Source organism: Colobus angolensis, unplaced genomic scaffold, assembly GCF_000951035.1.
Source record: "Colobus angolensis palliatus isolate OR3802 unplaced genomic scaffold, Cang.pa_1.0 Scaffold232, whole genome shotgun sequence".
Taxonomy (NCBI): Eukaryota; Metazoa; Chordata; class Mammalia; order Primates; family Cercopithecidae; genus Colobus; species Colobus angolensis.
In genome coordinates, this window is record NW_012115511.1 from 1,828,153 (window position 1) to 1,896,615 (window position 68,463).

At 40.8% G+C, this 68,463-nt stretch overlaps 1 long non-coding RNA gene across 1 annotated transcript; it reads left to right on the forward strand.

Moving 5' to 3' along the window:
- Positions 1 to 31,176: 31,176 nt before the first annotated feature.
- On the forward strand, positions 31,177 to 46,164 carry LOC105513586. Its single transcript, XR_001002053.1, has 3 exons — positions 31,177 to 31,740; positions 42,889 to 42,958; positions 43,543 to 46,164. It is a non-coding gene; the product is annotated as an uncharacterized LOC105513586 (long non-coding RNA).
- Positions 46,165 to 68,463: the final 22,299 nt, after the last annotated feature.

Sequence of the window (68,463 nt, forward strand, 5' to 3'; positions counted from 1 at the left end):
TGAGCTAATCAAGCCTGGAGCCTCGTGAGGAGCATGAGCAAAGACACAGAGGGAGGGAGAGTTCACCGGAACTAATGAGGGAGGGTCCATAGGCCCTGGGAAAAGGCTGGTTCCGGGAAATTTCCACACTTGAGAAACTGGGGAATCATTATTTTTCCAGCTGAATGGCAAATGATTCCAGTTCAAACTGTCTCCATTTGGCTTCCCCAGTTATTGGTTTAGCTGGGGCTGCACTAGAGAAAGATGCAAGTATGGAATATGAAGTGAAACAGAGAAAGAACATAAAACACCACTGATGAAGGGAACTGGATGTGATTGAGAGAAAAGACGGTAGCTCCAAAGCCACAGGGTAAAGAAAAACACAAGCTGATTTGGGGTTGGAACAGCAGGAATTTTCCCACCAGTGCCTTCCCAGTGGCATCTATCTGTATACGAAAATGTACACCTGTGAATCAGGAGTTTCTATGGTTGAATATATGTGGGTAGGTCTGTAGTAATTTCTATAATCTATCCAGTTCCATTGGGAGGGAGGTGGGATGATTTACACTGTTTTCTGTCCTGTGGGATTATAATTCTCCAACTTTTTCTCACCTTGAGTTCTATTTTATGTAGTTTGCTCCAAACTCTAACACAGTGCTTCTCAAACTTTAGTCACTTATGAAACAGTTGGGAAATATTGTTAAATCAGAATCTTATTTAGTAAGTATGGGGTATGGTCTGAGTTTCTGCATTTCTAACAAGCTCCCCTAGAGGTTGGGGGATACCCCAGTTGGAGTACCACACTGAATAGTGGGGGCTCTAAGAAATAAATCATACTAGCAGAAGAGATGAAGATTATTACTTTCTCCCAATAAAGCAGCATCTGTGTCCATCCTCTCACTTCCCTTTTGTCTTCTACTATCTTTTCTGCATGTTTTAATTTGTGGCTAAGGCTAAGGAAAGGATGTACCGTGGGTACACACCAAACCCCAGGTTTGTAGAGCTCCCAGCGCCTGCTTGCTCTTCTATCTGCCTCCCTCTGCCTCATCCCATCTGGATGGCTGGACTTCCTTCCTCTCCAGAGGGAATTCCACTGAAACAGCTGCTTCCTCCTCATGCGTGTCAACCAGGGTTCTTATAGAACTGTCATAATCTAGAGCTTGGAATCAAGCATGAGGCTTCTGCCCTCAGTAAATGAATGTCCAAACCCTTCAAAGGGAAAGACATGCCTATTTTCCTCACCCAAACCACCATCACTTCTTTTTGTTTGTTTGTTTGTTTCTTAACCATTCATATTTTCAAACATCAGCTATGGGCCTGGCTCAGTTTGACACTCACTCATCAAGACCATATTTGGATTAATTTCATTCCAGGTCAAACATTCCAATTTAATACATTTATCCCATGATTTCCTAATGCTATCAAATGACACATCGTTTTATTTTTTTCTTTGTTTTTCTCTTTCAACTAATTTATTTAATGGGTCCAAAATGGGTGATTAGAGCACAAAAACATGTGGTATCCTAATTGGATTTTGAAAATGTGTAAACATGGCCCTCCGGTGGCTTGCTATTACCATCTGGACCAAATATAAACTTCTGACCATTTCCTTCAAACTCTCCTTCACCCAACACCACCCTATGGCCACTCTCATTTGTGACTTCTCCTCTCCAAGGTCCCTCTGCTCCAGCCAGACTGTGCTTCTTGTTTTTCAGAACCAGTTCCTCAATTTCCGCTTCAAGGCCTCTGCCTGAACTGGTCTACAGAGAAGGAACAAGTTCCTACCTATCATTCTCTATGCCTTTCAGAAGGCTTCTCAGATGTCACTCCTAGAAACGTTTCCCAAACTAATCCTATCCAATTTTTTACTCTATTATGATCTCTACTTCACCTCAATGTCTGTAATTATGTGGGCAAAGCTTGTGTTTTACTCATGTCTATCTACGTGGCTCATTGAGTCATTAACAGTAACAGTAGCAGTGGTTCCTACGTGTTGGTATCTAAGCCAGGTGCTGGGGCTCCACTGTGAACAAGCAATGAATGTACTTAATATCATAGTTTACATTCAGGTTTGGGAAGGTGGATAATGAGCAATAAATGAACAAACAAAAATTTCAGATGGTGAAAAAGTTCTGCTGGGTGGTGTGAGGTTAGAGGGCAGGGAGCAAGCTTCCTCTTTATTTGAACTCTCCATCTCTCTGAATTCATTTTACAAAATAGTCCACATCTGGCACAAACACATGTAGGCTAACTTGGTTGAGATGCGCACATCAAAGTTTGCATGTGAATACAGCACATATCTCAAGGGAAGGTTCTTTGTGAGGCCAGTCATGCCTGGGAAAATATCACTGAAGAGAACCAATCACTGATTTCATTGATGAGAAGGTACTTTTCTGCAGTCTTCAGTACAGCCCAGAGTTTCTCCAATTTAAATCAGACACATCTAGGGTACTTGTTAAAAGTCAAACCACATAATGAAAACATTGTATTATAGCTTTCAAGGGACAAGAATCAGGAAGCTGAGATGGATGAATGGGTGAGTGGATGGAAGGAAGGATGGATAGTGGATGGAAGGAAGGATGGATGGTGGATGGAAGGAAGGATGGATGGTGGATGGAAGGAAGGATGGATGGTGGATGGATATGTAGATGGACCCAGTGACCCAGTGCTCTAAGTTAGCAACCAAATTCACATGAAGATTCTAAGCAAGTGGGCAAATGATATGCTGTATATCTCCATGGCTTTACCTGTCCTGTGGCACTGGGCCTATGATTTGGGAATCTAAGCTCAGTTCAGTCTCCTTCCTCTAATTTTCATGAAGAAACATTTTATTTATTGAGCCCTAGGTATAAAAATTATTTTGAGAATTAACAATTAACATAGATTGGTAGACTGTGAAATTGAATCTTTCATTCCATTGCCCATCATTTAACATATAAGTTGCTTTATTTTTTTTTCTTTAGAGAGACATTGTCACCCAGGCTGGAGTGCTGTGGCACTGTCATAGCTCATTGTAACCTTGAACTTCTGGGCTGAAGCCATTCTCTCACCTCAGCTTTCCAACGCTCTGGGATTAAGGCATGATCCACCATAACCGGCTAAATTGCATTTTTTAGAACTATATTTTCCCCCCAAATAAGTCACTTTTAAGCCATGTTCCTTTTTTGCTCATACGACAGGACATTCAATACTACTGGAAACAGAGATACCGTCATATTCTCGCAAGACCCATCAAGAAGCCACCATGCATTGGGACCAGACACCATCCCTTCGGGTGACCACGAAGCAGCAGGAGGGTCCCACTGCCAACAAGCACCACTGTATCCTGCCAGGTCCTCCCCAGTCAAGAGACGACAGCAGGAGATGTGTGCATGAGACAGGCCCAGGGAAGGGCGCATTTGCCCTCCAGCAGCGTCATTCATAGTGACTGGGGGGACTTGCAATTCAGGGAAAATGGCATCTCATTCCCCAGTGGGAGGCCTCCCAAGCTTCCAGAGCTGGCAGACTCAAGATGTCTCCATGGGAGATGTGGAGCCTTGAGGCGCGATACAGGCAGAGAGGAACATGCAAGCTGTGGCCTGCTTTCAGTCTAGGAATTTCCCAAGACATGGGTGCCGACTTGGAGGGACTGTGGTAGCAATTCCTAGGGAAAGGGAGGGTGATCCCCAACCCACCTAGTTTTCTTCTGTGCTCAGAGGACATGAAATCAGACTGTGACCTTTCGTTTTCCCCACTAGAAGAAACCCGGATGTGAGAGGAGGTGCTGGCGTCAGGAGGTTCCTCCAGGGTCCACCGAATGGAGACCTGAGATGCCCTCCCAGGGCTGATGGCAGACAAGGCTGTGTTTGGGAGGGTGGGGTAGGGGAAAGCTTAAAAACACATACAGCACTTGCGTGGAAACTCCTAGAGGGAAATGGAACCAGGAAAAATCAGAACCGTGCCCAGGGGCGCCTCCCTCCCACAGGCAAGTGGCCATTTAAGAAAGGATTTCTGTGCATCCCCCAGCCCTCCTTCAGGCTCCCCAGAAAAGCTGGGTCTAGAGGAGGGGGAGGATAGCATTGCTCCACAGCCAGATTTTGCCCCCCACCCTCTTTCTAAGCAGCCAGAGTCACAGCTCTAGCTTTAAATTGGATATGCAATTAAGGGTTTAAATTAAGCCACACTAAGTTTTAATTACCAAATGTGACCAGGAAGTTATGGAATACACCCAAGATTTTGTTAAGGGAAGAGAAAACTGTGGATTCTACATAGCACAATTGAACACAACGATTTAAAAAAAATACATAAGACCATTTAATTTTTTTTTTTTTTTTTTGGATTTCAATTGTAATTCCTTCAAGATTCCATTGTCATAGAAGCTTTCACTTAAAGCAAATTCCATGCTCTCATGGTCAAATAATCCAAGAATGTTAATTTCCCCTTTCTTTTTCTTATTTTTTGCATATTTGTGGGATTGCATAATGTAGTTTCACTCACTGATTATCCCACATTAAATCTTTCACCAAAAGTTCAAAGCTAAGTATTTGATCACTTGCAAGGGAATCTATCTGGCATTGGTGACTGGGTCTCCAGAGCAGAGGAATTAAATGAAGTGCCAAAGCATTGCATCCGGTTCCCTGGGTGATGTTCTAAGGCGTGCACACAGCAGGAACAATACTCTTGGCCAGAATCAGAGAGGAAGTCATGAGCTCCCGTGCTGAGTGTATTCTTGGGTCTCCCCTTGTTTACATTTTGCCACTCTTGTATATCCCTAGCTTTACTCTGGATTAAGGAGGCCTCGACTTGTTGTAAAATGCTTTTGGAAAAGCCTGTTCAGTGAGGGCCATCTCACTTGATCAAACAGGATCATGCAGACCAACCAGTAGTGTAATATTAAGTAGGTCAGGGTGCCACTTGAGAAAGGAGACCCATCCTTTATTTTTGAATGATGACTCTTATACCACAATCTTTGTTTTATTATCATCAAAGTTAAAATGGAAATAAAATATATTTTAAAAATAAAATAGGATTTGTTTCCCACTCCTTAATTTAAACAAAAAAACTGAATCTCTAAGCTTAAGATTTTTCCATATTAATAAAATGAAAATTTTTTCCAGAAACCTGAGGCCCCTCTTCTTTAAATTTATGTCAGCTTCATAACCAACTAACAAAGATATATGTTGTAATAGAGCCCATCACTTCAGTGGATAATCATGGAACTTACTGAAATCATTTCACAATCTTCAAATAGTTATTCTTCAATCGGCCAAGGTATTCAGTCAATAAATGCCATTCTATGTAATCATTGCGATGACTGCCAAATTATGAATCTTAAAATGCGGAAGAAAAGAAGTCAAGAAGGAGAAGGGTGAATATCCAAGACAGAACCAAGTATTTTACAACAGGCCTTTCAGGTAGACTGGCTGGATTCCATATAAGCTCATTCATATCTGGAAGTCTTTATCGTTGTCTTAAGCCTGGAAATCAATGAACACCATCCCCTTGAGAGTCTGAAACCTGAAACAACCATATTTCTTTAAGCACCTTTGCAAAAGTGCTTAATTTTCCATGAGAACTTACTGTCTTGACCTGGCTCCTGGAATTCAAGGGAAGGGTGGAAAGTCAAGTCCAATAAATGAATAACTTTCAGGAACTTCAAACTTCATTATTTCTGATGGCAACCCAAAGCTTTTTCCATTATAAAACAAACAAAAAAAAAAGGGCAAAGTATTTTGCACTCAAGTAGCTCTTTCAAAGAGGAGAATGAGAGCATGCAGCCCTCTTTACCCTGGTGAGAGCCTCACATTCTATATCTTGTTGGCTCAGAGCGCCTTTGTTTGGAGTCCAGCCCCTGGTTGAGGGTCAGCTAATGAAAGAGGAAATGAGGTTCAAATTCTTTAATTAGTTTTGTCAGAGATTCTCTATGGCTGGCAATAAAAGAAATACTTTCTGGGAGATCAGGTTCTCGCGCTGAAACTTTGGATAGGATAAAGCGCTTGAAAGGCCAAGATCATTTTCAGCCCATTGTTCTAGCCTGTCTCTGAACTGGGCTTTTTACTGAAAAGTTTTGCAGCCAAAATTTTTATGTCATCTCCATAGTCATGTCTCACAGGCATCAATAAGTATGTCTCTTTCAGATATTTATTAATGCACAGAAACCTGCCATCTTAGAAGGGCTTCACAAAACAGTATATTCCTCAAGCCAACTGGGAGAAAAACAAGTTTTGTTTGGGAATGTTGTGAATGAACGTTGCAGTCTGGGATACACATTTCCTGGAATGCTCGGAGGTCAAGTTCCCCGAAGTGGGAGTACTTATGCAAGGTTGAGGGCCACTCACCAACGATGGGGAAACGGACTTAGATGTCAGTATTGGGGGTGAGGAAAATCAGCATAGAAGCATCTTTGGAATGACCATGCCCTTTCCTAATAGCAAGTTCTATGCCCTGATCTTCACGTAGGTCCTTATAAGGCTGACCACATAGCCTGATACAAAGGCAACAAACCTAAACATAGGTAACCTCATTGATAACAGTCATGTACCCAGACGGAAATTCTTCCCACATCACAGGGTAAAAAGAGGATTCCAATGCTACCTCAAAATGGGACATTACAAACTTGAACAAAACCCACAAAGGAGAAGTTGCCATGTCTTTCCAGCTTATGGAACAGCTGGAGCTTGTCTGAAAGAAACCACACCCTGGACCTCCTCAGTGAGTCATGGCCCTTCTCCTTCCTTGGGGAATACCCGCATTGCTTCCTGATGGAGAAGACTTTATATGGAGACACCTCTTTTCTCCCTCATGGGTGGGGGGATGGGGCAGGGAGAAAGTTTCCAATCTAATATTAACATTCAATTTCAGAAAAGTGTTTCTTGGGCAGCCTGACTTGCTTTGATAGGTCTACATCAAACACAGAGCATACCCTCATCTGAGGGGGAAACACTGGGTTTCTAAAGGGTACTAAATCTCCTCCCTCAAACTTCACTGTCTGGGAAAATTTAAAAGATAATTCCTTATGAAAATCACCTCTCTGATTCTAGGCACCAGATGACTTGAAAGTCATGCTAGACGTACATCACATGCACCCAGGAGAGAAACTCAAGCACCAAGACAGCAAACAATGGCAGAGACAGCATAGGAAGTATGCAGTTGTTTACCATTTTGGGGGCAAATGCTCATTAATGTTTACTTTTTCCATTGCAGATATGTATTTTGTGTGATTCTTCAGGGCCAAGTTCACCGATAAACATATTGTCACAATAAACATATTGTCTCTAAGTTCCATTAGCTTCCTGCCATATCTTGGGAGCTTTCTTCCCAGGGGAAGGGATCAGTTGCTTGTTTCAATGAGAAGAATATTGAGACGTCAGTTATTTTTTTTCCACAAAGGTAATGTATTATACCCATAATTTGTAGAATATTTGACGGTACAATAACTTTTCTATGTGATTATTTGACTCTTAATTCAAAACACTGGGTACATGTTTTCAAATGGCAGGGAGGACAGGAGTTGCAACTGACTGATGTCCCTGATAGCTATTCTCTTCCATAGCCCGCCCAGTGGGCATCTTGTTAGAGCCATAGCAGTTCCTCTCTGAACCTGTTGGTATTTGTGATTGTGCCCATGATGTCCCATTGCAGATGTCTGCACATGATGCTGGCCTCTTGGCTGCAACAGTGTGTCTCCCAAGTGCTCCAGTTCTGCAGCAGTGTTTGAAGTTTTTGTGCTGGGTCTTTTAAATTATTTCTTCTGCCCACCCTGCTTAGGATTGCTCAAAAAATAGCAAATAACAACAATACGCCTGCCTTCACTTTGCCAAAAGAAATTGCCTGGGACTGTTCAGAAGCCACATTCAATTTATGAATAAATGAAATGGATCTTCTCGACCGACCATGACAATAAGCACTGGCCTACATATTCAGGGCCTGAAAGAAGTTGAGGCAATGGGCCTAATGAGAAGCAGTCAGCGAATCTAATGAGAATCAGACAGAAGGCCTAATGAGACATTTAACATGCTCTGCCTCTCCCTCCTCTTTTGTTCAGTTTTCATGGGAATCTGTGTTTGGGGAGCTCAGTTGCACTGGCTACAAGCAGATACATATGTCCTTAGTGGGGCGATCCAGGAAGCAATAGATGCTCAGGGATGGGGAGGGTGGAAGTTGGAAAATGTACCCCAAGGCCATGATAATGTGGTGGGATGGATTTTTATTTTCATTGTATCTATACCTTTTCCAGAATACGGTAGAGCCATACAGCTATGGATGATGACACAATTAAACAGGCAAGAGATTTCAATCGCATTACATCACTGCTCCTAGGAAAAGACAGATAAGAAAAGCATGCCTGGGCTATTCTGTTTCTGACCGTTGTCATTCAGAGAGAAACTCCTGGAATGTAAGTGTTGCACAAAGAAGGATACCTGGGATTGTCTCCGTATGAGGCAGCATTGCTTGGAACACTAGGTGTTTTCATTTGTTGATCTTGGATGGGGTTGGCAGCTGGAGAGATAACTATCAAATTATAAGTTGGGCTGGGCTGAAGTCTCCATTACCTGTGCTGGAGGCAGGAAAAGGAAATAGAGAGACATCTGCCCATGCCACCGTTAGAAATTTTGTCTGATGCATGGATTTAACAGTTTGGGAGTATAGCTTGGTTTTGAGAAAGTAGGCAAGATTTCTGTTTTATTTAGCTTGCAAGCACAGGAAATTTGCATTGGCCCTTGTCGCCTGCCTATCTAATTAACAGAGTCTCTTTGGATATACATGCTCTTTGTTTTATTTGCTTACCCAAATATATGCTTTAAATGCAACCCTATCCCTCTCTCTATCCATCTGTTTATTTATTTATGACAATTCTTCTTTTGGTTGTCAAGGTCCAGCTTCTGCTCGCCCACCTGCATCTGAGTTAAATCTGAAGGTAAATGGAACAGGCTTGCTCTTTGGTGGCGCCACCTAGTGGTCTCCCATGGCAACACAGTTCTCAACAATCAAATGACTAAGGACTTAGATGTCCGAATATTATGTAGGTTGGTGGGGGAAGTACAGAAAAGAAACGCACCGACATTTATTAAGTTCCAGGTGCTAGGCTCAGAATTTCACACATTCCATCTTTCTTAAACTTTATAAAACTCTATGTGGTAGATAATATCATTTCGTAAAGATACTGCTATTCATAGCTAGCATTCATTGAATGCCTCCTATGGGCAGGGCACTGTGCTAGATGCTTTATATACCATTGGCTCATCTGTCCTAGTAACAGCCCATGAGGCGTGAATTATGTGGTCTTTTGAGTCTAATTGTCAGGATCTGTAACAGGCCCCAGCCCTTTCAAGCTATCCCTATTTCATTTGCCTCACCTATAATAGTAGCACATACATCATAAAGCAGTTGTAGGAAACAAATAAGACTTCTAAAGGGCCGGGCGCGGTGGCTCAAGCCTATAATCCCAGCACTTTGGGAGACCGAGACGGGCGGATCACGAGGTCAGGAGATCGAGACCATCCTGGCTAACACGGTGAAACCCCATCTCTACCAAAAAAAAAAAATACAAAAAACTGCCGGGTGAGGTGGCGGGCGCCTGTAGTCCCAGCTACTCGAGAGGCTGAGGCAGGAGAATGGCGTAAACCCGGGAGGCGGAGCTTGCAGTGAGCTGAGATCCGGCCACTGCACTCCAGCCTGGGCGACAGAGCAAGACTCCATCTCAAAAAAAAAAAAAGACCTCTAAAGTACTTCAGAAAGTGTCTGACACCTAATAAGCATTAAATATATGCCAGCTAGTATTATCATCCACAATAGCGGCCAAGACTTTTGCCCCAGTGCAGCTAAACATTGCTGGACAAAAACCTAACTATGCTGACTGGTTTTCTAAATTTCATATTGTTAAATCTAAAATAGACACTCAATCATGCCAGGCAGCCCTCCTTGGGTGTCCTTTCCATCGTCATGTTTAGGTTCTCCCAAACAACGATTTCTCACCCTTCTGTCCTATCTTATACATCCTTGCAACCCTCACCCTCAACTGATGGCCGTGCCTCATTGCTGAGAAACTAAGCAATCAGCTAGGAGCTTTTTCACCTCTTCTCCACCATATTTACTGACCTGCTTGTTCTCTGTCCTCTGTCTTTTGATAAGGGATAAAGTTCCCATTCTCCACAGGGCACAGTGTCTCATGCCTGTAATCCCAGCACTTTGGGAGGCCAAGGCAAGTGGATCACTTGAGGTTGGGAGTTTGAGACCAGCCTGAACAACATAGCGAAACCCCGTCTGTACTAATAATACAAAAATTAGCCAAGCATAATGGTGTGTGCCTGTAGTCCCAGCTACTCAGGAGGCTGACGCAGGAGAATCACTCGCACCCAAGAGGCAGAGGTTGTAGTGAGCTGAGATCATGCCACTGCACTCCAGCCTGGGCAACAGAGCAACACTCTCAAAATAAACAAACAAAAAAAATTCGCGGTTCTCATGAGAAGGTGACCGTTCCAATTTTGCACCCAGCTCTCACACAGTTTTGTCTTTTCAAAGACTTGGTTCCTGCCTTGGCTAAATCATCAAATTCTTTCTCTCTACTGTATTCCTGCTGTCAGCAGACAAACATGCAACTTTAAATGATTCTTGCCTGGAGGCTACATCCCTGTTGCGTCCTAAATATGTCCTCCCAAAATGTATACATTGAAAGCCTCACCACCAATGTGATGGTATTAGAAGATGGAGTTGTTAGGAAGTAATTGTCATGAGGGTGGAGCCCTTATGCATCGGATTAGTGTCCTTGTAAAAAAAGAAAAAAAAGAAACAAGACCCCAGAGTTCTCTCTCATCCTAGTAACAGCAGGTGAAGATACAAAAGAAGTCCACAGTCTGCAGGGCCCTCACCAGAACTGGACCATACCAGCACACTGACGTCGGACTTTCAGGCTCCAAAACTATAATAAATCAGTTTCTACTGTTTATAAGCCACCATCTATGGTACCTTATTCTAGCAGCCTGAATTCAGACATTCCCTCCAGTTAACATCCCACCTCAGAGCTTCAGCCAACCCTCTTCTCCTCTATCAGCATCTTTAACTGAGTAATGTTATCAGACTCATCATGTTAAATATCATTTTTATGTAAACATTGAAAGTAGATATCCCCAGCCCTGATCCGTCCCTGAAACTCCAAACTCAGAGACCACTCCTGACTTGTCTGTCATCTCCACATGGATATATAGCTGATACCTCAAACTGCCACAGCAAGAATTTTGATGCCACTCTTCAACATGTTTCTTTTCCAGCTTTTAAATTTTTTCTTAGTAACATCCCATTCTCAGTCCCCATTTTTCTTAGTAGACTATTTCTCATTCTTCCCACAACTCATTCTAGTAAGACTTCTATTCCCCCCATATCTCTAGTCATCAAGAACACTAATACCTAGTTGGTCAAATGCAAGGCCAAGGAGCCAAAAACCTAAGAGTTATCCCTTGGTGACTTCCTTAACCTTAACAATATGTTGTGCCTCTGTCTATTCCTCTCCATATGCACATTTTCCCACTAGCAGGGCCCCATCGTTTCTGCCGGGTCCATGAAATGTCTCCTCACTTATCATCCTGATTTCATCCCACACATCTACAAGCTATTCTCCATACAGCAGCTGGAAACATTATTTTCAAATATAAATCAGATCACACCACTACCCTCCTTTAAATCCATCCAATGGCTTCCTTTCACATTGTAATTAAATCCAAATTTCTCACTCTGGCTTACAAAACACAATATAGCATCTTTAAGAAAAATGATAATGATGCTTTTTCTTCATTTTGAGAGTTCTCTAGTATCTTTCCACCAAATTCCTTTTAAAAAAAAAACTAAGTTAGGCAGAGTCTAACTTAGTTGCTTACAATTGAAGAACTGTAATTACATAGCCTCAGACTAGAATTCATTTAATGTCTGGCTCTTTGTAGGAAAACATTTGGGATATGGATAAATTATGGACATATCAACCAGATTGCAAACTCCTACCATCCAAGACCAATTTAAGAGTGTGTGTGTGCGTGTGTGCATGTCCGTGCACGTGTGTGTGTGCGTGTGCATGCCTGTTTGCTCATGTGTTCATGCATGTGCATGTCCGTGCATGTGTGTGCATGTGTGTAAGTGTAACGAGTAATGCATGCACACACACAAACATAATGATGCTTAATAAGAACTTGTTGAGTGCTTTGAATTTTATTTACAATTGCTCATGAAATCTGCCTTCTCCCAAATCTCAAAAACAAAACAAAACAAAATAAAACACTGCCATCTTGTTCTGGAAAGGAAAAGAACTGGCAAAGTCAAGGCCTCTTCAATCAGACTGTTGGACAGGGTCAACTTACCCATGAAGAACTGTGCCTGGGGCCCACGGTTCTTTTAGGGACCGATGAAGATGTTTTAATTTAAGTTTCCTTTAAAATCGACAGAAAACAGTGATATAGTAACAAACATACAATGATAAATTCAGCTTGCATTTTTATTTATCTTTATGCCAAAGCAGTTGTCAAATGTAATTGTTAAATGTTTTAATGGAGGAAGGATGAAGGAAGCAGACGTTCTGGAAAGGTAGAAGTCCTACTGTGATCCTGCGACTGGAGGTCTTGCTCTCTGCAGGAAAGTCTGGGGTAGGGGACTTTAGAATGTCTAGCCCCACTGGAATCTCACTGATTGGGGAGTGAGCTGTTGTTACCCAGAAGAAATGATATAAGAAAGCAAAAGTAGCAGCATTCTACTACATTTATCCTGTTTTTGTTTAACACTTGTATAGTGTCAGAAGTGCATGCGAGGCACTATTCTAGTTGCTTTGCAAACACAAAGTCATATAATCTGCAGTCTCCTAATGAATAGGAAGTATGTCTCTAACACCCTGGCTCACTCTCTGTTGGCCTCTTTCTCAAGGTGGATGTTATTTTAGGATCAACAGAAATTCAAGCATAGAAATTGTGAATTTGTCCGTCGATGTAGCAGGCATGAAAGAATTGAAAGACTAATTTTTTTTTTTTAAGTTTTAGTCCCAAGGCTGATGTTTGTCAGGTGTTTTCATCTCCTCAGTGATGGTTGGTCTTGCTTCAGGGAGACAAGAAGAATACTTTAAAAAGAGAGAGAGAAAAAAAAAAGCTGTGCATAATGGAAGAGTCTGTCCTCCAGGCAGTGCCCTCAATCTACAGATGTCCTGTCACCTAAATTTATGAAGATCGATCTCCAGGCTTTCCCAAGTCAGAGATAAAGTTCAAAGTGTGTCCCTTCAGCTGCTCACAGCACAGCGGTCTCTGTTGTGCTGCGCTGCATTCCACAGAGGCAGGGGCATAACATGTTATATTTGCACTGGGTACATATTTACACGTGTATGTGTACCACTGCTTAAATTACCTGTTACAGAATCATAAATGTGATCCCTTTGCAGTGTTTTCTTTTTCTCTTTTCAACACATTTTCCTTATAGTGAAATCCCAAGTTAAAAATCACTGGAAGCTGTGCTCAAGAGAGATCACCCAAGCTTTTGTAAAGTCCACAGTCATTAGGGGCGCAGTGAAAAAGAACTTGTTTTGGCTGGGAAGACAGAGTCGGGGGTGTCACCACCAAGGAGGAGAAGCTCATTGTAGAGCAACCTGTCTTAATGCTGGATGTTCAAAATATCCCTGAGGGGCTTTCTAGAAGACACCAATACTCTAGGCTTTACCTAGGCTGATTGAATCAGAACCTTTGAGATTGTACCTGGGCATCAGCTTTTCTAAAAGTTCCCTAAGTGATGTAATAATAAGCCAGTACTCAGAAAACATACTAATTTAGTGACAGCTGGGCACAAGAGCTACTAAATTTTCCCAAATAAGACCAACCTTTGTACCTACAAAGTGCCATAGAACTGCAACATTTTTCATGTCACCCTTGTTCCTCTGGCTTTATTCTGGAGCAGTTTTTAATGTAGTAGTGATTACATAATCGGTTCAACACACCTAGTTCCTTTTTTTTTTTTTCTTCTTCAGAGTCTTACTCTGTCGCCCAAATGGGAGTGCAGTGGTGAAATCTTGGCTCACTGCAACCTCTACCTCCCAGGTTCAAGTGATCCTCCAACCTCAGCTTCCTGAGTAGCTGGGACCACAGGCATGTGCCACCATGCCAGGCTAATTTATTTTTGTATTTTTAGTACAAACGGGGGTTTCACCATGTTGACCTGGTTGGCCTCAACCTCCTGGCCTCAGGTGATCCACCCACCTCAGCCTCCCAAAGTGCTGGGATTACAGGTGTGAGCCACTGCCCACTTTCAAAATCATTCCGGAATTAAGTTCTCATTGAAAATTCTTCTTAAAACTACAGAGAGGCCACCGAGAGACCCCAGGGATGGACTCCAGGACTACTGAGAGATTTCCTAGGAGTCACTCGTGAGCACTAGACAGGTTGCTCACCAACACGCCAAGGCAAGCACCCTTAGAGGAAACAGTCTATACCATTGTCAAGACAGGAAATGAAGCAAGTCAAGAGATCAATACCAAGAAAATGGATTTTAGGGAAAAGTGAGGCTTATCACTTCCATTCAACACAGTGAATACTTATTGTGTTCCATGTAGGGGGTCAGGTAGGGGCAATCCCACTGTCTAGGATCTGACAGTTTAGGAAGATGTCATTGAATAATTTCAAAATTGCATGGGAAACTATGAGCAGAGTGAGAAGACATGTTTGAACCAGGGTGATGTGTTTGAGAAGGTTTCCAAGAGATGCAATCTTATCCACATCTTGAGAAGTGAATATTATCCAAGTGAAGCCTGGGAATGCCTGGGGAGTGGCCAAAGGAAGGGCAAAGTCATGATCCAGCAGGTGTGTGTGTGGAGGGTGGTGGTAGGTGGACCATGAGCTGTCTGGTGATCAAAGCTTAGAATGTTAGGCAGGAAAGAGCAAGGTCAGATTCTTATGGCTGACTTGTGGTGCTGGCTACGATGGGGAGAATGGAGTTAAGAGAGGGGCTGGCGTAGAGAACGTGTTGAGGGCGGGCAGATGGTCCCAGCAAGGTGAGGGATGGCAGGACCTGCACCAGTGCAGTGGCAGTGGGTGTGCATATGGATGGGACAGGAAGTAAAATTGGTGGGACTTTGTGGCTGATGGATATGTGGAATGAGGGAGACAGAGAGTAGATTCTGAATAAGAAACTATCAGACGCTCAGAGAATGTTTTCCTCGGGACATGGAGTTTGAAATGGGTGGAGCAGGCAGTTTAAAACAAAAGGTCACAAACCACATGAGGACTTGGGGTGCCAGGTTTTCATGGGGTGCCAGCTGTGTGGCTTGGGGTCGGCTCAGCCTCAGGTTATAGAGCTGCATCGGGCATCAGCAGAAAGTGAGCCAGAAAGATCGTGCCTGTCTCCTTCACTTCCATTTGGGGTTTGACTCATCGCATTGACAGTTGGGATTAGTACTTTCCTAATTCAATTGTTTTTGTAAATCCTCATTCATCTGATGATTGATTACAGGTGACTATAAATTGACAAATGACAGAGAATAGTTTGGCTTCTCCTTGCTTCTCCCCTCAGTAAACCAGAGGCCTGGAAAATCTTGGGGTTGCCTCAGGAAACATAATGCACTCTAAATTGGGAGCTGAAGGAAGGTGGAACATTTAAATTAACCTCCAGTGGAAACCTCAACCTGCTTGTTACGGTCATTCTTGGCATAAAAGGCATCTCATTTTGGCTAACATCCAGAAACACAAAAATGGTAAAATTGTAGGACAGAAAGTTGGCATGGACCGTGTGGCAATTTCCCTGGTCCCCACCAATTCCCCTGCTTTGGAATCCTGTCTAGACTTGGCTTCAAGGCACATTCCTTCAGCCTTCGGTAGGCAGAGGTGTCCAGCTCTTGCAGTGTGTACATGATTTAAAAAGAACTAAGAACAGGCTCTCAACAAACCACTGCTTTCTGAAGGTCAAATCTCACTGCTCCAACTGTGACCGGGAAATGAAAATAAATTCCAGATCGCTCAGCCCACAGGTGCAGAAGCTGAGGCTGCAAATTTCATGTGCAGACTGGCGGGGTCCCTTCTCTGAGCCTCCAGATGCACAGGGAATGTTTTATGTACAGGAAGGCAGAGGCTACACAGTGACAGCTGGGCTTCAGAGAAAAAAAGTATGGACATGTAGTTAACTCTACCACAAATCCCCAAAATTCAAGCCACCAACACAGGAGGGAGAAAGGGAGCAGCCAAGGAGATTTGGTCCATGCATTCATTCCAAAAATGTTGAGCACTGATTATATGTCAGATATTTTTTTCCAAAGATATTTCTCCATCTGTGACAGAATTGCTCACACTGGATAAACATGTTTCCTGCCAGTCAGACGTCACTTTGCAATTCAGGGGGCTAGAACACCAGCATGCCATTTGCCCCTGGTGTATGATATCACCAGAAAAGTGATTTTATGACTTTCCTTTTATCCAACTAACTTAGTCCCTTTCCATAAATGACCTGGAGAGAAATAGACCCTGAGAAATGAATTTCACAAATGAAGCAATCTGCCTGAAGGATGTTGGAGACTGTTCAGCTTGAGGTGCCACTGCCAGCCCTCTCTGTGCCTGTAGGTGGATTGCCAGGGAGCTATTGCCATGAAGGGCTGTTGGGTTTTAAATTCTCCACATACAGAAATGCTAGCCATTTTACATGATGATTATAGTGATGACGATGATGATAGGAAAATAGACTGAGAAAAAAATATTGAAGGAGTTAAGAAGAATGAGGAAAAAAAGCCGAAGAACCTAAAACTACTAAGTGAGGGAAATATTCAAGGACTAAATTGGACACAATCCAGGGCATTATTCGTTCTGAAGTATTTCTTGAGCACCTATCATTTTCGGGCCATGCTAAGTGCTGAGGATATAATAGTAAACAAAGCAATCAATGATCTCATGGAACTTTTGTTATGGTGATGAAAGAGAGTAAACTATAATAATAATAATAATACCAGCTATATAGGATACCAAGTGCTGAGAAGAGGAGGAGGTAATTGGGATAAAATGTGTGTATGTGTCTAGGGGGTGGGTACTAATTTGCTTAATGAGTGCCGGAGAAAGAGACACCAAGAAGATAACATTGAGACAGAATCCACTGGCTAAATGAAAGAGTCATTCTCTGGGCAAATGGTTGGCTCTTTGACTTCCCTGTCATCTCTATTCCCAGTCCCAGGGATTAACTGGTGTTCCCTTGCTTTTCAGCATCCTTCATTGCATTATCTGTCAGAATCGTACAGTATGTGAAGCTTAAGGGAACATGTGGTTTTTGGATTGCATGTTAGAACATTTGTGTCGCTATAAGGGAATGCCTAAGACTGGGTGATTTATAAAGACAAGAGGTTTAATTGGCCTGCAGTTCCGCAGGCTGAACAAAAAGCATGGTGCCAGCATCTGCTTCTGGTGAGGGCCTCAAGGAGTTTACTATCATGGTGGAAGAAACCTGTATATTACATGTGAGAGCAAGAGAAAAGGGAGAGGGCAGGAGTCGCATGCTCTTTTAAACAACCAGATCTGGCGTGAACTCAGAGGAAGAACTCACTCATCACCAAGGGGATGGTGGTAAGCCATTCATAAGAGATCACTCCCGTAATCCAGTCACCTCCCACCAGGCCCCACCTCCAACACTGGGAATCTCACTTCTCAACATGAGATTTGGAAGGGACAAATATCCAAACTCAAGCAGACAGCATGGACTAACTCACAAGGAGAATTTATCCTTCTGTACCTTCTCTGACCAGGCCCTGCATTTCCTGGTGTGGATGCCAGGTGGTTTCTGAGCTTTTCCTGTTTCTTTAAAATGTCAAGAAACCGATCCATAGCATGTGCCCCAATCTCTTTACACTTGGGGCATGGGACTTTTTTATTCAGGTCAAGAAGTTAGAAAAGAACAATATTAGGATGCTGACAGGCTTCCACATGGGGGGTATCTCTTTGAGAGAAGTGGGATGTAAATATCTTCTTTGTTCTTTTCCATCCATACATTAGATTTTGTGGGTATTCTCAATCTAGTTGTAACGATATGGAAGAAACTGAACTCCATCCTTTTGCTCAGATGTGCTTTATTAGATTAGGGAGATCTCTTTGCCTTCAAACTGAATGGCCACTGCACACCTGCAAGGGACCATGCGGTCTACCATTTGGGATCCTGCTCTGGCTGTCATGTCCTGATCTGCATTTCATCCTTGGGGACACAAGTGGCCACACCATGTGAGACATCATGAGGCACAGAGGGCATGAGAGATTTCCTGAGCAGTTGTCACCTTTCTCTCTGCATTGTCTCTTCCTCAGATATACTAAGGCCCACTTTTGGGGTTCTAATGTCTTAGATATAATTTCACAGTCAGGCAATTGGGTAATTAAGTTGCCCTAAAACTCTTGTTCCTACAATCCTTTACAGTTGAACAGTGTTTTATTTGCTTGTTTTTCAAAGTTCTTGCATACATTTTTTCACTTGTTCCTGACAATAGGGTTACTAGAAAACTTGTGCTATTTGATAATCACCATTTTGCAGGTTAAAGGGTTGAGTCTCAGGGAGGTTAGATAACTTGTGCAAGTAACTGAACAGATCATTTTCCAGCTCTGAGCAGCATCCAGTTCTTTTGACTTCAAATCTATTGCCCTTCAATTACATCTCAAAGACGCACAACCCTGTGATTGGATTCTGGCCATGTGTAAAATGCTTGCCAATGGGAAACAAGTCACCATCTTACCTACCTGCTATCAAGGAGTAATTTACTCTCCCAAGACTCATGAAGGAAACCGCAGATGAAGCTGCTTCCTGTGCTGTGAGATGTGAACACTCAACAATGAAGGGAACCAGTGACACAGACAGCCTTTCATTTTCCATCGTCCCTCTGACAAGCTCTCCACCCAGGCCTTGGCCAGGATTCTACCAATGCTTTCTGACTTTTGAGCTCAGCTCCATTTGTAAGCCTCTCCCATTCAGCTCTGCAGGATAAGCAGACGGCATCCGGGCATCTCCTTTACCTCCCATAATTGAGCTCTCTTCCTCCATAGAGAAGCAAACACAGTGCACAGAACACTAAACACATCTAGGATTGCCTTGGAAGAGCTCGCCATTTAGTGGGTAGTAGAAAGACTTCGCGGGAATAAAAATAAGGGTGATGAGGTCCGCCCTCATGTGTGATCTAGAACATTTTGACCCCAGTGGTCCACAAACCAGAAGATCCATATGACCAGGAGGCAGGGGCTAGTTAGAAACAGAAATTCAGGCCTCATGCAAGAACTCCTGAATCAGAATCTGCATTTTCGTAAGATCCCCAGGTGATTTATGCACATATCCAAGGTTGAGAAACCTATACCAGGGAACTGATTTCTCTAGAGCCTGCATATGAGGAGATCTGTGCCCTAATTCCTCCTTTATTCTCTTACCTATCCCCTCCCCCAATAACTGTGTCTGTGTCCACCTGCCTCTCTCACAATGCTCAAACCTCACAACACTCTTGCTCTTGAATATATGACTTAAATTCTCACAACAGCTCATAGATATGTTTTGTTGTCACCATGTTACAGGTACTGAAACTGAGGTACAAAGAGAGAATAACTCACCTAGGGTAGAATTACTGCTAGGTGTGGCTGTGCCTGGAATTTGAAGCTAGGCTTGGCTCACTGCAAAGCCAAATCTCTTCCTATTATAACCAGAACTACTCCATACCAAGCTCCTAAGGCCCATTTTTCCCAGAAAAATCCTCTGCAGAATATGGGGAAGCAGTTTTCACAGATCCTATAGACCCACAAGAGGGATACTTTTGTCAGAGGTGTTTGAACCACAGCAACTCCATCTTGAATAGGGACTGGGTAAATAAGGCCAAGACCTACACTGGGCTGTGTTTCCAAGAGGTTAAGGCATTCTTAGTCACAAAATGGGATAAGAGGTCAGCACAAAATACAGGTCATAAAGACCTTGCTGATAAAACAGGTTGTGGTAAAGAAGTCAAACCCACCAAAACCAAGATGGCCAGGAGAGTGACCTCTGGTTGTCCTGACTGCTCATTATATGCTAATTATAATGCATTAACTTGCTGAAAGACACTCCCGCCAGTGTCATGACAGTTTACAAATGCCATGGCAGTGTCTGGAAGTTACCCTCTATGGTCTAAAAAGCGGAGGAAGCCTCAGTTCTGGAAATTGCCCACCCTTTTTCCACAAAACTCATGAATAAGCCATCCCTTGTTTAGCATATAATCAAGAAACAACCATAGCATAGCCAACCAGTAGCCCTCGGGGCTGCTCTGCCTATGGAGTAGCCATTCTTTATTCCTTTACTTGCTTAATGAACTTGCTTTCACTTTACTCTGTGGACTGATCCTGAATTTTTTCTTGCACCAAGAAAATTCCCTCTCTTGGGGTCCAAATTGGGACCCCTTTCTGGAAATACATTCTCTGGCAGTTCAGATGTACCCCTCACCACTGTTCTTGCCACAAAATAGCTGAGAAAACTCAGCTTCCATCTTCAAACACCATGCAGAAGAGGGAAAGGCTCTTCTGATATGTGCTCGTCCTGGATGTATTATCATTTATTGGCCCAAATTGTTTCATGCCCACTCTTTCCCAATCACAGGGGCTGAAGGTGAAAACATTGAAACACTTAAACTAATTTGGGGGCATTCCTGGAGCGCAGGTGGGTCTTCTCACCAGTCACATGGCCAAACGGAAGGAAGTAAATTCCCTCCTGCCTGCTTCACCCTAAACAAATCAGAATACAATAGATGAAGTGAGAATGTAGAGGCATACTTCATTTTTGTCTGCTTCATTTTATTGCATTTCACAGATACTGCATTTTTTACAAATTGAAGACTTGTGGCAACTCTGTGTCCAACAAGTCTATCGGTGTCATTTTTCCAACAGTCTGCACTCACTTCATGTCTCTTTGTCACATTTTGGAAATTCTCTAAATATTTCCAATTTTCAAATTATTATTATATCTTTTATGGTGATCTGTGATCAGTGATCTTTGATGTTACTATTGTAATTGTTTTGAGGTGCGAGGAACAGTGAAGATGGCAAATCTAATTAATAAATATTGGAATTGCTCTGACTCCTCCACCAACCAGCATTCCCCATCTCTATCCATCTCCTCAGGCCTCCCTATTCCTTTGAGACACCACAATATTTAAATTAGGCTAATTAATACCCCTACAATGGCATCTAAGTGTTCAAGTGAAAGGAAGAGTTGCACATCTCTTTCTTTAAATCAAACACTGGAAATGATTAACCTTAGTGAGGAAGACATGTCAAAAGCTGAAACAGGCCAAAAGCTAGGCCTCTTGCACCAAGTATTTAGTCAAGTTGTGAATGCAAAAGTAAAGGAATGAGAAAGCAAAACAGCCTTATTGCTGATATGGAGAAAGTATGAGTGGCCTGGATAGAAGATCAAGTCAGCCACAACATTCCCTTAATTTAAGCCTAATCCAGAGCAAGGCCCTAACTCTCTTTACTTCTGTGAAAGCTGAGGGCTGTGGAAGCTGTAGAAGTAAAATCTGAAGCTAGCACAGGTTGGATAATGAAGTTTGAGAAAAGAAGTTCTCTCAACATAAAAGTGAAAGGCGAAGCAGCAAGAACTGATGGAGTAGCCACAACAAGTTATCTAGATCTAGCTAAGAAAATTGATGAAGGTAGCTACACTAAACAAATTTGCTATGTGGATTAAACATCCTTCTATTGGAAGAAGATGCCCTCTAGGACTTTTATAGCTAGAGAGAAGCTAATGCCTAGCTTTAAAGCTTCAAATGACAGGTTGACTCTCTTGTTACTAGCTAATGCAGCTGGTGACTTTAAGTTGAAGCCAATGCTCATTTACCATTCTAAAAATACTAGAGTCCTTAAAACCTATGCGAAAGATACTCTGCCTGTACTCTCAATGCAACAACAAAGCCTGGATGACAGCACATTCATTTACAGCATAGTTTATTGAATATTTTAAGACCACTGTTGAGATCGACTATTCAGGAAAAAAGAAAAAGATTCCTTTTATTAGTTTCCTGCAAAAGTATTTGCAGAACTGCAACTACTTTAACACCAAACTAAAAAATATTACTGCTCATAACAATGCACCTGCTCAACCAAGAGCTCTGATGGAGATGTGTGAGGAGATTAATGTTGTTTTTGTGCCTGCTAACACAATATGCATTCTACAGCTCATGGATCAAGAAGTCATTTCAACTTTAGAGTCTTATTATTTAAGAAGATGATTTTGTAAGACTGTAGCTGCTAAAGGGCTTGGTTCCACTGATGGATTTAGGCAAAGTACATTAAAAACCTTCTGGAAGGTAGTCACCATTCTTGATGTCATTAAGAACATTTGTTATTCATGGGATAAAGTCAAAATATCAACATTAAAAGGAGTTAGGAAGAAGTTGATTCCAACTTTCATGGATGACTTTGAGGGGTTCAAGACTTCAGCAGAGAAAGTAACCATGGAAGTAGTAGAAATAGCAAGATAACTAGAATTGGAAATATAGCCTGAGGAAGTGACTAAATTTCTGCAATCTCATAATAAAACTTAAACAAATGAGGAGTTGCTTCTTTGTTTTTTGTTCTGTTCCATTTTGTTTTGTTTTTGAGACAGAGTCTTACTCTGTCACCCAGGCTGGAGTGCAGTGGCGTAATCCTGGCTCACTGCAACCTCTGCCTCCAAGGTTCCAGTGATTCTCCTGCCTCGGCCTCCAAAGTAGCTGGGATTACAGGCCCATACGACCATGCCCAGCTAATTTTTGTTTTGTTTTGTTTTAGTAGAGGTGGGGTTTCACCATGTTGGCCAGGCTGGTCTCGAACTTCTGACCTCAGGTGATCAGCTCACTTTGGCCTCCCAAAGTTCTGGGATTACAGGTGTGATCACCACAAAACAAAAACTACAAAAATTAAGAATGTGCTAGAAATATATTTATTGGCAAAGTCATATATTAACTGGAAAAAATCTAGTCACAAAATAGGAATTTCAGCATTTTCTTATGTCTTTTTTCCCAAGAATCTGTCGATCTATAATATCGAGTATATAAGGGTGCTAAAATAATAAGTTTATGGGAGCTCTTTAGTTTATCCTTAATGCTTTTTCTCAATCTTTTGATTTTTTCTCTATAATAATCATAAATTACACGTAGAGCACATATTTAAAGCACTTTTTTTAAACACACACTTTTTTTCTATAGCAATATCAGTATCCACATTTTAGGACCTACAAAGCTGTATAGCACTCTGTAAAGTCAGTTTTTTGAACACCTCCTTGTAGCATGATCTCAGTAGTTTATGCCAATCTATAAAAGATTCCTTCAAGGAGAAGTACATGTACCTTAAAAAAAATGGACCCCAGAACCTGGTAGCATTAGAAGGAGAATCTGCTCCTGGAGAGGAGGGATAAGTCAAGGAGCCCAACTTCCTTTCCCTGGAGTTGCCTGTACCCTAAGGTCTTATCTCCACCCCCCAATTCCTGTGGGTCCTCTTGGCCTTTAACACTTCTAAACACATTTAAACTAAGCATCTTCATCTAGTTGCCTCTTTGCTTAGCTGAAAACATGTTGCAAAAATTTAATATTAAATTAAAATTAAAATTAAAGACTTTACCAATTACAGAAGAATTACAAAAGATGAATAAACCCTAACTACTTGATTTTGGAGAGCCTATTACATATCCCATGCGCTTTGGAGGAGAATCGATGGGATCTCACACGTGTGAAACCTTCTAGAAATGAAAAGGCTTCATCCTACTCCCTGGATCCACCCCTCCATTCTCCAAGCCTCCCTTTCCCTTTGAGAGAGAGACACACACACAGAGAGAGAAAGAGAACAAGTTTCACAGTATATCGATCAACCTCTACGTTTTAAGAACCACTTTCTACATCCTCCTCTCCTCCACCCCACCAGCCTGGACTGTGGTCCCTTCGTCATGTCCACATACCTTTGTCCATCTCTGATGAGTCCCTGGGACTGGTAGCAGGGAGTGGCATCCCCCTCAGACCCTGAAGCGAAACAATATTGAGGACCACTTTTTGACCCTGTTCGTGGTCCTTATCCGTCCTACTGGGTTATGTATGTACTCCTCTAGGGAAGACACTCTACCTTTCTCCACCTAGCTCTACCTCCCCCAGACACCATCATTATGGGAACTAGAACAATGTCTTGCCTTATCATTTTTGTATAAGTTTTTCAATAGTTTTTTTGAATCAAGGAAAAACATAGAATATACAGATTATGAAAGTGCAAATAATATAATGTGTAAGTGATAACATTTGTGGATAAAGGGGTTGATGTGGGGAGACTTTCTGGAGGAGGTGAGGTTTTTTTATTTCTTTTGGCTGGGGGATCCTGACTTAGCAGCAATGAAGGTGAAAGGCAGCCCAGTTGGGGAGAATTGCATAATGGTCTGATGTAAAACATTCCTCGTTGTTGATGAGAAATGACAGTGCTGATAGACTTCCTATGACCATAGAACAGATGAGCAAGACAGTTTAATTCTGGGAATTTCTGCTTTCCATCTCGGAGATTACTCCTTGGGCCATTATCTCTTCAGTGGATGAAGGTACTTGCTAAAAATAGGCTACTAATGTTTTCCTTAGAATTACAGCACACGTCAGAAGAGAGTAATGACCCAATGCCGCACTGTTTTCTTTTCATTTTAGTTGGCCTCAAACAAATAAACCCGATAAATATTATCGGAGTCACATATGCTCATTAAGGGTTATAGTCAGTGGCTCTGTTTGTTTTACTGTGTAACAGATGATGAAACCATGGTGATGAGTGGAGTAAGCTGGGATGGTTTTTGTATTTCCCCATCTCAACACTGAAGACTTGCTCATTGTTAGTTCACTGGCTTGTACAAGAAATAGAACAGCTCACTAAAACTCTTACTCATTTTGACATGTCTTAAAGAAGTCCACATTCACATCTTCTGATTTAGCTCAATGACACATGATACATGTTTGAAAGGTGGTTCTTAAATAAATCACTGAACATTATATAAGCATTTTCATGGCAAGAGAAACAGTGTGAAAACTTTCAAATAAGAAATAGTATTCTTAATAACTTATTAACTCACCATAACTGAGGATTCTGTTGGTAATCATTTTATGGGCTAGAGGACAAAATCCGGCTCATGTTGTATAAAATTTATGCTACAAAAAGTCAAAGTATATAGTACTGGCCTACTGTCTTTTTAGAAAAACATTTCAAGCTAGTAAAAGAAAATAAACACTGTAATTATTTCATAATGAGATTCCCACACATTTTTGTATCTAAGCCTCATGGCTTTCATTTTTTGTTTAAAGAGACTCAAAAACCATAGGTCTTCACACTCTTGTATGAATTTCTACCAAAACCCTAATTTTACTATCCAGAAGGGCTGCTTTTCCCTATTTGCCCTAATCCTTCTGTCCACAGAGTGATCTTTCTAAAATACAGATCTGATTGTATCACTTTCTAGTGAAAATCTTCAACAGTTCCCTGTTAACATAATCCAAATGCTTTTGGATGATGTACAGCACTCTTCATATTATGGCCTATTTTTGGGCCCTTTTAAAATTGCCCTTCTGTGTAATTCACAATTATCCTGAACTTCATATGTCCCAAAACTTGCAGGCTTTTATCCTTCAGCCTTCAAACACACTTCTCCTTATCTTCCAGGTAAAGTTGCTGTCATCAACACTGCACTCAAATATAATTTCTTCTGAGATTTTCCCCTCACATTCTCTCCCCAACACTTAGTGGTTCCCTTCTTCCTGATCATTTAGTGTATTCTCCAGGCACTCAAGCTGTGTCATTTCCATCACCAGCATTTCCATCATTTGTTTTGATGTCTAACTCCCGCATCGTGCTGAGGACTTGTCTTTTTTGTAATGAAAGCTCAACGCTGATACAATCCCAAGCCCCAACCAGGTGCTCCATAAATGCCCATTTACAGTGCCATTGAATAAATGAATCACAACTGCTCCTCACTAGAAAGGAACAAGCCCAGAGCTCATGCCTATTAAAGCCCTGATACAATTTGCAATTTCAATTTGCAGTTGTATCAAGTTCCAGACTGAAGCCAGTGTTACGGTTCTGCAAAAGCATCCAAGTAGGTTTTAGCTTCTAGTTAAAACCACATACACCCAAGAGAACATCAAGAGTTATTACTTGAATAGACACCCTGTCCACATAAAAATGGTGAACATATACACTTTGTTCTTTGAAAATGTTCCCTTGAGTCTCTGCTGAGATGTTTTCATTTAGAAGGACAAAGGTTGATCAGCATGTCACCAACCAGACAGCAGAAACTGTATGTTTGGCAGCCACTTCCAGAGGGATACAGGCCTGCATTTCATTTCCTAACAGATTTCAGGGACCTAACTTGGTGGGAGAAGTACAATCTTACAGAGGAGGAAGGCTGAACAATACAAAACAGCAACAACAACAACAACAAAACAGCATCACACTTGATAGTGATACTGTTTCCACCAACACTGTCCAAATCTGCTCTGTAATTATACACTCAATGCCATTGTAAAATGGTAGCCGTTGGAATATAGTTATAGCAACCTAGAACATCACAGATGGAAGGAGTCTTAGGGGAATTGCTGTTAATATCTTTCATTACTGAGATGTGGATGTAACAGCTAAGAAACAAGTCCCATCTACTCGACTTATTAGAATATAGGAAAAAATTGAGGGAAAAATACTACATAAAGTGGCAGCATAATAGAGTAGACAAGCCATCAGTTCCAGGGGGCAGATCAGTCTGGATTCATCACCTGTATGGCTATAGGAAAGTCACTTAACCTCTTTGAGGCTCTTTTTTTTTTTTTTGCCTATAAAAAAATTCATTGCTATCTTTTTTGGAGGGTTTCAGTTAGGATTAAAGGCTCTGAGTTAGGAACATCTAGTACAATGCCTGAAAAAGTATGAGTCCTCAATAATTGATAGATATTATTATTATTGCAGTGGAAATACAGGGAATGTGAATCATGTTTGGAGTGGACTTTTGTCCTCTAGGGCTACAAAACAACCAAATCTTCGTATTTGGGAGGAACTCTGATGGAGAGGAGGAAGGTCCACCTTTCATTACGGAGGCCAGAAGGGGAGGGTTCTGTCAGTGAGAGAGTGGTCACCTGGTGGAACCCATTCAATCTGAGCTTCCACTGGGGCTCTGAACCTGGAGGTGACATGGCCCTACCCCTTACCTACCTGCATTCTGTCAGAGGATCCAGCTACAGAGGCCCCCTTGGTTCCTACATGCGATTCAAGCCTGATGTTTCTGGAAGCTCTCCAATATCCTCCAACAAATTCTTTTTTTTTTCGCTTCGGATAGGCAAAATTGATTTCTGTGACTTCTGACTAACAAGACACTCACTATAAATATAATTCGAATAAAGGCAGACCAGTCATTTCCAATCTAGTCCTTGTTTCTCCATTGCTAACAAACTTCATGCTATATCACTTTATCAGTTAAAACCATGGCTCAATTTTCTATGTTCATAGACAGAGCATAGATCTTTAAAACAGGGAAACTGTGGATAAACCACACTGTTTACTTTAATTCACAAAATGAAGCAATTATATTCACAAACCTAGACTGAGAGGCCTCTCTGTCTCCTCTGAGTTTGAAGGACCTGGGCTAAATGGCAGCAAAGGAGTGGGAGAACAGAAGCCTAGAATGTGCAGTCTCACTAAGTGAGCACTAATTACAAACGGAACAATCATCCAGTGCCGGCAGGACTTTGTGCTAAGCAGCCAGTGATTTTCCAATGTTTTTAAGTTGGAGGAAAATATATGACAGATGTGTTGGCTCTGGGAACAATAAAAACAGCTTCTTAAATCACCAAGAAGGGGAGGGAAAGAAAGTAATACAATACAGGATAAATCAGGAGGGAGTCGGCAGGACTGTCTGTTACGGTTGAGGGTAGCAAGCGAATGATGTATTCAGTAGCAGTAAACAAGCATGGGGTAAGAAGGCCTCGGACCACAAGACCAACCATCGTAGAAAACTGCCCTGAACCCCATCCTGAAGGAACATGATCTACAACTTGAGGAACACAAGAGGGATGAAACACTAACAAAAACTCAAATGGGGCAGTAATGTTAAAATACAGTTGACTCTGTGCATACTAAAGCAAAGGGATGAAAATAATGAATCAGCAAGCTGTCCCAAGTTCCACTAAGACAGTGCTTCTCAACATATAACGTACCTAAGAATGTCCTAGGGTTCTTGCTAAAAGTGCAGAGCTCTGGGCTTCTTGGTCAACAGGTGCTACAAGGCCAGACATGGCAGCTCATGCCTGTAATCCCAGCACATTGGAAGGCTGAGGTAGGCAGGTTACTTGAGCCTTGGAGTTTGAGACCAGCCTGGGCAACAAGGAAAAACACTATCTCTACTAAAAATACAAAAAATTAGCTGGGCATAATGGCACATGCCTGTAGTCCCAGCTACTCAGGAGGCTGAGATGAGAGGATCAATGTCTGGGAGATGAAGGCTGCAGTAAGCCGAGATCATGCCACTGCACTCCAGCCTGAGTGACACAGATTCTATCTAAAAAATAAAAAATAAAAATTTAAAAAGAGGTACTGGTATAGTAACTTTTATCTGGAACCTAAGAGTCTATATTTTTAACAAGTTAGAAGGTGGTTCTAATGCAGTTAGCATTACTCACTACTTTGTGTACAGTACTTTACTTTGTGTATAGTACTTTACACAAAGTAGTGAGTAATGCTAACCCTAACCCTAAAAGTCCAGTAAGGGTTTTTAGTTTCAACAGATACAATGCCAGGTCACATTGTTCCAGGATAATATGTTCAAGACTAAGATACCTGGCATTACAGCTTATGAATAATCAGTGGTGAATTGAACTCATTTATGAACATTCTAATATTCACTGTAGTCTTGTTTTTTGGTGATGTGTACAACCTAGTGGCAATAATAATGGTCATTATGTATTGAGTCTTCACTGTGGACCGGGCCCTGCTAAGTGCTTTGTATGCACTGAAAAGGTGACTCTTCAAAGCAATTCTTTGCAGTTGATTTTATTATTATCTGGGCTTTATAGACGAAGGAACTAATAAAGAAGATAAGAATCTTGAATATGACATGATGGTATAATGGTTAATTTTATATGTCAACTTGACTGGGTCACAAGATGCCCGGACATTTGGTCAAACACCAGTGTGGTGCTTCTGTAACAAATATCTAAACATGTGGAGTAATTTTGGAGCTGGGTAATGAATACAGTCTGAAAGAATTTTGAGATGTATGCTAGAATTATGGACATTAAACATAGATTCTGGTGAGGTCTTGAATCTATGTTTAATAGATTTATGTTTAAAGGAAATGAAGAACGTGTTATTGGAAGCTGGAGGAAAGGCAATATTTGTCATAAAATGGCAAAGAACCTTGTTGGCTTGTGTTCATGTTCTAATGTTTTGTGGAAGGTGGAACTTGTGAGTCATGAAATTGGATATTTAGCTGAGGAGGTTTCTAATCCAAGTGTTGAAGGAGTGACTTGGTTCCTCTTGACTGTTTATAGTAAAATGTGAAGAAAGAGATAAATTTAAGAAGAAATTGTTCAGCAAGAAGGAACCAGAATTTAAATATTTGAAAATTTCTCTGCCCCTCCATATTGCAAAAAGAAAGAAATAAAAGAAAACTTGTTCTGAAAAGAACACTAAGAGTATGGATGATCAACCATTTAATAAGAAATCATGTATACAGTTTCTCCATTTACTCAGCCATCTTAACAGGAGCCAGGAATAGAGATGAGATTATACCAGCAAAGACACTGCCAGTGTGAATGAACTAAAGGGGACAAAAAAGACACAACAAAATGCAGTAAGTCTGTCAGACTTCTTGGGTTTTACCTGATGGAATCATGGAGCTATCTGGTTGGAAACATGTGCTATCTTTCAATAAAAGGTAAAAAGGACCCCAGAGCCACAATTCAGACTTCATCAGGGCTGCCAATCCTATCACTGGTCCAGAGTGCACAGGCCAGGGGTGCAAAGCTGCCTCCACGTAAGTTTCAGATGGTTGGACCACAACTCTGCAGAAACATGTGTGGGGAGAGCTACCACAGAGAGCCAAAGAAATGAGGCTGCCCTGCTGACCTGTCGGGGAGATGCTGCCATCACACTGGGCCTGGAGGGTGGAGGAGCAAACCAAAGAGGATTATTCTCGAACCTTAAGGTCTAATGGGGCCAGGCTCAGTGACTCACACCTGTAATTCCAGCACTTTGAGAGGCCAAGGCAGGTGGATTGCTTGAGCTCAAGAGTTTGAGACCAGCCTGAGCAACATGGCAAGATTCTGTCTCTACCAAATATACAAAAACTTAGCCTGGCTTGGTGGTGTGTGCCTGTGGTCCCAGCTACTTGGGAGGCTGAGTTGAGAAGTTTACCTGAGCTCAACAGGCAGAAGCTGTAGTGAGCTGAGATCGCGCCACTGCACTCCAGGCTGGATGACAGTGAGACTCCATCTAAAAAAAGATTTAATGGTATTTGCCTTCCTACGTTTTACACTTGCTTAGGACCGCTCACCTCTTTCTTCCAACATTTCTCTTTTACAATAGGAATGTCAGTCCTATGCCTGTCCCACCATTGTATTTTGGAAACATACAACTTGTTTGGTTTCATAGTTTCACAAGTGGAGAGAAGTTTTTCCTCAGGATGAACTGTATATTGAGTCTCATCCATATGTGATTTACATTATACTGAGGTGCGACTTTGGACTTTAGAGATAATATTGCAAATCAGTTAAGACTTTTGTGGCTATTGGGGTGGAATTAATATATTTTATATGCAATAAGCGCATGAATTTGTGGGGCAAAAGGGATGCAATACTGTAGATTGAATATTTGTGTCCCCCCAACATTTATGTACCAAAGTCTTAACCTGTAATTTGAAGGTGTTAGAAGACAGGGTCTTTGAGAGTTAATTAGGGGTAGATAAGGTAATACGGGTGGGGCTCTCATGATGGGATTAGTGCCCTTAAAGGATGAAACACCAGAGAGCTTCTTCTCTGTCTCTGTCTCTCTCTCTCTCTTGCTTTCTCTTTCTCTCTCTCTCTTCCATGTAAGGACACAGCAATTTGGCAAGCCATCTGCAAGTCAGAAGAGAGCCCTCATTGGAGAACAAAACTGGCCAGTACCTTGATCTTGGACTTCCTAGCCTCCAGAACTGTGAGAAAACAAACTGTTGTTGTTTATGTCACTTAGTTCAGGGTATTTCATTATGACAGCCTGAGCAGATGAACCCACTCACCTAGGAAGTGGTAGGATTGAGATTTGAATTTGGAAGCCTTACTTGAGGATTTTTCACTTGACCAACTACACTAGTTTTAATAGTCCCTTTTCCCCACAAAGACTTCCAAAAAAGAAGGCTTGGTATCCCTCTTAGGGTATATTTTTGTCTCCAAAATTTCCCTTATACCAATGGATAAGAAAAAAAGTGACTTGATTTCAGGTTCCAGGTGCTTGGATTTATTCTTCTTCTTAAAATGTCTCTGAGTAGTGGGACAGAAATGTCTCCACCCTTCCCCTCATGAAGCTGTGTAGACAGGCCACAGAGGAAAAGAGCAACTGACTCTCTCATTTCTACATGACTTGACCATGTCACCAACACCTGTGTCAAAATGAAGTTTCACCAGATGCAGTCAGGCCTCCGCAGGGGCCGCTGAGCCGTAGTGTCTCCAGGAAGACCCGTTGATGACTCATACTCCAATCCACTCCTCAGACCACCATGCTGCTGGCCTTCTGTGGTCTGGTAAGAGCCAGAGCACTCGGAGACAAATGCAAATGCGTCTTTAGTATCTACATAAAGGTAACACATTTTGCAACAGCATTTCTGGTCTTTAGATTAACACGTACACTATGTCAGGTTCACAGGTAGTTTGGGCCCACGTTTGAGTCTTGGCAAAGAGTAGAGTAACAGGAACCCTGCTTCTTTCATATGAGTAGGAAAAGTGTTTTCCAAGGATGTTTGCTTGTGGATGTCTGGAAGCTTGCAAAGTGGGAAATGCTAAGGGGGAAACCAAGTCAAGGAAGTTCTCCTCACAGATATGGGGATCAGTATTTTGTGGAGACACAAGCATAGGGCACAATGGAAAAGGCATGGGGAGCCAGGGACTGTGAATATGGGGGTGCATCAACCTTGCACCAACTCCCAATCAGGAAGGTACATTATGAGACTGAGCAAGGCAGATAAAGCAAATTACAGCAACTAGAGCTGTCAGCCAAGGTGATCTTTGTAAATCCAAACCCAATCATGTCATTATCCTGCTTAAAGCCTTTCAAATGACTTCCATTGCATGAAGAATGCAGTTGGAAAGCCTTAGTGAGTCCTGTATAACCTGTGTCATGCACATTTCAAAGACCTTACTTGTGCCTCCCTTCTCGAGCTTCATCCCCTCCACTCCAGTGCCCTCTTGGTTACTGGAACATGTCAGTGTTTTTCTGCCTCATGGCCTTGACCCATGCTGCTTTTGTTTTTCAGATTGACCACTCATGCTCTTGGCTTATCCTTATCATTTTGGTCTCACCACAATTGCCCCATTCGAAATCCATCCCTTGCCTTTCTATTATTTTCTTTCCCAGCAGTCTGGTCTTAACTTCTTCAGTCCTTGTACATTATGAAATTACTATGCCCGCTCACATGTTTTTGCCTGTCCCGCATTTCAACTGCGAGGCCCATGAGCACAGGGACCACATCTGTCTTGGTGCCCCCTCGATATCCCCAGCATCTTACACATGCCTGGCACTTGGAAGGTGTTCAGTCAGTGTTTGAATGAATAAATGAAAGTCCCCTTGGCAAGAATTAAGCCGTCCTTGCCAGGACATTTGTGGTCGCCTGACACAGCAGTCAAAGGAGCCTGGAGAGCAACTCCTGCCTGACTTGCCGTCAGAGCTGACTTCCCTTTGACACTTTGGCCAGAGGCAAAGAGAAATGACAGAGGTGTTGCCATTCTCCAGCCCACAGCATGTGTCCATATGCTGGGCAGAGGGGTGCAAGTGAGGGCTGGGGACCAGCCTGTACTCCAAGGGCTGGCCAGGTGCCAGCCACCTCAATCCATGGGGAGATGCTTTTCTGGTTAGACTGCCAAGAGCTGAGAGCTTTTGGAAATTCACACAAAGACACAGCAGGGGCTATCCAAGACCCTGTCAGTAACTCAAGGGGGTTACAGACCAGAGAGCCAATGGCGAACCGGAAAAAACTGAATCGCAGCCCCAAGATGGCCGAGGTTTAAGGGTCAAGTGGCAGGTCCATCAGACTACAGAGGCAGGCTTTGGATCACAGAAAGACATCAACCAGAACCAAGACTAGAATCTCCTGGCAGGAGCAAGAGCAGGAAGTGGTGGCATTCAGATAAGATCTGCCCAGGTAGGGATTTGCTAGTCACTTTAATGCCATTTGGCTCTAATTAATTTAGAGGGAAAAGCAAACACCAGGGGAACCAGGTAACAAAACAAAGAAAAATAATCTTATCCGATTGATTTCTATATCCTCTGACTACCTCTGAAAAGTGTTTATCAACAATAACTTCCTTGTGAGAGGGAGTGGTTTCCATTTCTGGTCGGAGCAGCCACTTTGTAAGCTTGTTCGTACCCCCGCCCCTAGAAGCCCTGTGCAACTTGTCACCAAAGAATACCGTGAAAAATACTGAAGCCCTAATTCCTTCATATTCTTTTTCCTATGGCATACACATAGGCCTGGGTAAAATGAGATAGCACATACAAGTTGCTTTGCAAATTCGCAAAGACTCATGACAGACTTTAAATAATCTACCCCCAAAGGTAAACTAAGAGAATGAAGAAATGGAAAATGACATCGCCATTCATTTTAGTAGTAGGAGCTCTGTCCTGTCCCTTCAACCTTGTCACCAGCATGCTCTGAAAGTCAGATCAACAGCTCCCTTTTACAGATGGTCTATTGCATTTGCTATTATTATTGACATTGCAACCTGTTCCCTTTTCTCTCCCTCCCAGCAGCCGCCAGAGGATCGGCCAAATGGCCCTGAATGAGGAAATCCATTCAAGGCCATTTGTCTGTGGTTGTGTGTGTGTTCAGGTCTCCATCTCACACTCACTCCATCCTGACAAGTGCAGAAGGTGAAAACATTGCTAGTCAGCCTGTTTTCTGAAAGGGATCAGCCTGTTGCTGAAAGATTTATCATCAGGGAACTGCAGGGTAGGGGAAGGCCTTTACTTGAACCAGAATTGGTCATTCAGAGTTCATTCTGTAACTTGATCATTTATTTATATTTTATGCACCTTCTACCAAGGAAAGAGGGTGCATGTGGGACCATTACCTCATTGAAAGTAGTGTGGTCAAATAACTATCTCATTGAACAGCCTGTTAGAGAGGTAGTGTGCAGCTCATTTGACTGTTGCTGCTTTAACCCTTTGGGCTCTGCATGACTTCTGATGAGAAGAGGGGATTTCAGGTTTTGCCTTCTCTAGTCACATGCACTGCAAATGGGATCATGAGACACAGCTCTTGATTCCAGAAGACATATTCCATCCTCTACTCTCAGCCACTCATTGGAAGAGAACATGCTGGGTGAGAGGTGACAAAAAGCCTGGAAAAAAATGAAGGAGGGCTTGTAGGAAAAACAATTATTCTTGTAAATATTGATGGCCCATGTTCATGAGATCACATTCAGAGATGTGAAACCTATCAACGGCTAGGAAAGGTAGCCATAGCTTGGCACTGTTCTAAGATATAAATCATAGCAACATCTTCTATTTATCTAAGGCTTCAGTCATGTCAGAATGTGCTTATTTCAATTTCTCACTTAATCCATGGATATTTTTATTCTTACTGCACAGATGAGGCAATGGATATTTAATGAATAGTTTGCCCAAAGTCACAGTTAGAACTGGGATGCCTCCCATGTTTTTGGATGCTCAGACAAGAACTCTGTTCTCAAAGGTCTCTAAAACCACATTTAGAAGCAATTGAGGGCAGCAGGAAGTGATATCAGAAAAATCTGCATGCAACCCGCTCACCTCCTCCAAGAGTAAATAGACCCACCTCAAGGCTCCCTTGTTCACAATGACTCCTCTTCTGTGAAAATTGCTATTAGTAAATCGAATGCCCATAAAACCCATGTTTGAACCATCCAACCCTGGCCCTCAGCTTGCAGGACCCCTAGCCATGACTGATCCACAAAGGGTGGGACGGATATCTGATCCTGGTTTGGCCATTTAGATTGGAACTAGATGACACAGACTTGGTCATGGAGCTATGAAAGAATTGGCCATACGCTTTTTGCCGAACTCTCAGAAGCTACTCTTACTTCCAAGTCTTGTTTGGCATTCTCAGAAACTTCCTCTTCTTACTGAGGAAAGTGTAGAAGCTACTTGCATATGTGTGTTCATTCAACACATATTCTAAACCCAGTTCTTCTTTGCTTGCCTTCCTCTCTCCCTTGCATCTAAGGATAGCAATGCACTGTAACTCTGGCCAAGAAAATATAGGTAGAACTCTGTGGGCTGGAAGATGGGCTTCAAAAGAAAAAGGTAAAGGCATACTCTTCCCATTTCTCACTGACTAGAAAGCAGATGTTATGCCTGGAAAAGTAGCCACCATCTGGAAAACATTTTTTAAAGGCCACAGAACTGAAGGATCATGGAATCAAAGGATCAGCCCAGGACAACCTACCTCTAGTATTTGTATCATATACAGAAAAGAAAATACAACTATTGATTTAAGCTCCTGTGAATTGGGTATTCTGATATTTGCAAACAGAAGAGGAGGCTTCTTGCACTCAAAATGAATAGAATCTTGCACACCTCTTGAACATCATGAAATGGACTTAAATGATTTGAACATTTCAGCTGTGATATGGGACCCAAGGAAGTCATCCACATATAGAGATCTGAAGGAACACTCTGTACATGTGAGGAGGATGATCCTTGAGATTTCCACTTCCAAATCTTCCCTCTTTTATAGTGTAAAACAGGATGAAGAAATCTTGGTTACGCTTCTTTAGGTTTCTTGAAGGGAAATGTATAGAAAACCATGGGTAATGAAGGTTTTTGGAAAGACAGAAGATATGTGGAATATTTATAAAACTGATCAAACACTAGAGTCACCTCAGATTCTATTTGTTACTGATTCATTCTTTCATTCATTTATTCATTCACTTAGTCTATAACAAAGGTTTATTGACCAGGTGCATGAATATTCTGGTAATTAAGATTTATTTACTCTCAAAGAGATAGATCTTGGAGTAGATTTTCAATAAGTACTTCCTATAAAGTTGGATGAATATCTGGATAGTTGGGATATGTCTACATTTTACAGAGAAATGAAAAAAGTATTCATTATAGATAAGAATGAAAACTTGGCACACATAATCTACTTTCCTTAATTCACTTAGCATTTGTGCTTTCCCAAGAAGAGATTTCAGATAATTCATTTGGTACCAATCAGTGAGGGTGAAATGCTACTCTTGGTTACATGTAACATGTCATCTCAAAGGTGACTGGACTTCCACCTGCCCAGTCCTAGGTAGCTGTTTCTGGAGTGTTCATGTGACTGTATTGGTCATCTCAGGCTGCCATAACAAAATATAACAGACTGTGTGGCGTAAACAACAGAAATGTATTTTATCACAGTTCTTAATGCTGGAAGTCCTAGATCAAGATTTGGCGGGGATGGTTTCTGCCGAGGGCTCTTTTCTTGACTTGTGGATGGTCAACTTCTTTTTGTGTCTTCATATGATGGAGAGAGCAAGTTCTGGCATTTTTTTCTCTTTCTATAAGGGCATCAGTCCTATCAGATTACACCCTCACACTTTTGACCTTATTTAACCTTTATCACCTCCTCATAGGTCCAATTTCCAGTACAGTCATGTTGGAGGGTTATGACTCCAACATTTGAATTTGGAGGAATATAAGCATTCAGTCTATAATAATGGCTGATTCTTCCTGCTTTGGTAGTAGGGTAGATGTCACTCAAAGGGCACTCTATGTGAACAACACCACAAGATCATAAAGAAAAATAGTCACTTTTCTTTGAAGGTGGCTCTTTAGGCACTATGGACTTTTACTTCCAACATCCTTGGTATGTGGACAAAAATAAACCATCTTGAGCATGCAGTAGCCAGAATTCTTTCTCTGCAAATACTGGACTCATTGACTTCAAGCAAATGTCATAGGTAATCCATTAGCAGCTAACTATGAGCAATGACTATTAGCCCATACAGAATTGATTTCAATTTATCTGCCTCCAATGCCAGGAAACGCATAGGTAAGATCATGGAGAGCCACTACTGGGGGATGAAAGAGAGAGGAGCTCTAGAAGGAAAACAAAACACTGTCTTGGGTCATATGCTTTGGTGTCACATATATAAATAAAATATAGGGGCTATTAGAAATGATTTTGTGATTGAAGTAAAGCTCAGATATTTGTAGTTTCATTTAACTGAAGAAGAAATAAAAAAGAAATGAATATGCCAAAATTATAGGAAAGTTCTGTGACGAAAACAGAGTTTCCCATGCCCAAACCCACTGGCTTTAGCCACTGCCAGGATTCATGCACCACAGTCCTATCCATGGGAGGCTTTGGTCCAAGGACAAACCTTTCCTACTTAATTAGCTCTCTGATAGCTCAGACGTGCTTTCAACAGTGTTAGCTACTGCTCAGAGTCCCTTCCCCTAGATTTTCCTATATGTTAAAGACAATACAGCTGGAAAAGAGAGACACTAAAACTTTTGACATCAAAATTCAGATTGACATAAGCCAAAAGTCCCCAGGGAAGGATAATAAAAAAGTAAGAATTGCATATTTCCACATCTGTTTTCAATGAGACTTACGTCAAATAATTTTATTATTTGACAAAAGCAATTCAAAGAATTGCTTTTTTTTTCAGAATGCCTTGAAAATGTCATTAAAATTTACCTATCAGCACACACACAGAACATACCACCTGTTTAGAGTGTTAGATCAAATGAGAAAACAGGGGCTTAGGCCTCATGAGTAGGAAGAGACTTGACCTGCTGCAGAGGAGGAGAGGCAATGTTATTTCTAAGCATTCCTGTTTCCACCAACCTGGGGCAAGCAATCTATTTTCAGCTTGACACCAATCAGGAAATGGCTCTGCTAAAATACCCTCCCTGTTAATACAAATGAGACATATCTCCGGAAAAGCAGAGAATGCCAACATGGATCTGAGTGCTCAGATGAGAGAGGCCATTCCTGGGTTAGTAAGTGAAAAGCTAGAGTTATTTTACAGAACACAAGTGAGAAAGCAAACCTGCAGGAGCAAGTTTCTAGATGGTAATTTGGTAATTACATTACAGTTAGAAAGTCTTACAGAAAGTCTATGGCAGTGCAAACCCTTTGGTCCAGTAACTTTACTCCTTTGAAATTATCCTAAGGATACGTAGGCAAGGATGCTTATTTTGGGAGGTAGCCCTAGATAAATCTCTTGTGTTACAACACACCTTGCTGGATATGGCAAGAATGTACCATCCTTTACCACTTTACCAAGGCCATTTCCCAGGCAGGTGCTTATAGCAAGCAACCCTGGAGGATGAGGTCATGTCTCCTACCGAGACAAAGAGCAAGCTTGCTTACCATTTACAAAGCGGAAGTATATTCCCTAAGCTCAGTATTCCTCAGTTGCAATGCAAACCCACTGTGTGCAAAGCGTCCCTCTGGGCCCATTGAATCACGCCTGTGGAATCTGGAAGCAAAGGGAACCGATGTACATTCTGATATTCATGCTATCTGTAGTGCTGTAGTAATAAGGCCCTTTGTCTATGACCCAGCATCTTGTGTCTTCTACCAACACCCATGAAACAGCAGCAGATTTACTTTTTAGCTGGCAAGGATGGTAAAATCAAATCCCAGACCTGACAGCTATGTTGATTGTTTTGTAAAAACAAGGACATTAACTGTCATCGAAGGAGAAATTGGCTAAATTAATTGTGGTACATAGATACACAAGGTATGGAACAGACATTTAGAATGGCTTCAGGATGTATATTTATTGACACGGAAATAAAATAACAACATATTTTTGAGTGAAAACCCAGCTAAAAAAGAAACATATAGATATACCACTTTTATATAAACACATAAACATTTCACAGGTGTATATATATAAAATTTATGCATGGTCCTATACCAAAAAAAAAAAAAAAAAAAGTTAACCAGAGCTTTCTCTAGGTGGTGGACTCATAAATGAGTTCTATTTACTTTTTCATCTATGAGGTCTCTTATTTCTCAAGGTAAACATGAATTAGTAAAAATTAATTATATTAATTGACAAAGAACTGCTAGAAAAAGAGCATATGACAAAATCCTTGTACTTGAAACAAACTGTGAAGAACTGCTCTGCAAATACAGAGGGAGCTGCAAACAGAAGTGAGGTTCCTGATGGGACACAGCTCTGCCTGTAGCACTGACGACAACCCACAGAACGTGAAAGAGAAGAAATAATGGAAATACCCATCTTAGACGCGATCCTTTCAGAACAACCGAAGATCAGACTCAGAACCTAACTTTTAGAATCTGAGGTGCAAATTATGTCTGGTGTCTTAATGAATAAACACTGTCACTCAGTGTCTGTGAGTTATCCAGTGCCACAAGTCACCCAGGAAGCCTGAGACTCAGCCCTCAATCCCTGACTCACCTCTGCATAAACCCCTTTTAAATCTCTTGTGCTTATTCCTTCCAGTGCATTTCACTGCTCTGGCTTGAATCTAGGTTCTCATCATCATTTTCCTGGATATTAGAATATTCTTTGAGCTGCTCTGTCTCCACTTCACATGCTGATATAGTTTGGAAGTCCCCTCCAGATCTCATGTGGAAATGTCAGTGTTGGAGGAGGTGTCTGCTGGGAGGTGACTGGATCATGGGGACAGATGAATGGCTTAGCACTGTCCTCTTCATGCTGAGTGGGTTCACATGAGACCTGGTTGTGCACATCGCCCTCTCTTGCTCCCGTTCTCGCGATGTGATATGCCCGCTTCCACTTCACCTTCTGCATGAGTGAAAGCTCCCTGAGGTATCCCCAGAAGCCAAGCAGATATTGGTGCTATGCTTATACAGCCTGCAGAGCTATGAGCCAATTAAACCTCCTTTTTAAAAAAATAAATTACCCAGTCTCAGGTATTCCTTTATAGCAACACAAGAATAATCCAACACACACTCCTTTAACCCTGCCACCTGATTTTTTTAAAAACATAAGTCAGAGTGTTGCTTCTTTGCTTAAAATGCTTCAGTTTCTCCCAAATACCTATAAGGTGTCCCAGCACATAAGGTCCACCTGCTGGCCTCACTAAACTTTCTTGTTGTCCCCCTTGTCCTTCTCCCCAGACTCATTTCTTTTGATTTCTTGCATCTCCTTTATGGAATGTCCCCACTCCTACCCTGCCAGGCAAATGCTCCTGTCAAGATTCACATCCTCCAGGAAGGGTTTCATAACAGTCTCCCCAAGTTGAATTCCTTCTTTGGAGTCTCAACTGTATCATATTCAAGTTCACCAAAAACACTTACCACCCTTTGCTTTTGTATTTCTCAGAACTTTCCTATTTGATTGTGAACACATGAGGTCAGGAGCCACATCTTATTTATATTTACATTATCAACATCTAGTCCTGTACTTGGCATCCAAAAGAAAATCTATACCTGAATGAAAAAATATATAGTTAAAACCATAGAGTCTGGCAGGTGCAGCGGCTCATGCCTGTAGTTCCAGCATTTTGAGAGGCCAAGACAGACGGATCACTTGAGGTCAGAAGTTCAAGACCAGCCTGGCTAACATGGCAAAACCTTGTCTCTACTAAAAATACAAAAATTAGCTGGGCATGGTGGCAGGTGCCTGTAATCCCACCTACTCGGGAGGCTGAGGCAGGAGAATCACTTGAACCCAGGAGGCAGAGATTGCAGTGAGCTGACATCTTGTCACTGCATTCCAGCCTGGGCCACAGAGCAAGACTCTGTCTCAAAAAGAAGAAAAATAAAACCATAGAGCCCGAGTACAAACACACTCAATAAACCTTCTTAATTCTGAGAAGTTCCCAATTAAAAAGCCTCCTTGCGATGGACTCTCAATGTATTGCCATCAATATTTTGCTGCCCAGAAAGAAATAAATTAGGTGATTTTTACCTGCAAAGAATGTTGCTTTAGACGTTTTTGTTTCTGTTGGACACAGAGCAGTCTCCCCCTCCTGCCACCCTGGAAATGTTAGCATCACTGGGACAAAAGCCAACAGGAAAAACTAACACCATAACAGGATAATATGCTTTATCAGATTATCCTGTGGAACTAAGCATACTAAGAGATACTTTAAACCTTTTCTGTAATTTATTCAAAAAACATTCAAGGACAGAAATAAATGTCAACTCAGATGAACCAAAGCAGATGTAGAAAACAAACAAAAGCCGTGACCAGACATAAAAACTGACCCAATAGGATGTGGGCCTGAAACTGGAAATCAAGTTTCTAAGTTCTATTTAAAATACAACCGTTGAAGGCTGGGTGCCCCCGCTCATGCCTATAATTCCAGCACTTTGGGAAGCTGGGGTGGAAGAATAGTTTGAGGCCAGGAGTTCAAGATCAGCCTGGACAACATGGTGGGACCCCCGTCTGTACAAAAATTAAAAAAAAAAAAAAAATAGCCAGGCATGGTATAGTCCTAGTTACTCATGAGGCAAAGGCAAGAGGATCCCTTGAGTCTGGGAGGTCGAGGCTGCAGTGAGCTGTGATTGTGTCACTGCACTCCAGGCTGGGCAACAGAGCAACACTCTGTCTCTAAATAAATAAATACACACATACATAAAATGCATCAGTTGGAATAGGCCTCTAAAATACAGACCACATGTAAATCTGAAATAATCTTTATTTCATCAGTGTGATCCTGTGATCCCTTATCGTAAGCAGAGTATAATACAGTGTTTCCAGAAAGGGTTTGAAAGGTCAAGACAGAGCATGTAACATGAGGACTGATAAGCCATTTCTAACATGATGATTTTTGCCAAGAAAGGCTCTGGAACAATCAGAAGCAGTGGAGTTTAAAGAACTATCTCTTAAGTGAGGATCAGGACAAACATCTTTGCCATTACAGGTTCTTTCTCTCCCTGACACCCACAGTGCCCTGAGTTGGCCTCATGGGGCCGGGTGGAGCAGGAGCTGGAATAAGAGTAGAGCCTCAGGGACTTCTGGGTGGGACTAGGGTCTCTGGGAGCTGCTCAGGATCCACTTGGCTACAGGTAGGCCTTCTGGATGCTCACGCCACAGGGGCTTGTGAGGAGGGGACTTCCACCTCAGGTCTGTGGGGTCTGGGTGCCACGTGGAGGAAGAGTTGGCCCACGTACTGCAGCAGCTCAGCCACAGCCCTCCACGGATGTGCCTTGTCACTTACTGGAGCGTTTGCTTCAGAGATCGCTTCTGTGCCCCAGCCTGGGTTACTCCTCTTGTCTTGGTGAACATTAAGCCCTGTATCCTTTCTCTACCTTTACCCAGCCATGCCTTTTGGTCCTGAGATCAGCAGCACTTATTTTCCTGTAAGCTGTGGAGAATTTCATTTTGTTTTTTGATGTCTCTTCTAGAGGCTTCAGGAGCTGAACCTCACCTTGGAGGTGGTTGATCACAGGTTGGGCACTAATAATGTACAGTCATTGCACTGCGTTAGTTTCTTGGCTATCCAGGGCTGGACCCATCCACCGAATTATATATAGGGAGGCAGCATCCTCAGCTGGTCATAGTTTGCTGTGTCCACGCCAGTTAGAGTTAGGCCCTAACAATAAAATGAGGCTGTGCTGGAAGCAGCCCTCTTCACAGCAGACTCGGCAGATGCGGTTCCATTGTTCGGTTTCACGTTATGGGCAGATGAAGAAGGGGTTTGGTGTATGACCTGATCCATGGGTGTTGTAAATTATTTGTTGTAAAAAGATTTGTTTTATAAACATTTCAAATATATCTAGATTGCCTCATCCTATTTTATTCTTTTCTAGTTTTACAGAAACATGCAAATAAGACTTAAAGCTGTGGACAAGAAGAGGAATTGCTTCCAAACCTCATCAGGTCCACTGCTCATACAATGAGTGTGTTTTTCATTGGAAATTTTCTTAGGTTCATGAAAGAAGAAAAGAAAAAATGGGGGGGTACATAGAAAGGTATTAAATAGCATGTGTTATTAAAATTATGATCCACAGGTTAGAAATAAGCATTACGTTCAGTTTTTCTATATCCATTGATTCCAGTCTTAGACCCTATATTAGAGAAGAAATAGTGGGAGTGGGTTCTTGTGGTTATTGTATGTATTTCTATACAAGAATTCATTGTGTTTTATTTCCAGAAGTTCCCATAATTTGAGAGAGGATATTCAATGCTATGTAGCCAGAATTTATACAAGTACTTTTTCAACTTCAGTTTGATTGAGGGTGAGGGTGTGTGAGATTGGGAAGCAGGAAGGAGGTTATTTTATTTTAATTGCTTGGGTGTGGGAGGATCTGGTTATCAGTTTCCTATGAAATGCACTCTATTCTGAGGGATTGGGTACTTATCTTATTAAATGGAGATTCTGTGATTTTTTTCATTACTTACACATGAACTTGGTGACTTGTAATAACACTTCATGGTTCCAATCTCAACTTGCTCTTTTCCAGCTATGACAAGGATAACATCCCTGCCTCTGGGAGCCTGGCAGCACCTTTTCCATACTGGTGAGATTGCACTCTGGCTTGTGCAGAAGAGGAGGCTACTGGATAGCACAAGACTCTGTGGTGATGGAAGAGAGAGCACAGGGTGAGTCCTTTCTCACCCATTTGGGTAACAAAACAAAGAACCTGAGAAACACCTAAGTTGTGCTTTACAAACTCGAACTCAGAGAAGGATGAGCTTGGAAATGCCCAGGGTTCCATGATAGTAAGTATCAAATTTTTCAAAAGATGTAAGAAAAGAAAAATGAGGTCTGATGCATCCACAAGCACAGCTTTCTGGATAGTGCACAAGAAGCTAAGATACACGTCTGGATTCATTGAAATAACCTACAGAACAGTTTCACATATTTCCTTTTCTCCATTTCTTTCAGCTCTTTCAACCAAACCATGAGTCATTTTCCGATGTGGCAGTCTATTCCTCTATGTTTAAGTCATTTTAGGCAATTTGTAAACACAAGTATGAAGTTTCTATTGGTCTAGCTTGAATAGAAGCATTAACGGTATGCTTAACCTTTAGACAACTCTTTTGTGGAGGCTGGACATGAGATGGCTTAATATTGCCTTTTCAGTGGGGACATGGAAGACCAGTGGTGTGATGAGGTGGTTGAAGGCAGATATGTTGTCCTGAACCAGATATCTCAACCACAGCATAGGGACCTGCCAAAACCAATTTAACAGGTGAGCAGCTGTCACTCGCCTCCCACCGCCTCAGAGTTAGGCTCTGAGCATGAACGCAGACAACTTTTCTCGTAGGAATTTATTCCCAGCATATCAACAAGAAAGTCTCCTTAAGAGAGTCTTTAACTTCTTAAATACAAAAGAGGACAGTCCATTACCAGAAAGAAAACATTACTATTATATAACTCATGCATGTCCAGAGGATGTTACCCAACAGCTTTGTTTTCTATTTTTCCATCAATGCAAAATCTTTCTCAGGAGCCCTCTCCTCCGCTCTCCCTTCACAATCTCTGGGTCCTGCTTATCTTCTCCCAGAACCCTGGCTCTCAATCTGTTGTTCCATTTAGTTTTACCATCTGTAAAGGTTCTGCGAAATCCACAGGGTCCTGTTTGCTTTGAAACTAGCTTTAGGTTCTTCAAAACTCAAACATGTTCAACCTTCGTCTTACGAATAGTGCCCACTTTTTATTGCATGATTGTGATGGCCTATGCAGTACCATGCAAATAGAGGTACTTATTTTTTTTTAAAAAAGGCTTCTGTGTAAAACAGTGGTGGGGCAAAAAAGAAGAGAGTGACAATGTGGGGGAAATGCCCCGAAACCTGCGTTGTGATATTTGAAACTAGGCCATTACAATGACTGAATTCTTACCATTTTTTAGATTTTCAACCAACAGTCTTCTTTCATTCATAATATCAGCATATTAACAAAGTGCAGCTAATGTAAATAACTCTCATTTTCCATTGTCCATTTTAAAACAAAGAGGTTATTCTCTGACAGTAGATGCATAGATTGTATGTTCTACATCAGTTTTGGTTTTGTTTTCCAAATTGTCTGTTTTGTCTGTCAGAGGTAGAATTGCCAAATCTCTGAAACTTAAATCAACCCAAAGACAAAAGTATGTTTTATTTTGTTTCATTTGTGTTAGTATGAATATATAATACTTTAAAAGAAACATCATACACAACCCGATTAATATGAATTCATAATGTTGATATTAGAAATAGGCCAATAATCATTCTAAAGTGAAACCATTTTTATTTTGAAAATTACCAAACATTTTCTACTTTTTAAGTTATTGTTAATATATAACTCTGCCTTTTTTTTTTTCAGAGTAATTGATGAAGGTAAGACTAAAACAAATGTATTAATGGAGAAAGGAAAAAAGAAAGAAAGAAAAGAAGCAGGTGATACAAGGATGCAAATACACAGGCCCATATAGGCTTACATTGTTGCAAACATAGTTAAATTTGGCTCTTCGCCCCCCCCACCGGCAGTCAAAGCAAAAGAGGGGAGATGTGGTCAGTTGCATAGTTCTTATTATTAGATGAGAAGAAACATACTAGTTCCTCAGGGGAAGCAGACGTATTTTTCTTGTACTAATTTCTCAAGGAAATCAGGCTGGTGGGGCCTCATATGGAAAATGCTGAGTGATGTCATACACACTAAACTTAACTGGAGTCCTACAAGCAAGGCTAGCGTCTCCTCCTTAGAAACCAAGGGCACAATCTTAAAATGCAATCCAGTTTAGGCAATTTGTAAACCCAAGTATGAAGCTTCTATCCGTCTAACTTGGGTAGAAGCATTAACAGAGTGCTTAACCTTTAGACAACTCTTTTGTGAAGGCTGGACAGTAGACAGCTTAATATTGCCTTGTTAGTGGAGACAAGGAAGGCCAGTGTTGTGATGAGGTAGTTGAAGGTTGATATGTTGTCCTGAACCAGGTATCTCAACCACAGCATATGGATCTGCCAAAAACAATTTAACAGGTGAGCAGTTGTTACTCTCCTACCAACACCCCACAGAGTTAGGATCTGAGTGTGAATGCAGACAACTCTTCTAATAGAAATGTATTCCCAGTATATCAATAAAGAATTAAGTATTCACCTTCTGCAAACAGAATATTTACTTGGGGCCCATTTAGCTAGGATCATTCCCATGAAGTCACATGACTAAGACTGGAAAACGTGGCAAAGCATCCTCACTCAGTGGTGCATACCATTGGCTACTTTTCACTATGTGAGCTTTGCAAAGTGATGTTACTGAGACCCACCCAGACGGATCCAAGTGCCTATGACATTTGAGGCACTTGCCTGGACTGTGCTTTCCAGAATCTGGGTCTCAGAGACTTGTCTCTTGCTGATCAATACAGTCAATCTAACATCCCCACAAAGATGGAGTGTATTTCTGATTTTTTGATGCAAATCAGATGTTCAAAATTAAGTTTAAATTTTAGCAAGTTCCTTTCTGTTTCCCCTTATATACTCTCTCTTTGATCTAAGTGGGGCTTTCTCTCTCCCCAGAAAGACCTTCCCAATCAAGAGCCACATAGGCAAGATCCAAGTTTATTCAAGCATAGCAAGACAAATCTGTCTCAATGTATAAATGATTCATTGATACAAAATGAATAGAGAAGTCCTTCTTCAGCAACGATTAATAGGACATTTTGGTATCTTCATGACATCAAGAAATACTATGTAGAATGTGAAAGTCTTTCTGATACTCCTAAATACCAATGTTCAATTTAACATTCACTGGGCTGGGAGACATCAGTTCAAGGGTTAATGTGAAGGAAAAACAATTGCTTTGACAAGTCCAGGATATCCCTTCTGACGATGGTCTTAATTAAGATGGGTGAGTAAGTCAGCCTCACATAAATGCGTCTAAACCTGTATCTGACATCTCTTCAAAGGATCAAAATACTGAACAGCATGAAATATGGCGGTTTGACCTCTCTTATTTTTAACTTCTATCTTGATGATTTGCAGCTACTTCTAGATATAGAGGCACATCTTCTGCCAGAAACAACGAAGAGAATGAGTACATGCTGATGACTGTATACAAGCAGAATAAATCATACTAGGATATCGATATATGTAAGCAATATTTCCCCATATTTATGCCATAGAATACCATTTGTCATTATTAAATTTTGTATGCAAATTCATTTGGAAAGGAGTGTTCCATTTAATTTAACACAGCTTTCTTAAGAGAAACACAAAAACATTCTTCCCAGTACAAATTGGCTCCAGGTAAGGCATAAAAGTATATCCTGCTGTTCAGGTTACAGAGTCAATTATTTTCATTCATAAAGCAGAGAATGAGCGGATGTTTAAAATGTATCCAATTGGAGTTTAATACCCAAGTAGATAATGCATTTGCTATATTGAAAAGAGCAAAAATTGGGAATAGTAAAAATCAATGAAGAAATCTATCTCCGTCTCATTAGGAAGCTGAATTGGGATAGGACATGTTTTTGTTCAGTGGGCCAAGGAACTTGGTGACAGTCTCCCCTTGGGCAGCCCACAGTATCTTTACATTCACCAGAAGTATCTCTCATTTCTGGGTACAAAAAAAATCAACATTCTTGAAAAGAATAAGCATAATACATACATGTGGGAATAATTCAAATAATAACTAGGTAAATTTTGAAATGATATAACTTGGAAGAGACAACATGTGAAAGCACAGGGCTCGGGCAACATAATAATGTTTCTTTGTTTATATGCAATTCCCAGAAAAAGATGTAGTTGATGCTTAAAATACAATCTCTTTGGTTTGGTCAGTTTCTTTTTGGACATTATTATAAGGGGAGGAAGCTGGAAATAAACTCATCTCCAGATGATCTTCTTGGAAACCTGCCTAAAAGAGTGGTACATAGGTTTGAAAATAAACAAGCTGGGCAGATTAGGGTAGAAAAGTTTCCAGGAGCTGATCCATTACACTTCTATCTAACAAGAACATTGAACTCAGCTGTGTTCCTTATCAAAAGTCAACCTGGAGCCATTGTGTGATCAGCCCAGGAAGAGCCAACTCACCCACCCTTTTCCCATTGAATTGCTTACTATTTTCATGACACAAATGGATTTTTTAACCTAGAACTTCTCACTAGTAATGCAAGTATGCTGTCTTGAGCAAAACTCTCCGTTTTTCTGATGTGTGTGTGTGTGTGTGTGTGTGTGACTTGTCTTTGAAGGAATTCGTATTCCTTCACTACCTTCCTTCTGAGAGGTGACTTCGTATTTGTACACTACCTTCCTTCTGAAAGGTGAAGCCGGCTGGGCTTCTGGGTCAGGGGGGTCTTGGAGAACTTTTCCGTCTAGCTAAAGGATTGCAAATGCACCAATCAGTGCTCTGTGTCTAGCTAATCAGGTAGGGAACTTGGAGAACTTTTCTGTCTAGCTACAGGATTGTAAACACACGAATCAGCGCTCTGTGTCTAGCTAATTGGGTGGGGACTTGGAGACCTTTTCTGTCTAGCTACAGGATTGTAAATGCACCAATCAGCACTCTGTAGAAACGCACCAATCAGCACTCTGTGTTTAGTTAAAGGTTTGTAAATGCATCAATCAGCACTCTGTAAAAATGGACCAATCAGCACTCTATAAAATGGACCAATCAGCTATCTGTATAATGGACCAATCAGCTCTCTGTAAAATGGACCAATCAGCAGGATGTGGGTGGGGCCAAATAAGGGAATAAAAGAAGGGAATAAAAGCAGGCCACCTGAGCCAGCAGCTCACACTACCTTTGTGAGCTGTAACAGAAGGCCTGCAGCTTCACTCCTGAAACCAGCGAGACCAGGAACCCACTGGGAGGAACAAACAATGCTGGATGTGCCACCTTTAAGAGCTGTAACACTCACTGTGAAGGTCTGCAGCTTCACTCCCGAAGTCAGCAAGACCACGAACTCACCGGAAGGAAGAAACTCCAGACACATCTGAACATCTGAAGGAACAAACTCTGGACACACCATCTTTAAGAACTGTAATACTCAACGCGAGGGTCCATGGCTTCATTCTTGAAGTCAGTGAGACCAAGAACCCACCGGAAGGAACCAATTCCGGACATGCTTCAATCTTAGGTTTTGATTGCTTTGAAGCAAATGAAGAAGAGCTGGGATTTTCTGAGTCCTCCTCTCCCACTTCAGCCACAAAAGGTGTGAGATGAAGTCCATCCTAGCAAAACCCTAGGTTGGGGAAGGAGGTGACTGATCACAAAAGAGAAAGGTCTGTCAGCTGGAGTCTTTGTTCACACTCCCTTGCTGACTTAATGAGGGAGGCTTTGGTCACACTCTCTCTCCTTCCTAGGAAGGCAGGTGTGGCACTGTGTGTGATCCCATCTGTCTCCAGAGCATTCCCTTAGAAAGGGCCTACATATGGATGAGCAGTCCAGCCTTTAAAGGACAGTTAAATTGCATTTGGTAAATGTTAATCCAGTTTGAAGTATTTTAAAATATTTTGAATCCACTATGTGATTTAAAGTAACTTTTATCAGGAGTGTGGGGGGATGGGGGGGGCTGAGGGTGGAAGAGGAATCATATCAGTCACAGTAGACCATGACAGTATGTTTTCTAATATCATGTGTATGTGCATGTGCACAGTATTTTGTTCCCTTCATAAGAGAGTCTTCCAATCTTTTAAGAATAAACATTCAACTTCAAAAATCTTTGTGGTAAGTAAAGGCTTTTCAGACTTTCCTGCTCAAGTAAATGGTCACACGACCAGTCATATAAGTGTGTGATTGCTGTCAAACATGCACTAGTACACGTATACATGTTTGTGGACTAATGCATTAAGTTTTTGGGAGAGAAGCAATGTGCTGGTAAGATACATTAAAAGAAACATAAATGAGCTATAATACTGAAGACCGTATGAAAATGGAGGAAATTTATATGAACAATTTCTCATTTTCTGTGAGACAACCATGAGAAACTTTGGAAAAACAACAAATTGAAAAAGTTACCCAAATGTCTCCAAAATGATGTAATATATACTTATAATGTTTCTCTTGAAAAATATTTTTCTAGGGCTACTAAAGTGCATGGCCTCTGAATCTCCAACATCTTTTAGATCTATGGGGCATTTGAAAGTATTTATGGTATCTGAAATGCTTATGTATTGTCCAGGATTTTGTCTGGTTTCAAACATATTGTTTGGACCTGGAAGCAAAATGGAGAATACTTCTAATAGCACTAATGGGACTCTTCTCACAAATACTGATGTCATTTATGTACCATGACTGATTTAAGAATAAACTTGTGGGGAAACAAAACATTGGCATGAGCACAGATCTACATATTGGAAGTCACAACTTCCAAAGACATTGCAGAGAAACAACTCTCATTTTTTCACTATGAGAAACAGCTTTTGAAGCAGAGTGTGCAAATGAGGTGCTATGACCTTTTGTGGGTAGTTGTTTATTCACTTTACAAAGGGCCCAAAATCTACTGATCATCATAAGCAATTGGGCAATGTGGCATCAAAGGTTTCTGAGGATTTCCAGGCAAGATGGCCAAACGGGAATGGCTCCAGTCTGCAGCTCCCAGCGACACCAAAGCAGAAGGCGGTGACTTCTGCATTTCCAGCTGAGGTACCCGGCACATCTCAATGGGACTGGTTAGACAGTGGGTGCAGCCCACAGAGGGTGGGCAGAAGCAGGGTAGAGAGTTGCCTCACCCAGAGAGCACAAGGGGTCGGAGAACTCCCTCCCCTAGCCAAGGGAAGCCATGAGGGACTGTGCCTTGAGAAATGGTGCACTCCAGCCCAGATACTATGCTTTTCTGACTGTCTTTGCAACCCACAGACCAGGAGATTCCCTCAGGTGCCTACCTCACCAGTGCCCTGGGTTTCAAGCGCAAAGCTGGGTGGCCTTTTGGGCAGACACTGAGCTAGCTATAGGAGTTTTTTTTCATACCCCAGTGGTGCCTGGAACACCAGCAAGACAGAGCAGCTCACTGCCCTGGAAAGGGGGCTGAAGCCAGGGAGCCAAGTGGTCTTGCTCAGCAGATCCCACCCATGGAGCCCAGCAAGCTAAGATCCACTGGCTTGAATTTCCTGCTGCCAGCACAACAGTCTGAAGTTGACTTGGGATGCTCCAGTTTGGTGGTGGAAGGGGCATCCACCATTACTGAGGCATGAGTAGGTGGTTTTCCTCTCATAGTGTAAACAAAGCTGGCTGGGAAGTTCAAACTGGGCAGAGCCCACCACAGCTTGGCAAAGCTGCAGTAGCCAAACTGCCTCTCTAGATTCCTCTCTTCTGGGCAGGGCATCTCCAAGAGAAAGTCAGCAGCCCCAGTCAGGGGCTTTTAGATAAAACCCCCATCTCCCTGGGACAGAGCACTTGGGGGAAGGTACAGCTGTAGTCACAGCTTCAGCAGACTGAGACGTTCTGGCCTGCTGGCTCTGAAGAGAGCAGTGGACCTCCCAGCACAGCACTCAAGCTCTGATAAGGGACAGACTGCCTCCTCAAGTGGGTCCCTAATCCCTGTGCCTCCTGACTGGGAGACACCCCATAGCAGGGGTTGACAGACACCTCATACAGGAGAGCTCTGGCTGACATCTGGTGGGTGCCCCTCTGGGATAAAGCTTCCAGAGGAAGGAACAGGCAGCAATCTTTGCTGTTCTGCAGCTTCCTCTGATGACACCCAGGCAAACAGGGTCTGGAGTGAACCTCCAGCAAACTCCAGCAGACCTGCAACAGAGGGGCCTGACTGTTAGAAGGAAAACTAACAAACAGGAAGCAATAGCATCAACATCAACAAAAAGGATGACCACTCAAAAACTCCATCCAAAGGTCACCAACGTCAAAGATCAAAGGTAGACAAATCCATGAAGATGAGGAAAAACCAGCGCAAAAAGGCTGAAAATTCCAAAAACCAGAATGCCTCCTCTCCTCCAAAGGATCACAACTCCTTGCCAGCAAGGGAACAAAACTGGACAGAGAATGAGTTTGATGAATTGACAGACATAGGCTTCACAAGTGGGTAATAGCAAACTCCTCCAACCTAAAGGAGTATGTTTTAACCCAATGCAAGGAAGCTCAGAACCTTGATAAAAGGTTACAGGAACTGCTAACTAGAATAACCAGTTTAGAGAAGAACATAAATGACCTGATGGAGCTGAAAAACACAGCACGAGAATTTCGTGAAGCATACACAAGTATCAATAGCTGAACAGATCAAGCAGAAGAAAGGACATCAGAGGTTGAAAATCCCCTTTATGAAATAAAGCTTGAAGACAAGATTAGAGTAAAAAAGAATGAAAAGGAATGAACAAAGCCTCCAAAAAATATGGGACTATGTGAGGAGACAAAACCTACGTTTACCTGGTGTACCTGAAAGTGACGGGGAGAATGGAACTAAGCTGGAAAACACGCTTCAGGATATTATCCAGGAGAACTTTCCCAACCTAGCAAGACAGGCCAACATTCAAATTCAGCAAACACAGAGAAGACCACAAAGATACTCTTTGAGAAGAGCAACCCCAAGACACGTAATCATCAGATTCACCAAGGTTGAAATGAAGAAAAAAAATGTTAAGGGCAGCCAGAGAGAAAAATCGAGCTACCCACAAAGGGAAGCCCATTAGACTAACAGATGATTTCTCTGCAGAAACCCTACAAGCCAGAAGAGTAGGGGCCAAAATGCAACATTCTTAAAGAAAAGAATTTTCAACCCAGAACTTCACATCCAGCCAAACTAAGCTTCATAAGTGAAGGATAAAAAAAATCCTTTACAGATAAAAAAATGCTGAGGGATTTTGTCACCACCAGGCCTGCCTTACAAGAGCTCCTGAAGGAAGCACTAAATACAGAAAGGAAAAACCAGTACCAGCCACTGCAAAAACATACAAAAATGTAAAGACCATCAACACTATGAAGAAACTGCATCAACTAACAGGCAAAATAACCAGCTAGCATCATAATGACAGGATCAAATTCACACATAACAATATTAACCTTAAATGTAAATCACTAAATACTCCAATTAAAAGACACAGACTGGCAAATTGGATAAAGAATCAAGACCCATCAGTGTGCTGTATTCAGAAGAGCCATTTCACATGCAAAGACACACATAGGCTCAAAATAAAGGGATGGAGGAAGGTTTACCAAACAAATGGAAAGCAAAAACAAAACAAACAAACAAACAAAAAAACAGGGGTTGCAAGCCTACGCTCTCCTAAAACAGACTTTAAACCAACAAAGATCAAAAAAGACAAAGGAGGCCGTTACATAATAGTAAACGGATCAATGTAACAAGAAGAGCTAACTATCCTAAATATATATGCACCCAGTACAGGAGCACCCATATTTATAAAGCAAGTTCTTAGAGACCTACAAAAAGACTTAAACTCCCACACAATAATAGTGAGAGACTTTTATACCCCACTGTCAGTATTAGACCAATCAATGAAACAGAAAATTAACAAGGATATTCAGGACTTGAACTCAGTTCTGTACCAAGTGGACCTAATAGACATCTACAGAACTCTCCACCCCAAATCAACAGAATATACATTCTTCTCAGCACTACATATAACTTATTCTAAAATTAACCACATAATTGGAAGTAAACACTAACAAATGCAAAAGAATGGAAATCATAACAAACTGTCTCTCAGACCACAGTGCAATCAAATTAGCACTCAGGATTAAGAAACGCACTCAAAACCGCACAACTACATGGAAACTGAACATCTGGCTCCTGAATGACTACTGAGTACATAACGAAATTAAGGCAGAAATAAAGAATAAATAAATAAATTAATAATAATAATAATAATAATAATGTTTCTCAGGGAGCAGGTTACTGCCAGAGTTGACACTAAATCTGTTTGTGGATTACATTTCAGTCTAAGTGGCATGAATCATGGAATGATGGATGAAGTTACTTATTAAAAGTTGCTTTAGTGATCTATCTTGCAACCGCCTTGGAACACGATCACGGGTTGCAGTTTCTTTAAACAAATAGCCATGCTTGTATTTTCATGCAGAGAAGGAATGGCATGGCTCTAACAAATAAAGAACTAAACTGTAAAAACTATATTCTGTTTGACATTTAGTTGCTTGTGCAATATTACAGGACATGAAGAGAAACTCCAAGATATCCAACAGATTTCTTTGTAAAACAAACAATCTAAAAGACTTGTGTTTTGCCAAACACAGAGTATAAGAGCATTAGTTACTTCTCCATAATCAAATTGGCAATAGAGGCTTCATCAGCTAAGGGAGAAGAGGCTGTTCTGCTGCATACTGGATAGGATAAAAGTCATTCTTGCTGCTATTCTTATAATCTCACTAAAAGACTGATTAATGAACTTGGGGTTCTGCACAAACAATAAGTGAAGGTTAAGAAAAAGTTGTGAACTGCCTGCTTGAGCATTGAAGATATCACTTAGCACATATGAAGAGACTCTTGGCAATGGCTGGGAAACAAGCATTTAAGGAAATGTCTTTCCAATAATTAGTGGACTGCCAAGCTAACTGAACACACTTCAGTGCTTAAACATGACAAATAATACAGACTTTATTTAATTAGTTCAGGAAAGTCACTAAACAAACAACATCAGCAACAATAATAAAACACGGCACCATTACAAATTCTGGGGAGGAAGTCAAATTAGATATATACAGTTGCTATACTGTATTATTTTAAATGTCTGGTTTTCAACAAAAAAATTCTTAGACATGCAAAAACAAACAAAAAAACAAAAGAAAAAGTATGGCCCATACACAAAACAAAAGCAGTCAAGAGAACTTGTGCATGACCAAGCCCAGACACTGGACTTACTGTAAAAAGACTTTAAATCAGATAATTTAAACATGTACAAACAAGTAAAGAAAACTATTTCTAAAGAAATAAAGGAAATAATGCCTCATCAATTGGAGAATATCAATAGAAATAGAAATTATTTCTTAAAAGAATCAAGTAGAAATTATGCAGTTCAAAACTACAACTGAAATGGAAAATTTACTGGAATGGCGCAACAGCAGATTTGAGCTGGCAGAGGGGAGAATTAGCGAACTTGAAGATAAGGTAATTGAGATTATCTAGTCTAAAAAAGAGAAAGAAAAATAAATAGAGTCTCAGAGACCTGTGGGACACCATCAAGCATACCAACATATGTATAACAAGTCTCAGATTAGAGAATAGAAAAAGGCAGAAAAATATTAGAAGATACAATGCATGAAAAATTTCCAAACTTGAAGAAAAATATTAATCTACACACCCATAAAGTTCAATAAATTCTAAGTAGGATAAACTCAATGAGATTCAGATCAAGACATTACAATCAGGCTGTCAAAGGATAAACCAAAGAGAGAAACGTAAAAGTAGCAAAACAGAAGCAAGTCATGAAACACAAAGATCATCACATACAAAAGATAATCAATAGTATTAATCGCTGATTTCTCATTTAAAAAACCATGGATACCAGAAATCAGTAGAATGACACCATCAAAGTAGTGAAAGAAAACAATTGTCAACCAAAAATTTTATATCCAGCAAAATTGTTCTTCAAAATAAAATTTGAAAAGAAATAAAGACATTCCCAGATAAACCAAAACCAAGAGAATGTGTCACTAGCAAACCTGCCCTAACATAGTTTAAAAAGCCCTTTAGAATGAAATAAAAGAGTAACTTAAATCCACACGAACAAATAAAGACCACTAGTTGATAAGCACATAGGAGCTGGATGAGTCTATTGCTGCTTGCTACTCCCTACTCCGTTTGCTGACTCTTCTCTGCAGCAGAGGCAGTTGCACTCCTTCTTGGAACTTTACCCCAGTGGCCAGAGAACTGCCCTCCAATCCCCACTGAAACCACAGCTTGTATCCACATTTGCAAAGCCAGAGTGTGGACTTCCCTGACTCAGCCCCCACCTGACTTTGCTCCTCTACCCACTGTGGTCACTTAATACAAAGGACAGAAGCTTTTGAGAGGTCTGTGGTCCTGCCCATTGCCTGAGACACCAGAGTAGTTCCCCTGGGTAGCATAAAGCAAGCATAAATCCCATCACTACCTCCTAGCTAGAGGCCAACCAACACAGTCTGTTACAGCATCTGTAGGCAGAAGAACAGAGTGCCATGAAAAACAAAACAAAACAAAAAACAAAAAACAAAAACCCAAAAACTTGTATGTGACCTCAGATATCACCATTGCCTGCATCATCCTGGCTAACCAGGAGGTTCTGAGTCTATTCATGAATTATTACTACATCTGGCATTTGAAAAAGCCAACTCTAAGGCTATTTCTAAACAAGGTATCTCACAGATTCTATATCACTCTTCTGCCACCCCCATCAGAGTTGGTGCTGGTACCTGTTCCTGGGAGACTAGATGACGGGTCACATTACTCTAACCCTTGCAGATATTGCTCAGCACCAGCCTGGAGTACAGAGTGGCAGCCCCACTGGGTGGCTAGACTCAGAGGAGCAGCAGCATTCACATTAGTTTGGCCCTCAGGGAGGGACTCCTATTCCTGGGGCAAGGGAAGTCCATCACATCAAGGGAGCACCCCATGGGACCAAATAATCCACATGGTAGACCTTGAGTCTCAGAACTTTTGTTTGTGGAAATTTTCATTCAGCAGAGCCACAGGTGCAGGGCTGGGCTCAGTGGTGGAAAGCCTACAGCTCTACCCCAATAGTCAAGCAGCCCTGGTGCTTGTGAAAGGTTTGGTGAAAAGACTTCTTCTTCCCCTCACCCACTACTGCAGACATAGCAGTGCTTCTCCTGCAGGAGCTTGGTGTGGGTGCATCTGTAGAGAGCCTTTCTAGAACACTTTAGGGTGACTGCATCCTCACAGAAGGAGTGCCCCCCAGGTTCAGGCTTGCATGAGGGGTAGAGTTACAATACTTCTCTACGTGAAACATCAGCATTCAGCATTCCTGCAGACAAAAAGAGATGCCTGTTTAATCTGAATAGCTAGAATACTGGATCAGGAATGTGACTGGGAGGTAGACCACTTTCCTGATGGCCTGGCAGTGGAGTTGAGGTGGCTTCTTTCTTTCCCTCTAAAAAGACCTCAGTGTGTGTCACTGGGCACTCTCCCAACTGCCTCTGTCAAAACTTGGACACCTGCCCACCACTGGGTATTGCATTTACCCACTGGTTTTAGCCACAGCTGGTTTTTACCCATAGATACCTCCTCTACTGCCTGAAATCTGAACTATGCAACCCAGTAAATAAAACACTGGGGAAAAATTAATAAACAAATAAGTGTACACCAATAGGGAATGACATAAGCCTCAAGAGACCGCTACCATTCCAACCCCACAGAAGATAGTGAACCTGCTCACACACTGAGCACATTGCTACTACAACCAGCATCTGAGAAAGCCATTTTACAAAGACTCTTTATAATGAACGAACTCTTACAGAGTCTTCACCCTTGAAAGCACCAAGAGCTGAATTGAGTTTCAATAAACTATAATCATTAAAGTCACATCTTCAAGGGGGGAAAAGAAATTAAAAGATAAACAGTCAAAAAATAAATTAAAAATAATTAGAAGAAATTATCAACCCAAATTAGAGAGAACCAGAAAAATAATTCTGGCAATATGACAAAACAGGGTTCTGGAACATCCCTAAAAGATCACACTAGCTCTCTAACAATGCATACAGACCAAGATGACATCTTCAAAATATCAGATAAAAAATTCAAAAAGTTGATTATTAAGTTACTCAAGGAGATACAAGAGAAAAGTGAAAACCAACATAAAGAAATGTAAAAGAAATTCAGGATATGAATGAAACATTTTCTAAAGAGATAGATATTTTTAAAAAACCAATCAGAACTTCTGGAAATAAAAGACACATTTAGGGAATTACAGAATGCACTGGGAAGTTTTAATAATAGACTAGATCAAGTAGAAGAAAGAATTTCAGAGCTTGAAGACAAAGCTTTCAAATTAACCCAATCAGATAAAAATTTAAAAAGAGAGAGAATGAAAAGAAACAATGGCTCCAAGAAATATGGCTTTATGTATATCAGCCAAACCAAAGAATCATTAGTGTTCCTGAGGGAGAAGAAAAAACAAAAAGTGTGGAAAACTTATTTGAGGGAATAATTGAGGAAAACCTCCTGGGCCTTGCTGGAGATTTAGACATCAAAATACAAGAGCCCAAAGAACTACTAGGAGATTCACTGCAAAAAGAATATCACCTCGCTATATAGTCATCAGATTATCTAAACTCAATGTAAAGGAAAGAATTACGAGTATTGAAACAAAAGTATCATGTAACACCTACAAAGGAAAACCTATCAAACTAGCAGCAGAATTATCAGCAAAAACCATACAAGCCAGAAGGGACTGGGGTCCTATCTTCAGCCTCCTCAAATGGAATAACTATCAGCCAATAATTTTGTATCCAGTAAAACTAGGTTTCATAAATGATGCAAAAATAAAGTATCTTTCAGACAAGCAAATGCTGGGGGAATTTGTCACTACCAGACCAGTCCTATAAAGAACTGCTAAAATAAATTCTAAATCTTGAAATAAAAGGTCAATATGCACTAGAATAGAACCTCTCGAAAGCATAAAACTCACAGTCCTGTGAAACAATAACGTAGTGAAGAAATCAAAGTATCTGGGTAGCAATCAACAGGATGACTGAAATAGTACTTTATATCTCAATATTAGTGTTAAATGTGATCTAAATGCTGCACTTAAAGGATACAGATTGGCATAACGGATAAAACTCACAGATTAAATGTCTTCTGTCTTCAAGATACTCATTAACACATAAAGACTCTTACAGATTCAAGGCAAAGGGTGGAAAATATGTTACATGAAAATGGAAATAAAAAATGAGCAGGAGTTGCTATTATAACATCAGATAAAATAGATTTTAAGGCAACAACCATAAAAATAAGAAAAAGGTCACTATATAACAATAAGAGGATTGATTTAACAACAAGATATTACAATCCTAAATATATACCCACCTAACTCTGGAACTCCCAGATTTATAAAACAATTATTACTAGACCTAAGCAAAGTGATAGGCAGCAGCACAATTATAATGAAAAACTTCAACACTCCACTGACAGCACAGACAGATCCTCAAGGCAGAAAGTCAACAAAGAGAAACACTGGACTAAATTGCACTCTAGCACAAACAGACCTAACAGATATTTGCAGAAATTCTACCCAAGAACTGCAGAATATACATTCTTCTAATCAGAACATTAAACATTTTCCAAGATAGATTATATGACAGCCCACAAAACAAGTCTCAGTAAATTTTTTAAAAATCAAAATCATATCTTCTGAGACCACAGTGGAATAAAACTAGAAATCAACTCCAAAAAGGACCCTCAAAACTATACAACTACATAGAAATTAAATAATTTGCCCCTGAGTGATTTTGGGGTTAACAATGAAATCAAGATGCTAATTCAAATTTCTTCAAAATGAAAAATAGCAACATAAGTTATCAAAACCTCTGGGATACAGCAAAGTGTGTTAAAAGGAATGTTTATAGCATGAAATGCCTAATTCAAAAAGTCTGAAAGGTCACAAATGTGACCTTTAATTTAATTCACCACATAAAGTTAAAAGCAAAAGCCATATGATCATCTCAATAAATGCAGAGAAAGCATTCAGTAAGATCCAGCATCCCTTTAAGACAAAAACCCTCAACAAAATAAGCATAGAAAGAACATACCCAAAAATATTAAAAGCAATGTATGACTAACCCACAGCCAACATCGTACTAACTAGGGAAAAGTTGAAGGCATTTCCCCTAAGAACTAGAATAAGAAAAAGATACCCACTTTCACCATTTCTATTTAACATAGAACCGGAAATGCTAGTTAGAGCAATCAGGCAAGGGAAAGAAATTAAAGCCATCCAAATAGGGAAAGAGGATATCTAACTGTCTAGAAAACTCTAAAGATTGTCTAGAAAACCCTAAAGATTCCTCCAAAAGACCCTAGATTTGATAAATGAATTCAATAAAGTCTCAGGTTACAAAATCAATGTATACAAACCAGTAGCATGGCTATAAACCAACAATGACCAATCTGAGAATAAAATCAAGGACTCAATCCTTTTTTACAATAGCTGCAAAAAATTTTAAATATCTCAAAATATACTTAACCAAGAAGGTGAAAGGTCTCTACAAGGAGAACTATAAAACACTGCTGAGAGAAATCATAGATGACAAAAACAAATGGAAATACATCCCATGTTCCTGGTATGGAAGAATCAATATCATGAAAATAACCATACTAACCAAAGCAATTTACAGATTCCATACAATTTCTATCAAAATAGCAACAGCATTTTTCACAGAATTAGAAAAAGCAATTCTAAAATTCATATGGAACCAAAAAAAAAGAGCCCAAATAGTCAAAGCAACCCTAAGCAAAAAAAGAACAAATCTGGAGGTGTCACATTACCCAACTTCAAATAATACTACAAAAGGCTGTGGTAACCAAAACAGCATGGCCCTGTTATAAAAGTAGATACACAGACTATCCGTGGCCTATTAGGAACCTGGCTGCACAGCAGGAGGTGAGCAGTGAATGACTGAACATTACCACGTACACTCCGCCTCCTGTCAGATCAACAGTGGCAATAAATTTTCATAGGAGCACAAACCCTATTGTGAACTGTACATGTGAGGGATCTAGGTTGTGTGCTCCTTATGAGAATCTAACTAATGCCTGATGATCTGAGGTAGAACCGTTTTATCCCAAAATCATCTCCTCTGGCTCCTGCCTATGGAAAAATTGTCTTCCACAAGATTAGTCCCTGGTGCCAAAAAGGATGGGACTGTTAGTCTATAAAACACAATTTAGATTCAAGACAAAAATGGGCTAAAAGTAAAAGGATGGAAAAAATGTATACTATCCACACAGTAACCACAAGAGAGCTAGAATGGACATACTAATATCAGACAAAAGAGACTTTCAGACAAAAAAATTGTTGCTAGAGACAAAGAGCAAAATTTTGTAATGATATAAGGGTCAATTTATCAAGAATATAGAACAATTATAAACACATATGCAGCTAACATCAGAGCCCCAGAATGAAACAAAAAGTGACAGAATTGAAGGGAAAAATAAACAATTCAACAATAATGGCTGGAGACTTTAAAACAACACTTCCAATAATGACTAGAACAACTAAACTGAGGCGGGGGGTGGTGGCTCATGCCTGTAATCTCAGCACTTTGGGAGGCCAAGGCAGGTGGATCCCCTGAGGTCAGGAGTTTGAGACCAGCCTAGTCAACAGGGTGAAACCCCATCTCTACTAAAAATACAAAAAAAATCGCTGGGCATGGTGGCAGGCACCTGTAATCCCAGCTACTCAGGAGTCTGAGGGAGGAGAATCGCTTGAACCTGGGAGGCGGAGGTTGCAGTGAGCCGAGATTGAGCCACTGCACTCCAGCCTGGGTTACAGAACAAGACCCCATCTCTTGGGAGGGGGTGGAAGGGTGGGAGGAAGAACACCTAAACTGAAAAATAACAAAGAAATAGTTGACCTGAATAGCACTATAAACTACACTTAACAGACATCTATTTGGTCCACCAAACCACAGCAGAATACATATTATTCTCATGTGCATACAGAAATTCTCCAGGAAAGAACATGGTAGGCTATAATAGAAGTCTCAAAAATTTAAAAGAATTGAAATCATACAAAAGATTGACATGACATATGAAGAAATGAAATTAGAAATCAATAATAGAAGGAAATTTGTGAAATTTTTGTATATGTGGAAATAAAACAACACATCCTTAAACAACCAATGGATCAAAAAAGAAATCATAAGAAGAATTTAAAAACAGCTTGAGATGAATGAAAATTTTAAGGTGCAACATATCAAAATATATAAGATGTAGCTAAAAAAGTACTGAGAGAGAAATTTATGGTTCTAAAAGCTTATATGGGAAAAGAAGACAATCTCACATCAATAACCTACCTTTCCATTATAAGAAACTAGAAAAAAAAGTTAACTAAACACAAAACAAGGAGTAAGAAAATAATACAGATTAGAACCTAAATAAATGAAATAGAGAATAGAAAATATTAATAATCAAGAAAGCCAACAAAACCAAATGTTGATTCTTTGAAAATATCAACAAACTTAATAAGCCGTTAGCCAGACTGACCAAGAATAAAAGACAGAAGACTCAAATTACTAAAATCATGAGTGAAAAAGGGAACATTATTACTAACAACAAAAAATTAAAATAAGAAGAATTTTAAGGGACTATTGTGAACAATTATATACCAACATTTTAGATTACCTATCTGAATAAACAAATTTCTAGAAAGACACAAACTACCAAAACTGAGTGAAGGAGAAATGAAAAACCTGAAAAGACCTATAAAAAGTAAGAGGCTAAATTAGTAATAATAATAATAATAATAAACTTCCCACAAGGAAAAACCCAAGCCCAAATGGCTTCAGTGGTGAATTTTACAAACATTTAAATAATTAATGCCAAATAGATCACAATTATTTGAAAAAAATCTAGAATATATAAATAAATCTTACAACTCAAAAATAAAAGGCAAATAATGCAACTTAAAAAAGGGCAAAGGATTTGAATAGAAATTTTTCCCTCAAATAATTAATAAGCACATGAAAACTGTCCAACACATTTTTTAATCATCAGTGAAATGAACATCAAAACCACAGAAAATATTACTTGACTAGTTTACTAGACAGGCTCTCTCGAAGAAGACAAAAACAAATGTTGGTAAAGATCTAGAAAAGTTGGAACCCATATAAACTGCTGGTGAGATCATAAAATGATACAGCCTGTTTGGAAAATAGCTTCATTATTACAAAGTTAAAAATAGAGTTACCATATGGCCTGGTAATTCAACTCTTAGTTATATCCCAAAGTAACTGAAAACAATGTTCATGCAAAAACTTGTTACATGACTGCAAATAGCAGCATTATTCATAATATTGATTATTGGAACCGACAACATTTTGTCAAGTGACCAACAAAAGGTGGCACATCCATTCAATGGAATATTATTCAGCCATAAAAATAAATAAAGTATGTATACATACTTCAATATTAATGAACCTTGAAAGCATTATGCTAAGTAAAAGAAGCCAGACACAAAGGCCACATATTGTATAATTCTATTTATATGAAATAGCCAGAATAGGGAAAACCATAAACATAAAAATTAGATTAGTGGTTGCCAGGGCTGAGGTCAGGAAGGAATTGGAGTGACAAAGTGACAACTAATGATATGGAGTTTCTTTGGGGGATGATGAAAATGTTCTCGAATTCAATGGAAGTGATGGTAAACTTTGTAAACACACTAAAACCATGAATTGTATACTATCAAGGGGTGATTTTTATGGTATACGAATAAAACCTCAATTTTAAAAAATTAGACAGACTGCCAAAATTACAAACACATGAAAATACCTGAAGCTAGTGAGAAGACTCAACAAATAGATAATTTGAGCATAAATCTATTCCAGATGAAATTAGCCATGTTTTCTATATTCTCTTCTATCCACTTATCAGTCAGAGAAAGACTTTAAAATTAGAGTTTTGGGTCCGTTCCAAGATGGCCAAGTAGGAACTGCTCTGTTCTGCAGCTCCCAGCATGATCAATGCAGAAGATGGATGATTTCTGCATTTCCAACTGAAGTACCTGGTTCATCTCATTGGGACTGGTTGGACAGTGGGTGCAACCCACGGAGGGCGAGCCAAAGCAGAGCTTTGGGAAGCACAAGGGGTCAGGGGATTTCACTTTCCAAGGGAAGCTGTGACAGACTGTACCTAGAAAAACAGGACACCTCTGCCCAAATACTGCACTTTTGCCACAGCTTTAGCAACCGGCAGATCAGGAGATTCTCTCCCATGCCTGGCTCGGTGGGTCCCACGCCCATGGAGCCTTGCTTACTGCTAGCGCAGCAGTCTGAGATCAACCTGCGAGACTGCAGCTTGGCAGGAGGGAGGGGCGTCCACCATTGCTGAGGCTTGAGTAGGTAAACAAAGTGTCCAGGAAGCTCAAAATGGGTGGAGCCCACCACAGGTAAGCAAGGCCTACTGCCTCCATAGACTCCACCTCTGTGAGCAGGGCATAGCTGAACAAAAGGCAGCAGAAACTTCTGCAGATTAAACATCCCTGTCTGACAGCACTGAAGAGAGCAGTGATTCTCCAAGCATGGCATTTGAGCTCTGAGAAAGGACACACTGCCTCCTTAAGTGGGTCCCTGACTCCCATGTAGCCTAACTGGGAGACACCTCCCAGTAGGGGCTGAAAGACACCTTATACAGGCGGGTGCCCCTCTGGGATGAAGCTTCCAGAGGAAGGATCAGGCAATCATATTTGCCGTTCTGCAGACTCCGCTGTGATACCCAGGCAAACAAGGTCTGGAGTGGAACTCCAGCAAGCTTCAACAGATCTGCAGCTGAGGGACCTGTTAGAAGAAAAACTAACAAATGGAAAGGAATAGCATCAACATCAACAAAAAGGACATCCACACCAAAACCCCATCTGTAGGTTACCAACACCAAAGACCAAAGGTAGATAAAACCACAATGATGGGGAGAAACCAGAGCAGAAAACCTGAAAATTCTAAAAACCAGAGCACCTCTTCTCCTCCAAAGGATCACAGCTCCTTACCAGCAATGAAACAAAGCTGGAAAGAGAATGACGTTGACGAGTTGAGAGAAGTAGGATTCAGAAGGTTGGTAATAACAAACTGCTCCAAGCTAAAGGAGCATGTTCTAACCCATCACAAGGAAGCCAAAAACCTTGAAAAAATGTTAGATGAATGGCTAACTAGAATAAACAGTATAGAGAAGACCTTAAATGACCTGATGGAGCTGAAAACCATGGCACAAGAACTTCATGATATATGCACAAGCTTCAGAAGAAGATTTGGTCAAGTGGAAAGAAAGGATATCAGTGATTGAAGATCAAATTAATGAAATAAAGCAAGAAGATAAGTTTAGACAAGCGAGAGTAAAAAGAAATGAACAAAGCTTCCAAGAAATATGGGACTACGTGAAAAGACCAAATCTACATTTGATTGGTGTACCTGAAAGTGACAAGGAGAATGGAACCAAGTTGGAAAACACTCTTCAGTATAGTATCCAGAACTTCCCCAACCTAGCAAGGCAGGCCAACATTCAAATTCAGGAAATACAGAGAATACCACAAAGATATTCCTTAAGAAGATCAACCCAAGACACATAATTGTCAGATTCAGCAAGGTTGAAATGAAGGAAAAAATGTTAAGGGCAGCCAGAGAGAAAGGTCGGGTTACCCACAAAGGGAAGCCAATAAGACTAACAGCAGATCTCCCAGCAGAAACCCTACAAGCCAGAGGAGAGTGGGGGCCAATATTCAACATTCTTACAAGAGTTTTCAACCCAGAAATTCATATCGAGCCAAACTAGGCTTCCTAAGTAAATGACAAATAAAATCCTTTACAGACAAGCAAATGCTGAGAAATTTTGTCACCACCAGGCCTGCCTTACAAGAGCTGCTGAAGGAAGCACTAAACATGGAAAGGAACAACCAGTACCAGCCACTGCAAAAACGTGCCAAATTGTAAAGACCATCAATGTTAGGAAGAAACTGCATCCATTAACAGTCAAAATAACCAGCGAACATCATAGTGACAGGATCAAATTCACACATAACAATATTAACCTTAAATGTAATTGTGCCAAATGCCCCAATTAAAAGACATAGCCTGGAAAATTGGATCAGGATGAAGATCCATCAATGTGCTGTAAAATCCTAGTCTCTGATAAAGCAGACTTGTAACCAACAAAGATCAAAAGAGACAAAGAAGGCCATTACATTATGGTAAAGGGATCAATGAAACAAGAAGAGCTAACTATCCTAAATACATATGCACCCGATACAGGAACACCCAGATTCATAAAGCAAGTCATTAGAGACCTACAAAGAGACCTAGACTACCACACAATAATAATGGGAGACTTTAACACTCCACTGTCATTAAAAGACAGATCAATGAGACAGAAGCTTAACAAAGATATACAGGACTTGAACTCACCTCTGCACCAAGCAGACCTAATAGACAACTATAGAACTTTCCATCCAAAATCAACAGAATATACAGTCTTCTCAGCACCACATCACATTTATTCTAAAATTGACCACATCACTGGAAGTAAAGCACTCCTCAGCAAATGTAAAAGAACAGAAATCACCACGAACTGTCTCTCAGACCACAGTGCAATCAAACTAGAGCTCAGGATTAAGAAACTCACTCAAAACCGCTCAACTACATGGAAACTGAACAACCTGCTCCACACTGGGTTCATAATGAAATGAAGGCAGAAATAAAGACGTTCTTTGAAACCAATGAGAACAAAGATACAATGTACCAGAATCTCTGAGACGCATTTAAAGCAGTGTGAAGAGGGAAATTTATAGCACTAAATACCCACAAGAGAAAGCAGGAAAGATCTAAAATTGACACCCTAACATCACAATTAAAAGAACTAGAGAAGCAAGAGCAAACAAATTCAAAAGCTAGCAGAAGGCAAGAAACAACTAAGATCAGAGCAGAACTGAAGGAGATAGAGACACAAAAAAACCCTTCAAAAAGATCAATGAATCGAGGAGCTGGTTTTTTGAAAAGATCAACAAAATTGATAAACTGCTAGCAAGACTAATAAGGAAAGAAAGAGAGAAGAATCAAATAGACACAACAAAAAATGATAAAGTGGATATCACTACCCATCCCACAGAAACACAAACTACCGTCAGAGAGTACTATAAACACCTCTATGCAAATAAACTAAAAAATCTAGAAGAAATGGATAAATTTCTGGACACATACACCCTCCCAAGACCAAACCAGGAAGAAGTTGAATCTCTGAATAGACCAATAACAGGCTCTGAAATTGAGACAATAATTAATAGCCTACCAACCAAAAAAAGTCCGGGACCAGACAGATTCACAGACAAATTCTACCAAAGGTACAAAGAGGATATGGTACTATTCCTTCTGAAACTATTCCAATCAATAGAAAAAGAGGGAAACCTCCCGAACTCATTTTATGAAGCCAGCATCATCCTGATACCAAAGCCAGAGACACAACAAAAAAAGAGAATTTTAGACCAATACCTCTGACGAACATTCATGTGAAAATCCTCAATAAAATACAGGCAAACTGAATCCAGCAGCACATCAAAAAGCTTATCCACCACAATCAAATTGGTTTTATCCCTGGGATGCAAGGATGGTTCAACATATGCAAATCAATAAACATAATTCATCACATAAACAGAACCAATGATAGAAACCACATGATTATCTCAACAGATGCAGAAAGGCCTTCAGCAAAATTCAACTGCCCTTCATGCTAAAAACTTTCAATAAACTAGGTATTCATGGGACATATCTCAAAATAATACAAGCTATTTATGACAGACCCACAACCAACATCATACTGAATGGACAAAATGCGGAAGCATTCCCTTTGAAAACTGGCACAAGACAGGGATGCCCTCTTTCACCACTCCTATTCAACATAGTGTTGGAAGTTCTGGCTAGGGCAATCAGGCAGGAGAAAGAAATAAAGGTATTAAATTAGGAAAAGAGGAAGTCAAATTGCCCCTGTTTGCAGATGACATGATTGTATGTTTAGAAAACCCCATCATTTCAGCCCAAAATCTCCTTAAGCTGATAAGCAACTGCAGCAAAGTCTCAGGATAGAAAATCAATGTGCAAAAATCACAAGCATTCCTATACACCAATAACAGACAGCCAAATCATGAGTGAACTCCAATTCACAATTGCTTCAAAGAGAATAAAATACCTAGGAATCCAACTTACAAGGGATGTGAAGAATCTCTTCAAGGAGAACTACAAACCACTGCTCAACGAAATAAAAGAGGATACAAACAAATGGAAGAACATTCCATGCTCATGGACAGGAAAAATCAATATCATGAAAATCGACATATTGCCCAAGGTAATTTATACATTCAATGCCATCCCCATCAAGCAACCAATGACTTCACAGAATTGGAAAAAACTACTTTAAAGTTCATATGGAACCAAAAAAGAGCCCACATAGCCAAGATAATCCTAAGCAAAAAGAACAAAGCTGGAGGCATCATGCTACCTGACTTCAAACTATACTATAAGGCTACAGTAACCAAAACATCATGGTACTGGTATCAAAACAGATATATAGACCAATGGAACAGAACAGAGGCCTTAGAAATAACACCTCTTATCTACAACCATCTGTTCTTTGACAAACCTGACAAAATAAATGGGGAAAGGATTCCCTATTTAATAAATGGTGCTGGGAAAACTGCCTAGCCATATGTAGAAAGCTGAAACTGGATCCCTTCCTTACACCTTATACAAAAATTAATTTAAGATGGATTAAAGACTTAAATGTTAGACCTAA